This window comes from Alosa sapidissima, chromosome 14 (assembly GCF_018492685.1).
Source record: "Alosa sapidissima isolate fAloSap1 chromosome 14, fAloSap1.pri, whole genome shotgun sequence".
Classification (NCBI taxonomy): Eukaryota; Metazoa; Chordata; class Actinopteri; order Clupeiformes; family Clupeidae; genus Alosa; species Alosa sapidissima.
In genome coordinates this window covers 5,774,414-5,846,291 of record NC_055970.1, presented here as the reverse complement: position 1 = coordinate 5,846,291, position 71,878 = coordinate 5,774,414, and the positions used below count along the sequence as shown (strand labels likewise).

The 71,878-nt window shown below is 42.7% G+C and overlaps 4 protein-coding genes and 1 pseudogene across 8 annotated transcripts in view; 3 read left to right on the top strand and 2 right to left on the bottom strand.

Annotated features, from left to right (window-relative positions):
• Positions 1 to 18,553: 18,553 nt before the first annotated feature.
• Positions 18,554 to 20,972, bottom strand: LOC121681247 (zona pellucida sperm-binding protein 3-like). Of its 3 annotated transcripts, XM_042060876.1 has the most exons (9): positions 20,879 to 20,972; positions 20,412 to 20,781; positions 20,192 to 20,310; positions 19,998 to 20,101; positions 19,730 to 19,907; positions 19,312 to 19,429; positions 19,146 to 19,225; positions 18,752 to 18,825; positions 18,554 to 18,672 (listed from the first exon to the last, which is right to left on the bottom strand). In XM_042060876.1, exons 3-9 carry the CDS (start codon positions 20,308 to 20,310, stop codon positions 18,614 to 18,616), a joined length of 732 nt encoding a protein of 243 aa, XP_041916810.1. In that variant the 5' UTR covers positions 20,412 to 20,781; positions 20,879 to 20,972; the 3' UTR covers positions 18,554 to 18,613. The 3 variants fall into 3 exon arrangements, with proteins under 3 accessions (XP_041916810.1, XP_041916811.1, XP_041916812.1); XM_042060877.1 differs by lacking the exon at positions 18,752 to 18,825; XM_042060878.1 differs by lacking the exon at positions 20,192 to 20,310.
• Positions 20,973 to 27,975: 7,003 nt separating this feature from the next.
• Positions 27,976 to 30,482, bottom strand: LOC121681246 (zona pellucida sperm-binding protein 3-like). Of its 2 annotated transcripts, none has more exons than XM_042060875.1 (8): positions 29,849 to 30,482; positions 29,596 to 29,714; positions 29,381 to 29,484; positions 29,066 to 29,243; positions 28,666 to 28,783; positions 28,509 to 28,588; positions 28,149 to 28,222; positions 27,976 to 28,073 (listed from the first exon to the last, which is right to left on the bottom strand). In XM_042060875.1, the coding sequence occupies exons 1-8, from the start codon at positions 30,422 to 30,424 to the stop codon at positions 28,015 to 28,017; spliced, it is 1,308 nt and encodes a 435-aa protein (XP_041916809.1). In that variant the 5' UTR covers positions 30,425 to 30,482; the 3' UTR covers positions 27,976 to 28,014. The 2 variants fall into 2 exon arrangements, with proteins under 2 accessions (XP_041916809.1, XP_041916807.1); XM_042060873.1 differs by having other exon boundaries at positions 28,506 to 28,588; positions 29,849 to 30,480.
• A 517-nt stretch (positions 30,483 to 30,999) lies between these two features.
• LOC121682406 lies at positions 31,000 to 40,436 on the top strand. Its single transcript, XM_042062541.1, is given in 18 exon segments — positions 31,000 to 31,584; positions 31,721 to 31,839; positions 31,951 to 32,040; positions 32,042 to 32,052; positions 32,189 to 32,208; positions 32,210 to 32,367; positions 32,650 to 32,767; positions 32,853 to 32,932; positions 33,207 to 33,280; positions 33,353 to 33,402; positions 36,649 to 38,664; positions 38,762 to 38,880; positions 38,972 to 39,075; positions 39,166 to 39,343; positions 39,642 to 39,759; positions 39,845 to 39,924; positions 40,179 to 40,252; positions 40,328 to 40,436. Coding segments are annotated over 18 exon segments (4,038 nt in total). The 5' UTR covers positions 31,000 to 31,014; the 3' UTR covers positions 40,387 to 40,436.
• A 5,851-nt stretch (positions 40,437 to 46,287) lies between these two features.
• On the top strand, positions 46,288 to 53,622 carry LOC121682405 (annotated as a pseudogene).
• An 8,406-nt stretch (positions 53,623 to 62,028) lies between these two features.
• Positions 62,029 to 71,878, top strand: part of LOC121681243 (N-acetyl-beta-glucosaminyl-glycoprotein 4-beta-N-acetylgalactosaminyltransferase 1-like) — a 48,586-nt gene continuing 38,736 nt past the window's right edge. For both annotated transcript variants that reach the window (XM_042060870.1, XM_042060871.1), the window contains exons 1-2: positions 62,029 to 62,698; positions 63,152 to 63,449. In XM_042060870.1, the coding sequence (XP_041916804.1) occupies positions 63,308 to 63,449 (142 nt within the window). In that variant the 5' untranslated portion in view covers positions 62,029 to 62,698; positions 63,152 to 63,307. The remainder of the gene's footprint in view (positions 62,699 to 63,151; positions 63,450 to 71,878) is intronic.

Below are 71,878 nucleotides of genomic sequence, written 5' to 3'. Positions count from 1 at the left end.
ATTCTTCTGCCTGTCACTGGGCTCATAAAGGGGGAAATAATGACAGTGAGGTAGGTAAATTGGGCCGAGAGGGTGCTGCTTTAATTTGAGCTGTCGCTTTTTTTTTAGCTCCACATCTTTGTGTCTAATGGAGACCTTCCATTGATACGAGTGAAACAAGTGGGATTCTGAGAGTGCAAGTCAATGATGCCCCTCCACCACCACCACCACCACCACACACACGCACACACACACACACACACACACACACAAACCAACCACACACAGACACACACACACACACATCTGAAGATGCAACAGGAGGGGAATCTGGAAAAGTGGAGGATGAGTGGTGAGTTGAGATTTAATTAAGACCTTTCAGAGAAGGCTAAGCTCTGCACTGGGCATTTGTGCTGAGATGACCGAAATCCCTTTTAGAGACTGAAAGAGTCATTGAAAATCAATTAAAAAGAGAATAATATGCAATCTAGTTTAGAAGGGCCTGTTATTGCCTAATACAATTCCTGGGAGAGAAAAAATCCACAATTTCTTGAGCTTTGTTGTTCTCTAATGTCATGGCATTTCATTCAACAGTCATCATTTAGTGTAATGTGTGTCTTGGCAATGGAGATGATTCTACATAGGAAATGAAGGTGATAGTCCATGAAGATGCATAATGCTGACATTACTCAAGACGCTAGGAAAACTCAAGACTGAACAAGGTGACAGGTCTGTCAGCTGTTCATATTTTGTGATGTCTTTCCTGCTTTTTTTTTTCTTGCATGGAGACAAAAACATTACAGAAGTAATGCTTCACCCAGAGCTGTGAGACTGAGAAGATCATTAATCAATATCATTACAACAGTGAGCAAATAGCTAAGATCTAAGGAGAACTAGAGAGCAAATGTTAAGTCCCTATGCAATCCACTGTGACTGTGGCAATCAACATAATGCATATACACCCAAAAGCAAAATTAAGTCCAGTCTGTTTACAAAAAGTCTTTAAAAATATCAGAAGCTGATCAGTGTTGAATTAGCTAAATCAAAGTAAACATGAAAGTTTATGAAACAATCAAACATTTAAAAAGAGAAATGCCCAAATAAACCCAGTGCAAATTCATGACCAAGCAAAATCCATAGGATAAAAACAATGAATATAGTAAACTACAATAAAACATACATAATATACATATAATAGAAAACTCAAAACATTTACTCACCTTGACAAAAACATTACATGGAATAAAATGGCCATTGAGTCAGCAGCAGACTGCATATATATATTTGGATCGTTTGCAACAATACAATTGCCTCCTTGCGCCTGCTTGCACCTATTTAGCATCCCTTCTCCTGCTAGTGCAATGTTTAGTCACTGCTGATACAATTGTAAATTAGAGCAGGAAATTAAGTAAGCACTGGGGAGGGAAGTGGTCTCCCACTGAAACAATCAGTCTTAGCTTTAGCTGAGGAATCAGCAGTAGGATACAAGCTCTTTTTAGACCCAAGCTAATGGTTAGCTACACAGCACTAGGGTCAGCACTTCTAAAAAGTGTTTTAATGTAAAAAGACTGATTACAATAGAGTGGATGGAAGATCAATGTGTCTACAAGGTGGATTTCCTTCTCACTTTTCACTCTGACAGGACAGTGGTTTGTTTATCTATGCGTAATGAATTGCTGGGTCAGGATAGAGTCCTTTTCAAATCACTGACTGGAACAAACCAAAGACTAGGGACTGTAGGACTAGCAGTGTAAACTGTGTATGTTCCAATGTGTGTCCACAGTATGTGTGCTTTAATGTGCTTCTGTGGTGTGAGGTTGCAAGTGTGTGTGTGTGTGTGTGTTTGTGTTTGTGTGTGTGTGTGTGTGTGTGTGTGTGTGTGTGTGTGTGTGTGGATGACTGTGAGGTTTATCATGGGGAGACTCACAAACTCACATACAAATTCAGCAGAAGAGGCTGAATGAGGTGGGGGGTGGGGGGTCAACCCTCCAACTTCCCTACCCCACAGTGCCCCCCCACCACCATCCCCCCCCCCCCCCCCCCACCACCACCATCCCCCCCCCCCCCCATCGTCTTCTGCTTGTCTTTCAGACCCACAGAGTGAGTGTCAATAAGGGGGCAATCAAGCATGGGGGCGGAGGGGGCCATATCTCGGAGGATCCTCCCCTCTCCCCACTACCTGTGACAGCCTCTCATATGCGGCCCACTGGCCCATTCATCCAGGGCCGTGCGCGAGGGACCGAGGGCCGCAAACAATCTCCAAGAGTCTATCATTCTGCGAGCTGTTATCTTAGGCTCTGAATGGGGAAAAAGGGACCCCATTCACACACCCCCTCTGAAGACACACTCACGCTGACACACACACTCTCACAGACACACACACACACACACACACACCACACACACACACACACACACACACACACACACACACACACACACACACACAGACACACACGCACGCATGCACACACACGCACGCACGCACGCACACACACACCCACGCACACACACGCACACACACACACACTCTCTCTCGGTCACACACAGACAAATAGGATGCCACATAAGTGAAGCTAGTTCTCCCTGGCTAGTGTTCGTCTCTCCACCTCATGCTTTCAAACCCTCTCAAAAGGTTAGCGAGGTCAAGAGGGCAAAAAAGTAAGGCAAGGATGAAAAGTTGCAAAAGAAGTTGAATGAAAGAAAGGCAGACAGAAAGGCACACAAAAACACAAACACAGAGAGAGAGAGAGAGAGAGAAAGAGAGAAAGGGAGAGAAATAGAATTTTACACAGCAATAACCATTTTAGACAATTTATGTGTAAATTCTACTTTACTTTCTTGTGACTACTTAAGGAATGGAAACTCTCAGTATCTTACACAAAGTCTGTCTGTGAATAATTGTGAACGTTCTGAGAGAGAGAGAGGATGATGTGTTATGAAGAAACAGACTCCACTGTTCAGTGTTGAAGGCTGTGTTGTATTTGGCATTGTCGCTCTGGTCCCACTCCTCCGCCACACTCTCTTGCTGTCTTGGCTCAGAGTGGAGTGGGTTGAGAGCATGACACATCTGGACATATGGTCCTGTTCTCTTCTACTGTGTTGCATCTGTTGCTGAAATGGTGTCACACAGAAACTGTGAAGAAAACAGACAATGCACACACACACAGACACACACAGGCACACACACACACACACATGAACCCACACAAACAGAATGACACACATAGACCCAAACGCGCGCACACACACACACACACACACACACACACACACACACACACACACACACACACACACACACACACACACATGGACACACACACATGGACACACACAAACAGAATGACACAGAGACCCAAACACACACACACACACACTCACACACAGAAGGAGAGCCCATTTCTCTTTGCCCCATTACCCACAAGCCACTGTGACCAATCAGGCTTTGTCACCATTGGCCAGGTCATTCTGTGCTGGGCTGCTTTTCCTCTCACTTTTCCCTCCCAGTTTCTTTTTTTCCTCCCTCTCTCTCTCTCCCTCTTTCTCTCTCCCTCTCGCTCTCTCTCTCTCCCTCTCTCTCTCTCTCTCTCTCTCTCCCTCTCGCTCTCTCGCTCTCTCTCTCTCGCTTTCTCACTCTCTCCCTCTCTCTCTCTCTCTCTCGCTTTCTCACTTGCTCAGCTGTCAGTGGAGGGGAAACGTAAAGGGAGAAGAAATACTTAAAGTCTTTGAGTCTGGTGAGCAAAAAGGAGCAAGTCATGCAAGAAAGGCGCAAAAAGAAATGTGAAACTTTAATGAGAGAGGGACACAGTAAAGAGGCCTGTGCACCAATGCTCAACTCATGCCCTCTTCAGTTCTCCTATGTGGAATGGAAAGGCAGGCTGGTCTAAGAGAATAATGTTCACATTTGCCCGTAAAACCTACCCACCCCGTTGTGTTTAGCTGCTGGAAAAGCAACACATGCTGAATACTTGGACCTTTTGCTGCAGGACAGTCTCGCTGAGTACTATGTACTATGACCTCTTATTTCAGAGTGCATGAGGTTTAGTGGCGATTTTTATTTGATAAAAGGCAGCAGTCTTACGTCTAAAAACAAAATTTGAAGGAGACAGCAGTCATTCAGACATGTCATTGGGCGTAGGGTAATTAGCATCATAAGACACTCTGAAGGTTTCCATTTAACATTGTTTTGTCCCATGGGTTTTATTCCAATGCAATGAAATAGCAGACTTTAACAGACACTATGTTAGAGCCATGCAATGTGATTTTGTGTATATTTTATGAAAGTGAATGTGCATGTATGTGTTTGTGTGTTTGTGTGTGTGTGTGAGAGAGAGAAATAGAGAGAGAGATAGAGAAAGAGAGAGATAGAGAGCTTGCACGTGTTTGTGTGTGTGTGTGTGTTTGTGTGTGTGTATGCGTGCATATGTTTCCGTGCTCATGCTTTACGTCATCCCAGCAGACTGAATGGCCATCGAGCCACCACCTAGCAGGCCGCTAATTCCCCATGTCAAATACAATGGGAGCAATTATATGCTAATCAGTGTTCCCCTGCCGTACCTTTCTCCAGCTTTCGGCCTCAGCCTGTGTCCAGGCTGGTGCTGCAGAGGGTGGTTAGTCACGCCTTATTACTGGCCTATTAGTACTGTCACACTTCAAATCGTCCATTCACCGTGCAGAACCCATTACTATTATTCACCAATAATGATAATGTAATGATGAATGCAAAATGATGAAGAAAGAAGAAATATATGAGTGTTGAGTTGAATTGTGCTCACAATCGGAGACAGAATGGAATATAAATTCACATGCACATTTGATGCCTTAAATGCACAGGGCCAGATAAAGATCACAGATGTAAGAAACTTTCAGTTCAGTTCAGTTTCAGTTCACTACAACTGTCCCATGATGATCCCTACAAACAAATGGGAGCAAGTGAGGTTATTTTTTGACAGGACACCAAGCGAGAGACTTCTGGGCAAATGTCTGACTCCTGGCCAACTCTTCAGCCCGACTCTCACAAAGCCTCTTGCAGACTCAATGGTGCGTTTGACAAACGGATTGTTTTAAAATGAAGCTCCCCATCCAAGTGTTGACTACCGCGAGCCCCCCCCCCCCCCATGTCCCCACCCCGGCACACCCACCCGACAGAAAAGGGCCCCTTTGTTAACCTAATGTGCTTTTACCAGTTGCTTTGGCCAGAGACATCTGCTGTGTGCAACCAGTCAATATTGTGGCGAGAGTTCAAAGCAGCCAGTTCATTATTCCTGTCAGCTTAACAGGCAGAAGGTAGCAGAGAGAGAGAGCGCTGGGACAATGGCGAGCACAATACGGGGCTCATTAGGAGGTGATTTATCAGGATGCGATGCTCAGTTTAACCTCTGCTCAGCACCAGTCTCCTGTCCTGCCCATCTCCAGCAAAAAAGAGGACAGAAAGAAAAAGAGAGAGAGAGAGAGAGAGAGAGAGAGAGAGAGAGAGAGAGAGAGAGAAAAGAGTCAGCCCATTGTTGACAGGTTTAGGTGAAAGAGGAACCCCAGAAAGAAGATGCAGTCAAGAAAAAAGAGAGAGCGTCATAAAAACGGAACGGAATAGAAAACTGGGGACGAGCTGAAGTGTGTCTGCAAGAGACAGGAGCAGTGTGAGGGCTTTGTGGCGCTGTGAAACTCAACAATTACACGGAGGCACTCTTTAAAGACAGATATGTATAAAACACCTGTTTGAAAGTTTTACGGGCATTTTCTATGGTTGAGCAGAGTTGATTTGCTGTGTGTGACTTGGTGGCTGTCTTGCAGCACACTAATGCTCTTCAATCCTTATATTTCCTCAACAATTTCTCCTCGGGATTCTTTCTTTTTTTAATAACAGCCCAGCGTTCTCCAGCCCGTCTCCATTTCATTAGGCCTCAGACAGCACGGGGCCCTTGCCTCCTCATTCAGCCCATTCAATTCTGATTTCATATATCGGGCCTAACCGTAAAAAATCGGCACGTTTATGGTCACCGGCCACCTCTGGCCTTTATGAAAGTCAAGCATTCCACTCATAAGGCTTTAAATACATTGCACGGCTCCATAAGGATGTGTCATCCATGCATATGCAGGGAGATCATAGCCGCTTCTCTAACTAGGACCCAGCGTGGACAGAAGGGGTATAATTGGCGTTTAATGTATGGAGAAGGGGCTAAATGGCACAGAAAGGGAATATTCAGAGCAGGCCCATGTGGCGCTTTGTTAAGGAGACACAGCCACACCCCTCATTGAATCCATTTGCCTAAATCAATCCCCACCGAGGCATGGGGGATAATGTACCAGCCGAGGTTTGTAAACTGTTTTGTTAACAATGCATCCTGAATGGGGAGAAAGGGAGAGAGAGAGAGAGAGAGAGAGGGAGAGAGAGAGGGAGGGAGAGAGGAGGACACAGTTGAATGCCAAACAGTTGGGTGGGTGTGGAGGGTGAGTGGGACACTCTATTCCGGATTGGGGGGGGGTAGTGGGATGAAACTCCCCACACACCCACCCACACACACACACACACACACACACCATACATGCACACCCAACGCCACCGCCTTCTCCTCCATTCCACACCCATCAGCCCCCTCCCCTCCATGGACACATACACACACTCACACTCACAAACACACACACACTCACACACCGCTGCTCAAAACCATCATACGGCCCATTCCGAGCACGTCAACTCACCACCTGCCTCCCCCTATTTTACGCCCACAGACACAACTATGCACAGACACATATATCCACACACATGCACATACACACACACACACACACACACACACACACACACACACACACACAAATGCACGCCCACATATACAGACAAACACACACACATACACACATGGACGTTCTATACGTGGTTCACAAATGACAACCCCCACCTCTACCCACCTCCTCACCAAACACACACACACACACACACACACACACACACACACACATAAACACATCTGAAGCGGCAGCAACAGACGGCGGGTGACCCCGCTGAGCCCCGTGTCGTCCCCACACACCCCTGGGCCGGCCCGCCCGGGCCTCTCCGCTCAAAGGCCGATGACAGCAGAGACAGAGGAGCCGTCAGAGCAACGCCCGCAGAGCCATAAATTGAGTGATCAATAACGTCAGCATCAGAGGAGCAGACTCCGAGGGCCAGCGGGCGAGCGCGAACGCTATCGCTCATGGCAAAGGATCCCAGCTCTTGACAGGGTTATTTAAACCCTAATGACCACACGATTGTTCCTTCACCCCGACATTTCGAGGATATTTCACAGGATCACTGTGTGAGGATTATAACTGACATTTGATACAGACTGTATAGTGTAGTGTCAGAGCATTTTCATCACTCCAATAAATGCTAAATTGCACCTATTATATGCACATATTTGTATACATACATTTTTTAAAAGTCTTTTTCATGTATCCTTTTTTTTTCATGATATATTATGCCTTTTGTCGAGCAACTCTAAAGTGCTTCACTGTGTTTCATTTCCAATTTAAATGCAGTGATTTTGTTTTGAAAAGGCAAGCGGTGACATTGTGCAGCATCACTTTCACTTTCACATGGATCCTGACAGCAGTTTTGTCACCATTTTGCTTCCCAGCCTGGAGCCTGATTGCCTATCAAAGACATCGCACTCGTCTCTGGCACACTGGCAGTCCGATCTCCACAGGGACCCGCCACAGATCACCGGAACACAGCCACACAGATCACTCAGCACACTTTATTGGCTCTTGTGTTGCCCCACCAAAGACAAGGCAAGGGGGAAAGCAACAGGGCAATTCCCAGCTGAGATCTCCCCAGTCCCAGCCTGATAAGGAGCTTAAAGCCCCTTCTGATTAGCCATTAGCCCCCCGACCCTAGCAGACTCACCATCTCTGGAGCTGGGGTAGCATGTGTACCAGCCACACTGTCTCTCTGTCTTACGGCTAATTGGCACAGAGGGGTATTTGGCAGGGCCAGGGCCCGGGGGGATTGCCCCTGACATCTGATCCGATCCTCACTTAAAATCAAACTGATGCTAAACTGTAGCGTCTAGCACTGCTGCTCCGCGGGGAGGTAGCCCGGCCAGTGATGCGTCAGAGAGTCAAGGCTGAGGCCAGGTTGGGACAATGTGTCCACATCAATGAGAGAGAGAGAGAGAGAGAGAGAAAAAGAGAGAGAGAGAGAGTGTCAGAGGCTCATTATGGATCCTCATATGAAAGCACAGCCTGAGGCTATAAATTAAGGGTGATGTCATTATGGAGAGGAATTACATCAGAGGGAGATCACCCTGTTCTGAGGTGTACTGATGATGAGACTGTATGAGTAAAAGAATAAAACACACATGTGCTCAAGGCTTTAGGTGTTTCTGTAGAGTTCTGTGACACATTTGTTGTCACGTCAAATTTTGTTGACAAAATACATCAGTGTCATGTTTAGTGGCTCAGAGTTCAAGTACAAGTACAACCCCAAATCAGAAAAAGTTGAGATGTTGTGTAAAATGCGAATTAAAACAGAACGTAATATTCTGCAAATCTCGTAAACGTATATTTAGCTGCAAAAAGGACACACAGACAACATCAGATGTTGAAAATGACAAATTTGACTATTTAATGGAAGATGTATGTTTATTTTGAATTTGATACCAGCAACACATTTCAAAAAAGTTGGGATGGGGTTAACAAAATGCTAGAAAAGTTGCGTAATGATGAAAAAAGAGGAATGTTTCACAACTTATTTGGGTAACAGGCAATATGATTGGGTATGAGGCAGAGTCTCCTAGAAGTAAAGATGTATGGGTTCATCATTCTGTGTAAACCTGTGTGGACAAATGATGAAACAATGTCATTTTAATGCTTCTTAACATGGAACTGTGAAGTATTTGGGGAGTTCATTCTGTATACTCTAGCAACTGGTCTCCTCAGTTCCTAGAAATGTACAATATTTTGTTAAATGGTGAAGCAGCACAGAGGTAAACATTCCCTGTCCCAACTTTTTCTGAAACATGTTTCTGACATTACGGAACCCTGGAGGGGTCATTGCAAGATATTTTTTGGGGTTTATCCAGAAAACATGCGCTCATGTTACTAAATAGTATGCTCATTTTACTAAATTGGGCTCTCAATTTAGTAAATCATGCGCACATTTTACTAAATTGTGTGCACGTTTTTGTAAAATGAGCACACAATTTAGTAAATTGTGCAGACGATATAGTAAAATGTGTGGACGATTTACTACATTAAGAGCACAATCTGATAAAATGAGACCACAATTTAGTAAAACGAGAGCTCGCACACAGTATACTAAATTGTGCACACAATATAGTAAAATGAGACCACAATTTACTAAAATGAGCACACATTCTCTTAATATACAAAAATATTGTGCAATGACTTGCAATATATTTTCCATGAAATAGTCCAAATTTGCATTTTCAACATTTGATATGTTGTCTATGTCCTTTTTGCTGTTAAATATGGGTTTACAAAACTTGTATATTATCACATTCTGTTTTTATTTGCATTTTACACAATGTTCCAGTTTTTCTGATTTGTGGTTGTACAAAGATGTTCAGCAGTGAAAACAGGTTCTCCCAATTACAAAACTACAAAACATGGAATTACTCTCTAAATCAAAATGTTATTATGTTGAACAAACATATTTTGCCAGCAATGAATTTGTCCAACAGAATCATGAAGATGAAAGCACCTAAGTAACCAGGAAGGCAAATTATCAAATGGAGTCCCTCCCTGGAACTATTGCTGCCACCACTTCTTTATGATCCCATAAGCTTTTGCAAGAACAAATAGTCATTAAGCAGCTCTCAGTTTAAAAGTTTTAAAAGTTTTGAAAGTTTTTTTTGTGAAAGTCAGTTATTCTTAGAGACCAGTAGCCTGGAAATCCAGACCCAAATCCGACAGATTAAGGGCCTAGCTACGAGTAATGAAAATGTCCCAACTCAAGGGGCGGCCCCAAGCATGCATTTGAAAATATCACTGCATGCAATTGGAAAACACTACGACCAATGTTTGACTGATTCCTGACTTTGATGCAATTGGATAACACTACGACCAATGTTTAGTGACTGATTCCGGACTTCGACGTTGCAGTGCTGTCGTCATCTGTTTAGCTCGCCTCTGGCCCGCCTACATCAGATACACAGATGTGATTGGTGCAGCTCGCCTACAAGGGCATAGTTAATGAACATTAGTACTGAATGTCAGAATGACTCGCTGAGCAAATTCAAATTGTGCTCTTGCGAGAACTCTGGATTTCAAGGGTAAGAGACCAGAGTCCATTCTAAATATTTACTCTCAGCACATGCCTCAAGCTGTATAACACAATTATGTTAAAGTGACATCTACATTTCATGTACATTTAACTAAGAGTACTTCATTGGAATTGAAAACCAAAATGCTGCATTAAATTATTATGTTGTATTTACGTGCAACTGATCATCCACATTAGATGTCCACAAAGTAATGTGCATAAATTACAAAAACTCATATAACATACACACATAACCCACATAATATATTTTGTGCATGTGGATTATGTGTTTGTGTAAGTGATGTGAGTTATTAAAGGAATATGCAGAGGGAAATCAACATTCATTCAACTAAAGTCTTGGTTATTCTGTCTGCGGTCACATCACCATTACAGTATTAGTGTATAAGCCTACTGCACAATTTGCTTATAAACATGCAGGATCATGGGAGGAAAAGAGAAGTAAAAAATATCAGAGATCACCAGCCCTGTGGAACTGAGAATATCTAAACCAATATTCCAGTTTACCTCACAGTATCATGGCTTCAGAAACAGCACTGAGTAACCAATAAAGTGAGAAACTGCTCACAGTCCAGCACTGCCACATAAGTGAGTTCAGACAGTTTCACAAGCTACATGTCCTGTGAATCTTAGCAGACATCCACAGCTGCACCGTCTGCAATCCATGCCAATTCGCCCAGTCCTTAACCAGCAGTTTATTGGGCCATGTCCCCCATGTGACCCTTCTGCCTTTACTGGTCATCAAAGAAGAAATAAAATGGTTTAGGGCTTTAAAGCAGTGTTTGGTTTTCAGTTTGGAATTAATTTGGCGTGGTAATTGTGGAGTACAGCATTGGTCACACAGAAAGCCACATATCCTGACAGCTGCTAGACATCTAGAAGAACAGAACATTGCAAATCATGTGAAATGGACCACCATTTGACGTGCCCATGAGAGAGATTAAAGGACAATTCAAATTCTTATACTCGTATGATTTTCAGAATAATTTTGGGAGATACTGCATAAAAAGTGTATCTTAACTTGTACATCATTTACTTACAACTGTAGGATATGTTGTCAGGTTGACATATGACAGTAGGAATGGCATATGGTGTCAGTAATGTCATAAGTTGTAAACAGTTGTGTAGCATAGTCTTGGTGCTCTTTGTGGTATTGAAGAAGCACAGACACTTAGCATTGTGTTGCTCCCCTTTGTGAGAGAACATGCTAACAGTGGCCAGCATGGAGGGCCGTCTGACTGAGTGTGGTCCAGCTCTGTCTATTCTTGCCCGGGCCACTTGAGAACTTACATGTCCATCTTTGATCCATGCGCTTTGTTGTCGAATAAGATTAGCTTTGTGAACATCCTCCGGGCCCCAGGGCCCTTGGACAGCAACATTCCACCGCACTGTTCCCACCTCACGCCTCCGGGCTCTCCCTCGCCCTCTCGGCGTCCGCACACACAGCGTCCCACAAAAGAGACAAAATAGCCGCCTGAGATTGCGGAGTCCGAGCTGAGGCTGATTCCTGAGCAAACATAGCGAGGCTAATAGAGCTCCCTGTCTACTCCACCCCTCAAATTAGACCTGATTGTAACAGCGGGGGAATGTGGTGTGTCCACACCGGCACGCATAGGCGTTAATGCTCTCTAATCCCTTGCACACACACACCGCTCACACTCATCAACATGGGTATCAGATAATCACTGAACCACCCAGGCAGTGAGAGTAAGAGTGACCGCATAAGAAACCCCCACCATCCTCGAGAGAAGAAGAAAGAGAGGGGGGGGGGAAATGGCCTTCTCCAGGTTGGTAACTTTTTTCCAAAAGGGGGTGGTGGTGGGTAGGGGGCAATATGCAAATACTGATTTGGTAGGAGTGGCAGTTTGGGGTTTTCCAGAGATTAGAGCTTGTCTGCTTCACACCCCGCCGTGCTAGCACATTAATACAGGTGTTGCTAAACTGGCGTTAGCCTCAAGCTAATTTAGCTCCTTTCACTCCGGCATTGTCTGCCTGGCTCTGCCATTTGTAGCAGTGTTTGCTCCTCGGTAGGGAGGTCCCTCTGTGCTGTGGTGGGTCCGATATGATCCCTCTTTCACCATGGCTCACAGGCTCTGGCTAGCCTGGGCTCATCCTAATGAGACTCTTAGTAGCAACAGAACCCAAAATGGGCTCCATGCTGTGAAGGCATTCTGCCAGGGCCATAGTGCCAGAGCTGCTACATGCCTTCAGACCCCTGTGGCTTCAGGCTGCAGTTCCCAGTTACAGAATGTTTCTGAACTATTGCTGTTGGAATCATTACTGTCACACATTGAAATCACTCTCGTCCAAATTTGCCAATTTAATGGCTTTATGTCTTTAAGTCATGTGAGATCCACTAGGACTTGCCTTCTATTGAAGTGTGCTGCCATAGCTGTTTTGAGAAGTGCAATAAAATATCCATCCATAAAGTACCATTTCATTTGTAAAAGTTTACATTGCATGTCATGAAAACATGTCAGTAGCTGGAAATCACTAGAGAAAGGATTTCCTTGACTGCCCACAGCAGATTTGTCTATATGGATGTGACTGGGTTAATTGGCTGCAGTCTAATTTCTTTTATAATGTTATAACATTTCATTTTCCTTTACTAAACACATGAAAATATGTCTACGGCTGACCAATGTGAGGGGGCCTCTATGAAAGTGTCCAGCAGATGGGCCCATGTAGCCCAAGACTGGGATGTGTATCTGGACAGATCTGTGAGAAACTCTGCTTGTTGAGACCAGACGGCGTGTGAGCTGATGTGGGAGTGATTCTTTAGCATGTGACTGCCCTGGGATACACTGTGGAGACCAGCACAAATGTGCATGTGTGGATGTCCCTAGTTCAAAGAAGTCATTAGGCCTCTCGAGATGGACAACAAAGGAGAGATTTAAAACAGCAAACACTGCTGATCGAGTAAACCAAAACCAAACACGACATATCCGCTAAGAGGCTTTCGCTTTCTTATCGAAACTCTTAGAAAACAAGGGACTCCAGTCTTACGCTTTCAATGATTTTCTTTCTCCTGGGAAAATTGCAGAGGGAAGCCTCACACTGACATTTTCATCAGCAACATTCACCCTCTGTGAAACTAAAGCAGTTTTTCTAATATTAGTATTTCATTACTTGTCAATGTAATTAATTGACAAATAATTCTACTGTATATCAGTATGGTTGTCACTCTGTTTCCATTCGTTCCTCCAATCTTAGCAAAATTGACCAACTCAGGTCACATGGGTTTGTCCCCAATATACGTCTGCGTTACTGATAAGGAGCTTAGAACTGCGACATTCACATTTGTTATTCAGGGGATCCATTTCTGATTTTAATGAATAACAAGAACAAAGAATCCAGGGGTTGGATGAGGATGGGGGACATTGCCATGTCCCCCCTACCTTCCTTGACCAGTAGTAGGTTGGACAGATGTGCCCAGCCTGTCTTTCAGCCTTCCATCCACCTGCTGTGGCCTTCCAGGGGCCTGATATCCCCACATGGTTGTCTGCTTAAAACCACACTAATCTGTTTGTACTTTTAATGGCTGCATTGTTTCTTAGCGTCCCACTTGGAGGCTGCAGAAGCTGGTCTCAGCCCAGCTTTTTGTGCCTGGCATGGGGACCACAAAGCCCAAAGCCCAGCTGAGCTGCACGGATACTTGGCTTCTGTTCTGTGCTCAGACCTGAGCTGAGTGGATCCTCTGTGTGTTCAAAACTGGAGCTGAGAGTACAGTGTCTCAAAAGTGCAACCTGCTTTTTATTAGGAATGAACAAAATGAACAGGCACTTTTATACAAACGTACAATTTAGAGGCCATGTCCATTTGTTTTGGGATCCTTGGTCCTCCATTCCCTGGCCATGTTGATATTAGTGTCTTGCTCCTCTTTTGTAACTCCAGAAAAGACAACAAAACAGCTTCAATGGTAAAGAACATGAAGAGAAATGTGTCTCAAATCATGCAATGTATTCCTGTAACCAACCACTCCCATGTTTTATGCGTATTGGGGTTAATTGGCATTGCATAATTTATTATTAATCCCGCATAATGCCTTTCTGTGTCAATGCATGACAAACCAGCAGAGGTTTCACAGGCAAAGGAAAGCACAGTGTGTACCTCTGACCATTGTTAACACCAGCTGACAAGAAGAAGAAAAGTGCCATATAAGAGCAGCAGTCAGGTCTAATGATGTACTTCTCATCTCATCTGTGTTTAGCACCTAGTGGTCTCTCTAGGGGCCATGGCTAAGGGGTCCCCACACCACAGGGACCTGGGTGGCATTAGGGGACACAGCACTGGACTGACATGTCGCACCCTCTGTTCTTTGACAGCAGGTCTGACAGTTGCATTTGACGGCAATGGTGTCGAGTCCTAATGAAGCTAATCCGCACCCAAGAGATCAGCCTGGGCAGAAGTGGCTCAGTGAGGTCCTTAAGTACCCCACCCCACCCAGCTCCCCCAATCCAACCCAGACCAGGCCAACATCCAAATCTGCTCCCACCTCCTCTGCCCCCCTCCCTCCCCACTGTCTTCCCCCTGGATCCCTTTCCTTGAGATTTGCAACACTGTCCCTAGACGCAGCCCCCCCCTCTCGCCTCCAGCCTGCCCAATGTGAGCAACAGATCCTCCAATAGGGAAACAATGAGCAGCAGATTGTGCTGTCAGGGCCCATTAATTACCATCATTAGCATCACACTCCACAGCCAGTGGAACAGCACAGCAGCTTTAAGCTGTCTGAGTGTGTGAGTGTGTGTGTGTGTGTGTGTGTGTGTGTGTGTGTGTGTGTGTGTGTGTTGTGTATGATTCCACTGGGTATGATATTGGAAAGGATTAATTGATTAATGTGACTAATTAGCTGAAAACATTCCCTTGCCATTTGACTAATTTCTTGATCATTCCAGGAACACAAGGATGTTCATGTTTCTCTAAAAGAAACATAAACCATCTCCTTTTGGCTGGCAAACATCAATTCACGTGTCTTTTTGATAAAATGTCTTTACGCTGTTGTGGTTCCTGTTAGTTATAAATACATACTGAGACATTGACAGTTTGCTAAACCCACATTCCATTTGGCCAGTTTATAATCACAATGACTCAACATGTGTGTATGACAGGGACTCTGTGAAGGCCATCTCCCCTCCACAGGCTCAAAAAACCCCTACCACAACTAGACAATAGGCAGCCATTTTGTTTTTACTCAGCAATTATTAACAGACTGATCTCCCTTGGCATTTTTAATGATCACTTGTGGTGCACTGTTTCCTGTTGGAACAGAGATGAATGTTCTCAGTGGATTGAGTTAGGACATGGATTCCTGTCAGATTTAATTGGTATTCATTTATTTTAGCCATTTAGTTAAATGAGTGACAAAGAATCAAAATACACCAGTTAGTTTTGCGTGAACCAACACAGTGAGAAATATTTACGGTTAACTGCCATGGCTAATCCTGAAACAAATGTGTTCAGGATAAATACCTATATCTGGAAACATTGGAGGTTCAAAATGTAGCTATATCTGGAAACATTAGAGGTTCAACATTAGCATCCAAAGTCTATGAACACTTTTCTATTCATATTTTATTATTCTGTCTATTCTGATAGAATTCTGGGGCACCCCATGACTTCTGAATGGAAGATTCTTGAGTTAATATTAACACCCAATAATACCATTTGTTCAATTTATGCTGACAAGAGAATGAAAGCAATGAGACATTAAGAAGGTTGTTCAAAACAGACAAGAGCTTTTGTCTAATTGTTCATGGTAACGGAACAAGACTCTAGTTAGTTTTTGGCTCCTGAATCCCACTCCATCTTTCTTTGCAGTCACTGGCACACCTGAACATGCCTAATGCATCTGATCAGGAGCAATTCATTTTGAGCCATGTATCAGTATAGGCAGGGGTTAAAGTGTGTGTGTGTGTGTGTGGGGGGGGGGGCATATAGAGCGATAATATTGTTATATTAAATGGTGAGTTAATTTTTTGTGTGCACAGTGACCAAGAAGCTAGCAATTCTTGCCCAAAAAGTATTGCTTCACCGCGATATGTTGTCCAACGGTGAGTGATTTTTCCCTGTTGCACCAACACTGGATTTTAGGGCTCCCCCACCTGCCAAATTCCACTTTAACCACTAAGTATAGGTACAGATTAGTTTTGTTGGAATCTAAGATTTTTTTGAAGGCAACAGGAACACATTTTGCTTAGCAGGATTTAAGTTTAAGGAAGACTTCAAAGCCAAGCCAAGACCAAAAAAAAACAAAAAAGCATTTGGCACGGAACATGGGACTCAATCGATCATGTAAAGATCTCAGAAAAGGTCTTTAGGTTGTCCAAAGGACTCCCAAGGCCAGTGCTGGCAGTGCCCTCTGCTGGTTATTTTTTATTTAATAATGATTCCAGACATTTCCAAACAAGACATATAGTAACTGGTCTGGAAGACTGGAATTGTCTGGTCTGACAGACAATTTGGACATGATACAATTCAGCAACTTAGTTAGCAGATTGCAACACACCGGTGTAAGACACACAAAACCCCCAGAATTTGTAGGACAGACACGGTTGCAAGATGTAGCCTCCGCTTTTCCTGAGACATGACTCCTTTTTATCTGATGTCTGAAACCTGACACTGATAACATGACTCTGATAACTTTTCATCTGAGAACTTTTCATCTGACTCCGCTTTTCCTGAGACCTGACTCCTTTTCATCTGATGTCTGAGACATGACTGTGTAATTCCGTAAACTTGACAGCAGTTTTCCTGAGAGCTGATGCCTTTTCATCTGATGTCTGACACCTGAGTCTGACAGCTGAGGATGTCCTAAAATGTACACCGTACTGCCGCTATTCTGAATGTAAATGCCCTTTCATACAACTAGTTGATTAGTGTGGAGTTGTGTGGAGCTTCCAACAGTTTTGGCAACAGCTTTTACCTTTGATAATGGCATCTGATATCAACAGCTGCACTATTCAGCCTCATGATGGAAGTTCCAGGAAGGACTTTAGGCACATACATAAGTGTAAAGGTATACACTAGTTCATCCTCAGTCATCTGAAGGAAAGGAGAGCAGAGTCAGTTTGTGTAATCTATTGTGCAGAGGTCCTCCTCTGTGAAAGCACAGTCACCAAGAGACATATCTCTGGTGGTGGGGGGGGGCTGCTGGTTAGCGCTTCGTCGGACTTGTAACCGGAGGGTTGACCAGTAGGCATGGCTGAAGTGCCCTTGAGCAAGGCACCTAACCCCTCACTGCTCCCCAAGCGCCGCTGTTGTTGCAGGCAGCTCACTGCACCAGGATTAGTGTGTGCTTCACCTCACTGTGTGGCGAGTGTTTTTCCCTAATTGGGATAAATGCAGAGACCAAATTTCCCTCACAGGATCAAAAGAGTACAAAGTACATATACACTTATACTTATCTGCTGATTGGATCAGCAGGCCAGTGCCAAAGAAATCTCTATGCACCTTCACACCTCACTGCCACAGAATTGACCGCTACCAGCACATTATTTGCTTTTAGCCCCATCTGTACACTGCCAATTCCTAGGAGAGTACAGTGGTGGGTTGGATGTGCATAGAGGCGTAATGGTTCATAAGCTATCCATGCAGATAATGTTTATATTCAGTGTCTGCAATGTCTTCATACAACATTTGACAATTATTTCCAACAGTCTTTAAAAGGAACACCAGGCAATGTTTTCGTGTTAATCTTTGTAAGTTGGTATATGGTAAATGACTCATTTCACAAGGCGAATGAAGACTCTCGCCCGCCCTTACTGCCTGTAAGAAGAATGTCCCACTTGCAAGTTCGGAGTATCCTACCTGCTGACCGAAGCAGGATCAGTTTACATCCTGCATACAGCACAGAGGCATGCTAACAAAATTCTAGCGATTGTTGCAAACGTGTGTATAATGGCAGAGCCAGTGAAGAAGCAGCGAAAACCCTTGACGGAAGATGCAAAGAAAAGGAAAAGAGCTACAGACCGAGCGAGGGGGAGTTTCGTAGAGAAAAAGCATCAGGCTTGCCTGGCGTCTCTTTAAATTTAGCTTTGAATCTTTAACAGTGCCTAGCCTTTGGTCATTCTGTCCATGAGCAAAAACACTACAAATACAGTCTTCATTCTTCAGAAGGCATAATAAATAGTGATGTCAGACCTTGATACTTTCAGAGATGGTTAATGTTTAAAAACTAAAGGTTCAAGGTGAGACTTGGACCAAGAGACTTCTTGTAGGAGTGCAGACTCGCATGGAGAAATGGACCTCAACCATAAAAATACAGCCCTGAAATTATGAAAGACAAGAAACTTAAAGTGTAGATTTATTTTATTACAATTTCATTTGAAATTGAGGCATTAGCAAAACAGCTCAGTTTTCATTCTTGACCTTTATTGGCCCCAAAGATGCCTCCGATTCCCACTGTCCATCTGTGCCAAAAGATAAATACTTTGCATAAACATTAAAAATCCTGCAGCATCAAAAATTTAAGAGGACCAAATGCTATACCTGCAGCCCCTCCTGTTCCACACATATAGTCACAGCAGACACACATCTCATCCATGCCATCAGAACAAGTCCATCTGAAAAGGACCAGTTAGCACAGACCAAAATTCTCACTATGCACATAAACAGAATTGTCTTAAGTATTGAGCAGCAATGCTTTTCCTGTCTGGCGAGACCCAGAATATGGAGGCACATGTGAAGACCAAGAAATCACTGCAAGTCATTTTAGCAAGTTTCATATTCACACAGGTACACAGAAAAGTGATTCTCAGTAGCCTTTGATGCAAACTGGAAAAAATGTCTTATTTTATGGCTCGTGAACATTTAGATCCAGAGATGTAAACAGAATAGCATCTAGGTTGAACAAACAAAACTACAATCTTGGCCCCTTGCTTACTGGTCATTAGAGAAGGAACAAGCCTTGTGGTTGGACAGTGTTGAGGCTAAGGTTGCCACCAGCTGGCAGGTAATATAGATCTGAAAGGGAAGAGACAGCCATTATGCCCAGGTTAGATAAGTGAAAAGCACAAAAGCACAAAAAAAGGACTGCCGCCCCCTCTTACATCGTCTCCGTGTCCCTGTGCAAATCTAAAGGCCTTCAGCTCAAACCGCAGCTTGTCATCCTGAGCTCTGGACAGGAAGCGAGATCTGGAGCCGGTCAGCTTAGCATCAACAAGACACCTGCAGGAAGGGGGGGGTAGACATTAGCAAAACCTTTCCCATGGTTAAAGTACCCTGCGAGCCAACTTGCTAACTACTGCTTTCAAACACCAGCAGCATGGATGCTGAAAAAGCTACAATTTACCAACTGATTAGAAGTTTAATAAAGTTGCAATCAATTCAGTTCAGACCCATAAAAACCTAAGAGCAAACCTGAATCTAGGCTACCATCAAACCTTCATATGAGCATATGCAATGGAAGGAGTTAATTTATAAAGCCCAAGACACGTTAAAAATAAAACTTTAAGTGTTTCCCCTCACCCATGGTTCTCAATGAATGAATATCTGGGTAATGCGTTCATATCAGGGACTGCAGTGGCCACACAGGAGTGGGCAAACACACGCAACGGTACGTGGTTGTACTGGATCACAGCGGCGTCAATGTGCAGGATGTCTCCAAGGTAGTAGGTGTTCGGGGCCCGCTCAAACTTCCAGTCATCTAAAAACACATAGACAGAGGTTGGGGCTACTAACACAACCATGCACTTTGGCTGGTTTCTACATGAATTCAGATGCAGACTCCACAAACCTGTCATGAGTCTCAAGGAGAAGACCAGGACTTCCTCGGCAACCTTAGTGGCGGCATAAGGGACCCAGGTTGGCCTGAGGGCATCACTGCTCACATTATGCTCCCTGATATTGAAATAAAACACATGAGACTCGAGGGTCTCCCATGTGGCACAGCACAAATACCAGGCCAAATTGGTTGGCAACAGTTTTTACCTTAGATAATGGCATCTGATATCAACAGCAGCACTATTCAGCCTCATGATTGAAGTTCCAGGAAGAACTTTAGGCACATACATAAGTGTGAAGGTATACACTAGTTCATCCTCAGTCATCTATGAATGAAAGGAGAGCAGTGTCCATTAAGTAACACTAATATCAGTGATCGATAACACCTCAAGGTCATAGGAAAGTGGTACATTAGAGTATACAGTACCTGAAGCCTGCTGCCACAGCCATGCAGTTCAGATTCAAAGATCAAAACCTGTGCAGAGGGATCCTCCTCTATGAAACCACAGTCACCGAGAGATATCTGTTGATTGGATTAGCTGGCCAGTGCCAAAGAAATCTCGATGCACCTCCACATCAGCCTCTCCACACCTCACTGCCACAGAATCGGCCGGTATTGGCACATCAGGGACAAACGGTAACTTAGGCTCTACTGGTGTCTCTGGTCTCTTGGGGAACGTCCATTTCAGCTGCTTCACAGGAGTTTCTAGTTTTTTCTGGGACTGAAAAGGAACAGGCTGCTGGACAGGCTTGCGGAGCGCTTCACGTACAGGTTCTGGATTAGCACTCTGGGGATCCTGTGGCAAAGATACATTGAGAGATGTCTCAGTGTGGTCGTCATCTAGAAGAGAATATGGAAAATACGATCTGTATTTGTTCCTCAAAGGACCATACCAAGGCAATTGATAAGCTTCAGTCTGGAGAGCAATTGCAAATCGCACCAAAATAACACTACTACACTAAGGCAACCTGGTGAATAGCTCAGTCTATTTAGACCTGCTTTTTATTTGGTGTTAAATTACATAGGCCCCACCCTATTCTTGATAAGTCAAATTATCATCTACACCTGTGTTACTCACATGTCACTCTGCAAAATGGTGAGGTCAGGTGTGTGTCATGATTAGGAAAGCAAGCTGATTGTTCACCTGAAACCTATTAGCGCCGACATACGAGTGAGCTGTCACTTGCCAGGCATGTTTTTAACTGGCAAACCCAACAGCACGCCAACAAAATAGAACTAAATCATAATTTATCAAGCAATTTACACGGTGGTGTTGGCAAATTCTGATGCTGGTGTAGTTGTATTGAGAACAATGGAATCTAATGTAATTAATGTTGAGAGCGGAGTGCGCCGAACTCATGTAGCTTGTGCTTGCCCTACTAGTTGATGTCAAAATGGCTGCTGTAAAAAGGTCTATTGTGGAGTTGGACCATTAGTAGCGGACATGCGACATACACAGCCCACATAGCTAACAATAGGTCAATCAGCAGTGACCAAAAGGGTTACACGAGGAGTGCAGTGACAGCAGGCTTCAGATAGCCTAAACTTCATCAGACCTACGGAAAAACACCTGATATTAAAGATAGAAATGTACCACTGGTAACTGCTGATGCCACACAATCCCATGGCGGGACTCCAGCGTTCTGCCACCCAAAGCTGGAGGACATAGACTAGGACTTGAATTTCCCCTTAGGGATCAATAAAGTATCTATCTGTCTATCTATCTATCTATCTAGGACATACAGTACTGCATCTGCCTACTCAAAGCTGGTAGGCTTACCTCTCTTTCCTTTGTGGACAACTTGGGAGGCAGCTCTGCTAGTAGGCTATTCTTTTGTCTCTCCATATATCTACTCAGGCATTTGGGCTGCAGTGCTGAAGATGCATTTTTGGATTTTAGGTAGGAGATTGTTAGAATATGTGATTGAAAAGCGTTATAACGGAATGCTCATTAGCCTAGGCTACTGCAGACCTGTCATACAGCTGAAGGCTTTGAAGATCGCTAAAGAGCGAAGCATCAACTTCAAATCCTTAAAGATGCGACGCAATGGACAGTCGTTGCGTAGAAGTTGTGCCCATCAGACTTCGAGAAGAAGTGAACTCTTTTCAGCGGTAAACTATGTGACCAATTTAAGGAAAACTCATTCTGACTCTCAAACTTCGATCTGAAGGGCAATGCTGATTAAACGTCATGTGTTTTTTGCGATGCCAACATCCGTCAGTGTTGAAACTGCTAGTTTCGAGTTAGACGTGTAGGCTATGGTTGATGCAGTTATTGAAAGTTATATGGTTCTTTTCTTTCATAATTGGTAGAAATACCAGTCTTCTTTTGCCAACATCCGTCAGTGTTGAAACTGCTAGTTTCGAGTACGTGTAGGCTATGGTTGATGCAGTTATTGAAAGTTATATGGTTCTTTTCTTTCAGAATTGGTAGAAATACCACAGTCTTCTTTATAAAAATACCAAATCATTCATTAATGTAGTTACTCATTTAATTTAAATTTGACGAATGCATCCCAAAAAAATGAATGAAATTTATCTCATGAATTAGGCCCAATTGAAATGGTGTTAACAGCCTATACATGAATTCATTGTGTTATCACCAGCATTTAAAAAAAATGTCCAGGGGGGTCGGTCTTATATTCGGGCCAATATGGTATATTTGGTTTTTTTCATTGTTTATTTATTTCTTGAATTTCCCCTGGGGATCAATAAAGTATCTATCCATCTGTCTGTCTTTAATTTGTCTATTGATTGCATTGACATTACTGTTTATTATTGCTATTCTCATTAATGTAGTCTCACCAAGTTTTTAAAACTGTTCACTGTTAATTTAACTATTGTTTTATTTGTAAGTTGGTTTGACAAACACATCTGCCAAGTCCCATAAATTGCCCATATATAGACAACTGCCATACTGGCGTTGCAAACTAACCCCATGCATTTATATGAAGGGTTTTTTGAGTGCTGTGTCTCCTCACTAGAAAGTCTGACAGATGATTAGCTGACTACCTTGAAGAGTAGTGCGGATCAGCTTGTTCAGTGAATAGTTGGAGCAATATTATTAATATTATGTGGTAGGAATTGGCTCATGCACGAAAGGCTCTAAATGCGTCCGTTTTGTATCCGGTGGAGTGTGTTGTAACAGCATCAGTTATATTCTGCTCCTAACATCTTCACTCCAACACTGAATATCTTGTTTGCTCAATTAAATAACAATTTTAACTTGCATAAATCCTTCTTTATCACGACATGCTGATTTATTAGGTGCAACACCCAACCGGGTCAGTGTAGACACTAATCACATTAACAATAGCAGCAGGTTCAAACACACCTGTCTCCACTGTTAACAAACTAGTTATATGCGCAAAGAGTCCATTTCCCAACACTGAGTGAGTAATGCTACAACAGATAAGGTTCATGTTCAGAGTGTTTGTCATGTCTTCATACCACATATTCCAATAATTGCCAACCTATACACATTTCCAACCAAATCTCCAAATGTGGCTTTCAGGGTCTTTTAACAGTAGCCTGGTTAAAATCATTTACTTTGTGAAGTCTGGGTACTCACGATTGGGAAATGCTTTAACACTAGCATGGTGACAGACTGGACCAAAGTCTAACCACAAAGCCAATCACATTGATCAGGGATTCCTAACGCAATTTCCTACTTCGCACAAACTTCACAATCTGACAACAGCATCGGCAGTCAGGAAACAATGCATGTTGGCCTACCTTTTCTCCAAATCAATTCACACATTATTACAGTGCATGAAAATGCACTGTTCTGTTATCCGAAGTCTTCTTCTTATTACAGTGCATGAAAATGCACTGTACTGTTCTTCCTAGGCAACTTCTTCTTATTATTATTATTCCGCTTACCACTTTTTCCGTACGCAATTTCTCTTGAACAGTTTAACTTAGAAACTTCATTCAAACTTTGTAACGTAGGTCTTCAAACAGATCGGGTTTCAACTTTGAAACTTTTATACTTTTTAAACTATTAAAGAAAAACTTTTTAAAAATCCCCATAGACTTAACATTGCCGATTGTGACATCATAATACGGCCGTTAAGCAATTAGAATCCTATGGCAGGTGTTCAGGCCACCTGCAGCCTCAGGCTTTAAGCATACAATCTGGGTCAATTAAGACTACACATCCTATTCAACTGTTTCCTCTGCCCAAAACTGTTTCAAAATAAAAGTCCTCACTACAATAATCCACTGTTAAACAATGTAACCCATTAAACTACTGAACTTTTTACATTCAACTTTTAAACGGTCTACTTTTAAACTATCATTAACCCTTTAGGCGCCAGAGGTTTTTTTCCGAAACGATCAATTTTGACATCTTCATTTCAAAAGGCTATATCTTAAAAGTGATAAGAGATAGAGACTTTCTGTAAATTAGAGAAATATTAAGGATGACCCAAAGTTTATGTAGAGTACATTAAATGTTTATATCTAATTTGCATATTATGACGTCATATGGTGGCGGCCATCTTGGATTATAGAATTTTCATGAAAAGTCGCATGTTTGAATGATAAAATGCACCACTTCTTCCCCCCAAAATGTCCCTCACCTTCTGTATGCTATATTGCACAATACTGAATGCTCAGGTAAATAGTAAGTAGTGAACAAACTGTGTAAATCATTACTAATAAATGGCAGAAACAAACCAAATGCATGTAGCGGTAGACTGGCCTTTTGCTGTAGAGATTTTCCATTTACTACATACAGTAGGCACTCTGATTCCATGTATGGGGCACATATATATTATTCAGATGACACACAAACACAAGTAGACAAGACCTGTTTAGTTCAAAAGCTCATTTGCCACGGCAAGGCACAGATCAGGAGTGAGATGACGAGACAAGACAAGAGACAATGTTAGTATTTTTTTTCTTTTTGTTGTTTTTGTTGATGTTTTTTTGTTTTTTTTCTTAGCTGACAAAGACACACACATCACAAGGACATGAACACACAAAAAGGAACACATAGTGTATGTCCTAAATGATCAGGGAAATAGATAGCAAATCAACAGTGTAAATCATTACTAATAAATGGCTGACATTTTTTTTTTTTATGTAGCAGGCCTTTTGCTGTAGAGATAATGACTCCCTATCCCTATCCATACAGGGCCGGCATTCCCATCATCTTGTGATAGACTATGCATGATCTAATGTGTGTGTGTGTGTGTGTGGGAGAGGGAGAGGGAGAGAGCGTGTCACCACCTCCACCATGCGAGCAGCATGGCCAGATCTGCCTCGCGCGCGCCGAGTGGAGAGAATTTGCGCAGCTCGGACTAGGCCTACTGTCATTCTCATTGCGACTCCCCACACTGCCACTACGTTCCCCCCTAACTGTCCTATGAGCACTTCGACCTCGTCTAACATACCCAGTGGCATTAGACAAAGGCTCCACCACGTTACCATCGCCGCGATTGTGGAGAGGCACACGTTCAGAAGACAGAAGCTAGCGCTATGGATATTAGGCTACCTCCAGCCTCGTTCGCCACACCACTAACACCCTGCTAACTTCCTGATGAACACTCCGAACCCGTGAAACATTATTCCCACCAGTGACATTGGGCAAACGATTCAACGTTTGTGCTTGGTGTAAGCTAAACTATGGAGTAAACTCTCACTTTGTCCAGCTGCATCATTGCAAGGCAGGGACGCATCTGAAGCCTCACTAAACGAATCACCGTCATTTTCTGAAGGCAGATATTCCCCTTCAGAATCAGGGTCCGCGAATAGAAGACCCAACACTTCATTTCAGGTAAACTTTTTTGATGCCATTAGACGATAATCTAATGCAAATACTCGCTGACGTTGACAATATCGCTCTGATAAAGTAGCTCACACGCACACTAGCTCCGGTATTGCACGCACTGATTCACTGCAGCTGTAGCGCGAAAGTTTTGTTTAAAGCATGACTTTTTTTCGACTCAGGGATGACGTATGACATGTCTGCCATCTAGTGGAGTGGAAGTCGAACGAAATATGACACCCTATTTGACTAAATCGGCCGTTTTATTCAGTACCGCATCTTGTCGACTAAAGTCGACTGTGGCGCCTAGAGGGTTAAACTATCTATCTATTAAACTAGCTTTCTATCAACAACTTTTAAACTATCTACATTCAACTTTTAAACTATATACATTCACTAGCTGTCTATCAACAACTTTTAACTTGTCATCAACTATGACTCCTACCCACTGTAGCTAGTTAGCATGGTTAACAAAGTTAGCATGTTAGCATTGCTAGCACTACTATAAAACATTAGCTAAGTAGCATGGTTAGCAGAATTACAAATCTTAGCATAACTGCTAGCAAACATTAGAGCCATTCCAACTTTCAGTTATCGTCAAATATCTACCTATACACAGCCATTAAACTATTTGAATATCAACATTCATTCAATGTCTGTCAACAACTTTTAAACTATTTACCTTCAACTTTTAAACGGTCTACTTTTAAACTATCATTAAACTATCTATTAAACTAGCTGTCTATCAACAACTTTTAAACTATCTACTGTCTATCAACAACTTTTAAACTATCTACATTCAGCTTTTAAACAGTCTACTTTTAAACTATCAACTTTTATTAAGCTATGCAACCACCATGTCTATCCTAGCATCACCGTAGTAACCATCTCTGTATTATCTGTTTTAACTAGATATTTTACATCACAACTTTAGCATTTTCATGCACTGGTAATTCCTTGGAATTGCATTTCTAGTTATTATTATTCTTCCCACCAAATTTCTGCGTCTAATTCAGCTTTAACCGTTTAACGTAGAAACTTGGTTCAAACTTTGAAACGTAGGTCTTGAAAAGGACACGTGGGGAATGTATTTTTCACTTTTGTAAACTTTTTGAGATTAATAATAATTAATTAATAAAAAACAAGCTTATTTTTCCCCATAGACTTTGCATTAGACTATGACATCACAATGGACTAATTAACTTGATTTGCACCTGTATCAACTTCCAGCTGCTCACTACTAGGACCCATCAAAGGGCCAGTTAAACTGATTGCACCTGTATCAACTGCTTTCTGCTTAACTAGGCCAACTCTGTCTCTCCATTCTACAAGGATATAAGGCACATTCCATCCAACTTTCTATCCATTCATCCTCTTCAAACCATTCACTCATCCACCCATTAAACTATACATCAACATCTATTAAACAATCTGCCTATCAACATCCATTCAACTTTCTGTCGATCAACATCCATCACTATCTACATTCAACTTTTAAACTATATACTCCGTCTCAGGCTTTAAGCATACAATCTGGCTCTCTTAACACTATTTCCTCTGCCCACAACTGTTTCAAAATACTCACTACAATAATTCACTATTAAATAATTTAACTATTTAAACTACTCAACTATTTAACTGTTCAGCCATTTCAACTGTCAGTTGTTATCAACTATGACTCCTGCCAACTGTTTCAAAATAAAAGTTGGTTTGGCATTTTATGTTAATATACAGTATGTTTATATTTTCATGCACTGGTAATTTCCTTGAAATTACATTTTCTAGTTCTGACTGCAATTTTTGATGCATGTAGGCATTGGTACTACCACATCCACTTGATTTTGAAACTATATCCCCGCTCATCACAGATTGTCTTGACTTTTGGGGTCTGATGGAAACATTAGTGAATGTGTTCCAAACTAGTATCTCCTTGAAAGGAGATCTAGGTGGTCATATAGGCTACTTTATATGCAAGTGTTCAGCCTTTGGTCATCCAGTCCATGTGTGAAAGCACTAGAAACAGTCGCATACTTCAAAGCATCCTTTAAATCAATATGGTCAAGTCAGACATTGACACTTTGAATAAGAGATGGTCAACATTCCAAAATAAAAAGTTCTGAGGGGACAGATTTAGCCTGAGGGACACCTAGTGGCATAGCAGTGCAGACTGAAACTTGCAATGGAACCCAACTGGCAAAAAAGGACAAGCTAGTCATGTAGATTTATGTCATTTTTATTTAAAATGCAGATAACATTTCAGTATGCATCAATGACCTTTATTGGCCCCAAGAGCGCCTCCGATTCCCACAGTCCATCTGTGCAAAGAAGAAAGATTGTACATGAATGTTAAACCACACAGTGTCAAAATTTAACAGGACCAAAAGCTATACCTGCAGCCCCTTCTGTTCCACACGTAGAGTCACAGCAGACACACATCTCATCCATGCCATCAGAACAAGTCCATCTGAAAAGGATCAGTTAGCAGACACACACCTCTAGGATTAGTCAACTATGCCCCCAGTTTTTTTTTTTTTTATCAATTCTCACTACAGAATTGGGTCAAGTATTAAGCTGTAATGCTTTTCCTGGGTCTGACAGACAGATGGAGGTAGATGTAGACTAGGCATTCACTGAAAGTCATTTTAGCAAGTTACTCATACAGTTAGACAAATGTGGTTCTCGTAGCCGATTCAGCCAAACTGGGGGAAAAAAAAAAAAAAAAAAAAAAATCTTAGCCTTTTACTTACTGCCGGTCATTAGAGAAGGAACAAGCCTTGTGGTTGGACATTGTTGATGCTGTGGTTGCCACCAGCTGGCAGGCAATATAGATCTGGAAGGGAGAACGAATATTACCATTGTGCCAAGGATAGATTAGTGACTTCCAAGAGCAGCATTTCCCTTGCTTACATTGTCTCCGTCTCCTGGTGCAAATCTAAAGGCCTCCAGCTCAAACCGCAGCTTGTCATCCTGAGCCCTGGGCAGGAAGCGAGACCTGGAGCCGGTCAGCTTGGCATCAACGAGACACCTGCAGGAAAGGGCAGACGGACATAAGCAAAACCTTCACCATGGTTGAAGTAGCCTGTAAGCCATCTTGCTAACAACTACTTTTCAAACCCCAGCAGTATGGATGATGCTGAAAAAAGCCAATTTCTACCGACTAATTTATTAAACTGCATTAGTCCATGTCCTGCTCTAAGAGCAATTAACTTTCAGACCCAAGAAACCTGAAGAACCTAAGAATAAAGGCTTTTTAAATTAACTCCAAGACACTGAGGAGAGATTAAAGAAATCCAATAGCTTCCCTCACCCATGGTTCTCAATGAATGAATATTTGGGTAATGCGTTCATATCAGGGACTGCAGTAGCCACACAGGAGTGGACAAACACACGCAACGGCACATGGTTGTACTGGATCACTGAGGCTTCTATATGCATGGTGTCTCCCAGGTAGTAGGTGTTGGGGGCCCGCACAAACTTCCAGTCATCTGAAAACGATAAAGCCAGAGTGGATTTACTCCCCCTTCACTGTACTCAACACTAGGTTTGTCCAAAAAGTACCATTGAAAATCTGCTATTAAGCTTGCTTCTCGAGTGCAGTCATGTAATGCAGGATCCCACAAACCTGTCATGAGTCTCAAGGAGAAGGTCAGGCCCTCCTCAGCAACTTTAGTGGCAGCATAAGGGACCCAAGTTGGTCTGAGGGCATCACTGCTCACATTATGCACCCTAACATGTGAATAAAAGCATGAGACTTTAAGGCCCCCCATTTTGCATGGCATCAATACCTGGCCAAACCAGCATGCAACTACTGGCACTGCCAAAAAGGGCAATTATTACCTTGAGTAACGGCATATTATGTCAACTGTAGCACTGTTTGTTCTTACAATAGGAGATGGACCGAGGGCTTGGGGTGCATACACAAGGGTGAAAGTATACACCAGTTCATCCTCAATCATCTATGAATGAAAGTTTAGTCATTTAGATATAAATGTTGTTAGATTTGTGCATTACATCAGCCAACACAAACTGCATGGTGACATTAAAAACACTACACAAGTCAAGTTGGCTTAGCATTTTAGACACAAGTTACCTGGAGCCTGCTTCCACATCGGTGCAATTCAGAGTCAAACACTAGAACCCGAGATGAGATATCATCCGAAGTCATGAAACAGTCACCAAGACGGATATCACCTGGTTCAATCAGCTGGCCAGTGCCAAAGAAGTCCTGGTTCACTTCCACCAGTATGTTATTCTCGCCGCACCTCACAGCCACAGAGTCGGCTGGGACCGGTACAACCGGCACCTCGGGACTCGTGGGTTTCTCTGGCATCCATGGGTACTTCCATGACGGCTGCTTTTTGGGCTCTTGCAGTGTTTGCTTGGACTGAGAGAGAGCAGGCTCTTGGGCAGGCTTGCGGAACACTTTACCAACAGGTTCCTGAGCAGAGTTCCGAAGTCTCTGTGACCAGGAGCTACCGAAAGAATCCCCAGTGTGGCCCTCCCCTAGTGGTTTATATACAGATGACCGGTCAGAAACACCTGAAGGGTCCCCCCCCTCATGATAAAGCCAAGGCAGTTGTTTAGCTTCAACCTGGAGACTGATCACATACAGTACCATAGCAAAAACAAATGGCGCGCTGAACCCCATTGTAAAGATGTGTGCCATTCTTCCCAAAGGCAACCTGATCAGCAGAGCTATCTGTTTAGACCCGCATTTTATGAGGCTTAAAACTGCATAGATCCCACCCCAGTCATTACTGGTGTAATTATCAGCAACACCTGTTGACACTCACATGCCAGTTATCAATGGTGCGGTCAGGTGTGCATCATGATTAGGAGAGAAATGGTGCATTAATGGCACCTGCCTGGGAATGACAAGGACCGCCCCCGTGATTACTTTGTTTTTCCCACAGCGAGTGTTCATGTGCTTTGCCGTCGGAATGTGTGACAAACACACAAAAAATCACCGCAGTGTAGATTAAGCTATCGCTCATGAATGCGGAAGTAATTGTTTTTAAATAGAGGCGGTCTTGTGCGTCTCCACGTTACACGATTGGCCAAAGTCATCCCAACACCGAGAACGCGCACAAATCTGAGCTGAAAGCCTAGTTTGACAAATGTATCACATAACTGCAATCGTAGTATCACTTTACGTATACCCCTGAGTCAAGGCTTTGTCAAGCCTCAATATGTCTACATAGCCTAGATATGTCTAACGTGTTTCGTAGTATACCCCCCAGGTTGCCTTTGGGAAGAATGTCACATCTTTACAATGGGGGTGCGCCAGTTGTTTTTGCTATGGTACTGTATGTGATCAGTCTCCAGGTTGAAGCGAATCTACTGCCTTGGCTTTATCATGAGGAGGAGGACCGTTCAGGTATTTCTGACCGGTCATCTGTATATAAACCACTAGGGGAGGGCCACACTGGGGATTCTTTCGGTAGCTCCTGGTCACAGAGACTTTGGAACTCTGCTCAGGAACCTATTGGTAAAGTGTTCCGCAAGCCTGCCCAAGAGCCTGCTCTCTCTCAGTCCAAGCAAACACTGCAAGAGCCCAAAAAGCAGCCGTCATGGAAGTACCCATGGATGCCAGAGGAACTCACGAGTCCCGAGGTGCCGGTTGTGCCGGTCCCAGCCGACTCTGTGGCTGTGAGGTGCGGCGAGAATAACATACTGGTGGAAGTGAACCAGGACTTCTTTGGCACTGGACAGCTGATTGAACCAGGTGATATCCGTCTTGGTGACTGTTTCATGACTTCGGATGATATCTCATCTCGGGTTCTAGTGTTTGACTCTGAATTGCACCGATGTGGAAGCAGGCTCCAGGTAACTTGTGTCTAAAATGCTAAGCCAACATGACTTGTGTAGTGTTTTTAATGTCGCCATGCAGTTTGTGTTAGCTGATGTAATGAACAAATCTAATTCAACATTTATATCTAAATGACTGAACTTTCATTCATAGATGATTGAGGATGAACTGGTGTATACTTTCACCCTCGTGTATGCACCCCAAGCCCTCGGTGCATCTCCTATTGTAAGAACAAACAGTGCTACAGTTGACACAGAATGCCGTTACTCAAGGTAATAATTGCCCTTTTTGGCAGTGCCAGTAGTTGCATGCTGGTTTGGCCAGGTATTGATGCCATGCAAAATGGGGGGCCTTAAAGTCTCATGCTTTTATTCACATGTTAGGGTGCATAATGTGAGCAGTGATGCCCTCAGACCAACTTGGGTCCCTTATGCTGCCACTAAAGTTGCTGAGGAGGGCCTGACCTTCTCCTTGACTCATGACAGGTTTGTGGGATCCTGCATTACATGACTGCACTCGAGAAGCAAGCTTAATAGCAGATTTTCAATGCTACTTTTCGGACAAACCTAGTGTTCTTGAGTACAGTGAAGGGGGAGTAAATCCACTTTTTATCGTTTTAAGATGACTGGAAGTTTGCGCGGGCCCTCCAACACCTACTACCTGGGAGACACCATGCATATAGAAGCCTCAGTGATCCAGTACAACCATGTGCCGTTGCACGTGTTTGTCCCCTCCTGTGTGGCTACTGCAGTCCCTGATATGAACGCATTACCCAAATATTCATTCATTGAGAACCATGGGTGAGGGAAGCTATTGGATTTCTTTAATCTCTCCTCAGTGTCTTGGAGTTAATTTAAAAAGCCTTTATTCTTAGGTTCTTCAGGTTTCTTGGGTCTGAAAGTTAATTGCTCTTAGAGCAGGACATGGACTAATGCAGTTTAATAAATTAGTCGGTAGAAATTGGCTTTTTTCAGCATCATCCATACTGCTGGGGTTTGAAAAGTAGTAAGTAGCAAGATGGTTCACAGGCTACTTCAACCATGGCGACGGTTTTGCTAATGTCCGTCTTCCCTTTCCTGCAGGTGTCTCGTTGATACCACGCTGACCGGCTCCAGGTCTCGCTTCCTGCCCAGGCCTCAGGATGACAAGCTGCGGTTTGAGCTGCAGGCCTTTACATTTGGACCAGGAGACGGAGACAGTGTAAGCAAGGGAAATGGAAATGCTGCTCTTGGGAGTTTCACTAATCTATCCTGGGCACAATGGTAATATTCGTTCTCCCTTCCAGATCTATATTGCCTGCCAGCTGGTGGCAACCACAGCATCAACAATGTCCAACCACAAGGCTTGTTCCTTCTCTAATGACCGGTAAGTCAAAGGCTTTTTTTTTTTTTTCCCAGTTTTTACTGAATAGGCTACGGAGAACCACATTTGTCTAACTGTATGAGTAACTTGCTAAAATGACTTGCAGTGAATGTCTAGTCTTTACATCTACCTCCATCTGTCTGTCAGACCCAGGAAAAACATTACAGCTTAATACTTGACCCAATTCTGTAGTGAGAATTGATCCAGAAACATTCCAAAACTGGGGGCATAGTTGACTAATCCTAGAGGTGTGTGTCTGCTAACTGATCCTTTTCAGATGGACTTGTTCTGATGGCATGGATGAGATGTGTGTCTGCTGTGACTCTACGTGTGGAACAGAAGGGGCTGCAGGTATAGCATTTGGTCCTCTTAAATTTTGACACTGTGTGGTTTAACGTTTATGTACAATCTTTCTTTGCACAGATGGACAGTGGGAATCGGAGGCGCTCTTGGGGCCAGTAAAGGACATTGACGCATACTGAAATGTTATGCAAATATCTGCATTTTAAATAAAAATGACATAAATCTACATGACTAGCTTGTCCTTTTTTGCCAGTTGGATTCCATTGCAAGTTTCAGTCTGCACTGCTATGCCACTAGGTGTCCCTCAGGCTAAATCTGTCCCCTCAGAACTTTTTATTTTGGAATGTTGACCATCTCTTATTCAAGTCATGTCTGACTTGACCATATTGATTTAAAGGATGCTTTGAAGTATGCGACTGTGCTTTCACACATGGACTGGATGACCAAAGGCTGAACACTTACATGTAAAGTAGCCTATATGACCACCTAGATCTCCTTTCAAGGAGATACTAGTTTGGAACACATTCACTAACGTTTCCATCAGACCCCAAAAGTCAAGACAATCTGTGATGAGCGGGGATATAGTTTCAAAATCAAAAGTGGCTGTGGTAGTACCAATGCCTACATGCATCAAAAATTGCAATCAGAATGTGTGAATTGATTTAGAGAAAAGGTAGGCCAATATGCATTGTTTACTGACTGTCGATGCTGTTGTCAGATTGTGAAGTTTGTGCAAAGTAGGAAGTTGCATTGGGAATCGCTGATCAATGTGATTGGCTTTGAAGTCATTGGTTAGGCTTTGAAATCGGTGGTTAGACTTTGGTCCAGTCTGTCACCATGCTAGTGTTGGAAGCATTTCCCAATCGTGAGTACCCAGACTCTTCACAAAGTAAATGATTTTAACCAGGCTACTGTTAAAGACCCTGAAAGCCACATTTGGAGATTTGGTTGGAAATGTGTATAGGTTGGCAATTATTGGAATATGTGGTAAGAAGACACGACAAACACTCTGAACATGAACCTTATCTGTTGTAGCATTACTCACTCAGTGGTGGAAAATGGACTCTGCGTGTATAGCTTGTTAATGGTGGAGACAGGTGTGTTTGAACCTGCCGCTATTGTTAATGTGATTGGTGTTTACACTGACCCGGTTGGATGTTGCACCTAATAAATCAGCATGTTATGATGAAGAAGGATTTATGCAAGTTAAAATTGTTATTATTTAATTGAGCAAACAAGATATTCAGTGTTGGAGTGAAGATATTAGGAGCAGAATATAACCGATGCTGTTACAACACACTCCACCGGATACAAAACGGACGCATTTAGAGCCTTTCGTGCAAAGAGCCCATTCCGACCACATAATATTAATAATATTGCTCCAACTATTCACTGAACAAGCTGATCCGCACTACTCTTCAAGGTAGTCAGCTAATCATCTGTCAGACTTCTAGTGAGGAGACACAGCACTCAAAAAACCCTTCATATAAATGCATGGGGTTAGTTTGCAACGCCAGTATGGCAGTTGTCTACACATATGGTTATGGGACTTGGCAGATGTGTTTGTCCACAACAACTTACAAATAAAACAATAGTTAAATTAACAGTGAACAGTTTTAAAAACTTTGTAAGACTACATTAATGAGAATAGCAATAATAAACAGTAATGTCAATGCAATCAATAGCCAAATGAAAATAAACAAATATACCATATTGGCCTGAATATAAGACCGACCCCCCTGGATATTTTTTTGGGGGAAATGATAAAATAGCCTGAATAGAAGCAGCTTTTTGTAGATTAAATCTTGTTTTATATAGAATTTGTTGTTTTTTTGTTGTTTTTTTAAATGCTGGTGATAACACAATGAATTCATTTATAGGCTGTTGGCCTAATTCATAAGATCAATTTCATTCATTTTTTTGGGATGCATTCGTCAAATTTAAATTAAATGAATAACTTGTAACTACATTAATGAATGATTTGGTATTTTTATAATGCCATTAAAGTGCAAAAGATAGACTGTGGTATTTCTACCAATTATGAAAGAAAAGAACCATATAACTTTCAATAACTGCATTAACCATAGCCTACACGTCTAACTCGAAACTAGCAGTTTCAACACTGACGGATGTTGGCATCGCAAAAAACACATGACGTTTAATCAGCATTGCCCTTCAGATCGAAGTTTGAGTGAGAAGAAGAGTCAGAATGAGTTTTCCTTAAATTGGTCACATAGTTTACCGCTGAAAAGAGTTAGCTTCTCCTCGAAGTCTGATGGGCACAACTTCTCCTTTGCAACGACAGTCCATTGCGTCGCATCTTTAAGGCTAGATTTGAAGTTGGTGCTTAGCTCTTTAGCGATCTTCAAAGCCTTCAGCTGTATGACAGGTCTGCAGTAGCCTAGGCTAATGAGCATTCCGTTATAACGCGTTTCAATCACATATTCTAACAATCTCCTACCAAAAATCCAAAAATGCATCTTCAGCACTGCAGCCCAAATGCCTGAGTAGATATATGGAGAGACAAAAGAATAGCCTACTAGCAGAGCTGCCTCCCAAGTTGTCCACAAAGGAAAGAGAGGTAAGCCTACCAGCTTTGAGTAGGCAGATGCAGTACTGTATGTCCTAGATAGATAGATAGATATATAGACAGATAGATACTTTATTGATCCCTAAGGGGAAATTCAAGTCCTAGTCTATGTCCTCCAGCTTTGGGTGGCAGAACGCTGGAGTCCCGCCATGGGATTGTGTGGCATCAGCAGTTACCAGTGGTACATTTCTATCTTTAATATCAGGTGTTTTTCCGTAGGTCTGATGAAGTTTAGGCTATCTGAAGCCTGCTGTCACTGCACTCCTCGTGTAACCCTTTTGGTCACTGCCGATTGACCTATTGTTAGCTATGTGGGCTGTGTATGTCGCATGTCCGCTACTAATGGTCCAACTCAACAATAGACCTTTTTACAGCAGCCATTTTGACATCAACTAATAGGGCAAGCACAAGCTACATGAGTTCGGCGCACTCCGCTCTCAACATTAATTACATTAGATTCCATTGTTCTCAATACAACTACACCAGCATCAGAATTTGCCAACACCACCGTGTAAATTGCTTGATAAATTATGATTTAGTTCTATTTTGTTGGCGTGCTGTTGGGTTTGCCAGTTAAAAAGTTGCGCTGATGTGCATGGCAAGTGACAGCTCACTCATGTCCGCGCCAGTGTCCACAACGCTTTAATGGGTTTCAGGTGAACAATCAGCTTGCTTTTCTAATCATGACACACACCTGACCTCACCATTTTGCAGCGTGACATGTGAGTAACACAGGTGTAGATGATTTTGACTTATCAAGAATAGGGTGGGGCCTATGTCATTTAACACCAAATAAAAAGCAGGTTTAAATAGATCGATTCACCAGGTTGCCTTAGTGGAGAGTAAAGCTCAGATCTTAGCAATGGGATATCTAGTCTGTCCTAGTGTTATTTTGGTGCTATTTGCAATTACTCTCCAAACTGAAGCTAATCGATTGCCTTGGTATGGTCCTTTGGGGAACGAATACAGATCGAATTTTGGTGGTTTTCCATATTCTCCACTAGATGACAACCACACTAAGGAATCCCTCAATGGATTTTTGCCACAGCATCCCCAGAGTGCTAATCCAGAACCTGTAAGTGAAGCACTCCGCAATGGATTTTTGCCACAGGATCCCACGAGTGATGATCCAGAACCTGTAAGTGAAGCACTCCGCAATGGATTTTTGCCACAGGATCCCACGAGTGATGATCCAGAACCTGTAAGTGAAGCACTCCGCAATGGATTTTTGCCACAGGATCCCACGAGTGATGATCCAGAACCTGTAAGTGAAGCACTCCGCAATGGATTTTTGCCACAGGATCCCCAGAGTGATCCAGAACCTGTACGTGAAGCGCTCTGCAATGGATCTTTGCCACAGGATCCCCAGAGTGATGATCCAGAACCTGTACGTGAAGCGCTCCGCAATGGATCTTTGCCACAGGATCCCCAGAGTGATGATCCAGAACCTGTACGTGAAGCGCTCCGCAATGGATCTTTGCCACAGGATCCCCAGAGTGATGATCCAGAACCTGTACGTGAAGCGCTCCGCAATGGATCTTTGCCACAGGATCCCACGAGTGATGATCCAGAACCTGTAAGTGAAGTACTCCGCAATGGATTTTTGCCACAGGATCCCACGAGTGATGATCCAGAACCTGTAAGTGAAGCACTCCGCAATGGATTTTTGCCACAGGATCCCCAGAGTGATCCAGAACCTGTACGTGAAGCGCTCTGCAATGGATCTTTGCCACAGGATCCCACGAGTGATCCAGAACCTGTAAGTGAAGCGCTCTGCAATGGATCTTTGCCACAGGATCCCCAGAGTGATCCAGAACCTGTACGTGAAGCGCTCTGCAATGGATCTTTGCCACAGGATCCCACGAGTGATGATCCAGAACCTGTACGTGAAGCACTCCGCAATGGATTTTTGCCACAGGATCCCCAGAGTGATCCAGAACCTGTACGTGAAGTGCTCCGCAATGGATCTTTGCCACAGGATCCCACGAGTGATGATCCAGAACCTGTAAGTGAAGCACTCCGCAATGGATTTTTGCCACAGGATCCCACGAGTGATCCAGAACCTGTAAGTGAAGCGCTCTGCAATGGATCTTTGCCACAGGATCCCCAGAGTGATCCAGAACCTGTACGTGAAGCGCTCCGCAATGGATCTTTGCCACAGGATCCCACGAGTGATGATCCAGAACCTGTACGTGAAGCACTCCGCAATGGATTTTTGCCACAGGATCCCACGAGTGATCCAGAACCTGTACGTGAAGCGCTCCGCAATGGATCTTTGCCACAGGATCCCACGAGTGATCCAGAACCTGTAAGTGAAGCGCTCTGCAATGGATCTTTGCCACAGGATCCCCAGAGTGATCCAGAACCTGTAAGTGAAGCACTCCGCAATGGATTTTTGCCACAGGATCCCCAGAGTGCTAATCCAGAACCTGTACGTGAAGCGCTCCGCAATGGATCTTTGCCACAGGATCCCCAGAGTGATCCAGAACCTGTACGTGAAGCGCTCCGAAAGCCGGTTCAGCAGCCTGTCCCGTTTCAGTCCCAGCAAAAACTAAAAACTCCTGTGAAGCAGCTGAAATGGACGTTCCCCAAGAGACCAGAGAGACCAGTAGAGCCTAAGGTACCGTTTGTCCCCGACGTGCCGATACCAGCCAATTCTGTGGAAGTGTGGTGTGGAGAGGCTCATGTGCAAGTGGCGGTGTGTCGCGATTTCTTTGGCACTGGCCAGCCAATCCAATCAACAGATGTGTATCTCGGTGACTGTGTTTTCACAGAGGAGGACCCCTCTGCACAGCTTTTGATTTTAGAATCTGAACTGCATGGCTGTGGCAGCAGGCTTCAGGTACTGTATACTCTAAAGTACCACATTCCTATGACTTGAGGTGTTATTGATCACTGTTAGTGTTACTTAATGGACACTGCTCTCCTTTCATTCATAGATGACTGAGGATGAACTAGTGTATACCTTCACAGTTATGTATGTGCCTAAAGTTCTTTCTGGAACTTCAATCATGAGGCTGAATAGTGCTGCTGTTGATATCAGATGCCATTATCAAAGGTAAAAACTGTTGCCAACCAATTTGGCCTGGTATTTGTGCTGTGCCACATGGGAGACCTTCGAGTCTCATGTGTTTTTATTTCAATGTCAGGGAGCATAAGGTGAGCAGTGATGCCCTCAGGCCAACCTGGTTCCCTTATGCCGCCACTAAGGTTGCTAAGGAAGTCCTGGTCTTCTCCTTGAGACTCATGACAGGTTTGTGGAGTCTGCATCTGAGTTCATGTAGAAACAAGCCAAAGTGCAGAGTTGTGTTAGTAGCCCCTACCTCTGTCTATGTGTTTTCAGATGACTGGAAGTTTGAGCGTGCCAGCAACACCTACTACCTTGGAGACATCCTGCACATTGAAGCCGCAGTGATCCAGTACAACCACGTGCCGTTGCGTGTGTTTGTCCACTCCTGTGTGGCCACTGCAGTCCCTGATATAAACGCATTGCCCAGATATTCATTCATTGAGAACCATGGGTGAGGGAAGCACTATTTTATTTTTAACGTGTCTTAGGCTTTATAAAATTACTCCTTCCATTGCATATGCTCATTTGAAGGTTTGATGGTAGCCTAGATTCAGGTTTGCTTTTAGGTTTCATGGATCTTAACTGAATTGATTGCAACTTTATTAAACTTCTAAATCAGTTGGTAAATTGTAGCTTTTTCAGCATCATCCATGCTGCTGGTGTTTGATAGCAGTAGTTAGCAAGTTGGCTCACAGGCTACTTCAACCATGATAAAGGTTTTGCTTATGTCCGTCTTCCCTTTCCTGCAGGTGTCTCGTTGATGCCAAGCTGACCGGCTCCAGGTCTCGCTTCCTGCCCAGGGCTCAGGATGACAAGCTGCGGTTTGAGCTGCAGGCCTTTACATTTGGACCAGGAGACGGAGACAATGTAAGCAAGGGAAATGGAAATGCTGCTCTTGGGAGTTTCACTAATCTATCCTGGGCACAATGGTAATATTCGTTCTCCCTTCCAGATCTATATTGCCTGCCAGCTGGTGGCAACCACAGCATCAACAATGTCCAACCACAAGGCTTGTTCCTTCTCTAATGACCGGTAAGTCAAAGGCTTTTTTTTTTTTTTTTTCCCAGTTTTTGCTGAATAGGCTACGGAGAACCACATTTGTCTAACTTGCTAAAATGACTTGCAGTGAATGTCTAGTCTTTACATCTACCTCCATCTGTCTATCAGACCCAGGAAAAGCATTACAGCTTAATACTTGACCCAATTCTGTAGTGAGAATTGATCCAAAACTGGGGGCATAGTTGACTAATCCTAGAGGTGTGTGTCTGCTAACTGATCCTTTTCAGATGGACTTGTTCTGATGGCATGGATGAGATGTGTGTCTGCTGTGACTCTACGTGTGGAACAGAAGGGGCTGCAGGTATAGCTTTTGGTCCTGTTAAATTTTGACACTGTGTGGTTTAACATTCATGTACAATCTTTCTTCTTTGCACAGATGGAGAGTGTGAATCGGAGGCGCTCTTGGGGCCAGTAAAGGTCATCGACGCATACTGAAATGTTATGCAAATATCTACATTTTAAATAAAAATGACATATCTACATGACTAGCTTGTCCTTTTTTGCCAGTTGGGTTCCATTGCAAGTTTCAGTCTGCACTGCTATGCCACTAGGTGTCCCTCAGGCTAAATCTGTCCCCTCAGAACTTTTTATTTTGGAATGTTGACCATCTCTTATTCAAAGTGTCAATGTCTGACTTGACCATATTGATTTTAAAGGATGCTTTGAAGTATGCGACTGTGCTTTCACACATGGACTGGATGACCAAAGGCTGAACACTTACATGTAAAGTAGCCTATATGACCACCTAGATCTCCTTTCAAGGAGATACTAGTTTGGAACACATTCACTAACGTTTCCATCAGACCCCAAAAGTCTGTCACCATGCTAGTGTTGGAAGCATTTCCCAATCGTGAGTACCCAGATTCTTCACAAAGTAAATGATTTTAACCAGGCTACTGTTAGACCCTGAAAGCCACATTTGGAGATTTGGTTGGAAATGTGTATAGGTTGGCAATTATTGGAATATGTGGTAAGACACTACAAACACTCTGAACATGAACCTTATCTGTTGTAGCCTTACTCACTCAGTGGTGGAAAATGGACTCTGCGTATAGCTCGTTTGTTAATGGTGGAGACAGGTGTGTTTGAACCTGCCACTATTGTTAATGTGATTAGTGTCTACACTGACCCGGTTGGGTGTTGCACCTAATAAATCCGCATGTTATGATAAAGAAGGATTTATGCAAGTTAAAATTGTTATTTAATTGAGCAAACAAGATCTTCAGTGTTGGAGTGAAGATGTTAGGAGCAGAATATAACCGATGCTGTTACAACACACTCCACCGGATACAAAACGGCCGCATTTAGAGCCTTTCGTGCAAAGAGCCCATTACTACCACATAATATTGCTCCAACTATTCACTGAACAAGCTGATCCGCACTACTCTTTAAGGTAGTCAGCTAATCATCCGTCAGACTTCTAGTGAGGAGACTCAAAAAACCCTTCATATAAATGCATGAGGTTAGTTTGCAACGCCGGTATGGCAGTTGTCTACACATATGGTTATGGGACTGACTTGATGTGTTTGACCAAAGCAACTTACAAACAAAACAATAGTTAAATTAACAGTGTTTTAAAAACTTGGTAAGACTACATTAATGAGAATAGCAATAATAAACTAATGTCAATGCAATCAATAGCCAAATGAAAATAAACAATGAAAATAAACAAATATACCATATAAGACCGACCCCCCTGGACATTTTTTGGGGGGAAATCAGGGCTCTCAAGTTTTGAAGTTTGCAAGGAGTGAGACTTTGTTTCTCAGGGGGGAGGGGGTGTGGCATTGGCACAGTGCCACGCCCCCTCCCCCCTGATCGAAGTACATGAAAGTCCTACGTCTGCTTGAACTACTCGTGGCGCCACGCCCCCTCCCCCGATCAACAGACCCACCCTCCCCATGTCACATCGACCCAGCTTCATGAGAGAGCACAAATTCCATTATTTCAAACACACTGTTTTATTTATTCTAGAACCCTATAGTAAATAACAATAACATAAATGATAATAATAATTTCACCCAAATGGGCCCTTTGAACAGCAGTGGCTCATTCTTCTCTAAACAAACAGAAAACAACCAAATGAGAAAAAGCACATTTAGCCCCAAAATGGTCTCTTGAACAGTGGTGGTTCTGTCCGTGTGTGTGTGTGTGTGTGTGTGTGTTTATGAGTGATGTTGTGTGTTGTGTTTGTGGCAGATTTTGATGCCTTGATGACTGATACTGGGGGCTCCCATTTGAAGCACTGTGGTTCAATGTCAGCCATTTTCACAGTCATGAGGCCATCCTTAAAAATATTCTTGTTTGCAGTAACAGCCAAAAAAAAAAACAAAATGGGTCGGTAGGTACAGTAGGTCAATTTTTTTCTTTTCTTCAAGATTCAAAGTAAAAAAAAAAGTACAATTTTGGTCATGGTGATTACGTAGGTATGAATTTAAACAAATGTGCATATTGTGACGTAACTGACTGGGTCCTCAACCCGTGCCTTCAGGAGCATCACTGCAAACCTCAATCTGATGCAGGTTATAAGACCAGCCTTTCTCAAACTTCTTTGACCTGAGGCCCAGTCATGGCAGACTTTGGGGTCATAGGGCCCATCTACACGTACCCAACCCCACTCCCTCTAAATCAAATTGTCATTATCATTATCACAATCATTATTATGCCTATATTGTTATACATGCACTTTCACTTAAATGTTTTGTGACATGCACATCAGAGGACTGCTTTACTAATGTAAGATATAATTATTAGTTTCATTGCTTTTGCATGGTTGCATGATGCTTGCATAAGAACAGAAATACTTCTCAAAACAGTAACAATTATATGGGTGCTATTGTTTTGGGATGTTTCCCTCATGCAAGCATCATACATTGGTAGGAAATGGAGAAAAAATACATGTTTTTTAATTAAGTTTAATTTGAATGCCTGAATGTAAGGATTCAGGAAACACAATACCAAATTTTTTGGCGAGCAGATAGGCGTAAATCACTGATCTGTTGATCTTTAACAGATAGAAAGAAGGCTACAATAGCTTTTGGCCACGTTATAATCAAATTTGACTATACAATACTCAGTGCTATACAGTGTATTATAGTCTCTGCTCTGTTTCTATGGAAGTTCCAAAAATCAACGTTGTTCTATTAAGTGTCGTTAAACAATTAAATAGCATTCAACAGGTTGAAGCGGAGCTTTGATACGAACGTTATCGATTAGTTTCAGTTTCTCTCGCGCAGACGCCTGCATTGAATGAACGCTTATACCACCACTTTATTGTATGGCTCCATGTTTAATGACATCGATAGCAGAAACGTTTGTTTTCGGTCCGCGGTATCTTGATCAACTGCGCAGCAAATTATCAGACGAAGCACCAGGCCTAATTTCACTCCACGACACCGCGGATCAGCAGTTTCCACGTTACGGACCCACATCAAAACAAAACTATTTCCTGATTGGTTGAGAAATCCTATTTTCTGATTGGCCGATAGGTTAGTAACTGAACAGCAACTCTCTGAGCTGAATGAGCGCAGACAGCAACGTTGTGTGAAACGTTTGTAAAATATAGCCTTTAGAAATTTCTGTGCGGGCAAGTTAATAATTTCTCGGAGTGAGAAATGGCATGTGTGGCGTGTGACCGTGTGAAGTCATTGAAATGCGTGTGTCTCACGCTCAATGCGTGAGACTTGAGAGGTCTGGGGGAAATGATAAAATAGCCTGAATAGAAGCAGCTTTTTGTAGATTAAATCTTGTTTTATATAGCACAACTTCTACGCAACGACAGTCCATTGCGTCGCATCTTTAAGGCTAGATTTGAAGTTGGTGCTTAGCTCTTTAGCGATCTTCAAAGCCTTCAGCTGTATGACAGGTCTGCAGTAGCCTAGGCTAATGAGCATTCCGTTATAACGCGTTTCAATCACATATTCTAACAATCTCCTACCAAAAATCCAAAAATGCATCTTCAGCACTGCAGCCCAAATGCCTGAGTAGATATATGGAGAGACAAAAGAATTCTAGCAGAGCTGCCTCCCGAGTTGTCCACAAAAGAAAGAGGTAAGCCTACCAGCTTTGAGCAGGCAGATGCAGTATGTCCTAGATAGATAGATAGAGACATAGATACTTTATTGATCCCTAAGGGGAAATTCAAGTCCTAGTCTGTCCTCCAGCTTTGGGTGGCAGAACGCTGGAGACCCGCCATGAGATTGTATGGCATCAGCAGTTACCAGTGGTACATTTCTATCTTTAATATCAAGTGTTTTTCCGTAGGTCTGATGAAGTTTAGGCTATCTGAAGCCTGCTGTCACTGCACTCCTCGTACCCTTTTTGTCACTGCTGATTGACCTATTGTTAGCTACTGTATGTATGTGGGCTGTGTATGACGCATGTCCGCTACTAATGGTCCAACTCCACAATAGACCTTTTTACAGCAGCCATTTTGACATCAACTACTGTAGTAGGGCAAGCAGAAGCTACATGAGTTCGGCGCGCTCCGCTCTCAACATTAATTACATTAGATTCCATTGTTCTCAATACAACTACACCAGCATCAGAATTTGCCAACACCACCGTGTAAATTGCTTGATAAATTATGATTTAGTTCTATTTTGTTGGCGTGCTGTTGGGTTTGCCAGTTAAAAAGTTAGGCGCTGATGTGCCTGGCAAGTGACAGCTCACTCATGTCGGCGCCAGTGTCCACAACGCTTTAATGGGTTTCAGGTGAACAATCAGCTTGCTTTTCTAATCATGGCACACACCTGACCTCACCATTTTGCAGAGTGACATGTGAGTAACACAGGTGTAGATGATTTTGACTTATCAAGAATAAGGTGGGGCCTATGTAATTTAACACCAGATAAAAAGCAGGTCTAAATAGAAAAGCCATTTATACAGGGCTGATGAGATCTGTATTTGACTATGGGTGTGTAGTGTATGGGTCTGCTGCTAAAACATCACTTAAGAAACTAGATGTAATTCAGAACCAAGGTTTGAAGCTATGCTGTGGGGCAATTAAGACCACGCCAGTGGCAGCAGTCCAGGTAGAGATGGGAGAGATGCCTCTCTATCTTAGAAGAGACCAGCTGTCTCTTGTGTATTGGACAAATCTAAGGGGTCATAGTGAAAAACACATGAGTCAATCAGTCTTATGGCAGTGTCAAGAGAGAGAGAGTTACCTTATTAAAAGTTTTGGTTGGACAATAAAACAAAAGGTAATAAATATGGGAATCAGTGCTCTTGAAATAAGCCCTACAGTGGCATATCCTGTTGTTCCTCCTTGGCTGATGTCAGAGGTTCCAGTAGACTTGGGCTTATTAGAGGAAAAGAAGGATGTTGAAGTGGATCATTACAGGGTCCAGAGTTACATTGCGAGCAAATATAAAGAAGCAGTCATTTTATATACTGATGCATCTAAGCAGACTGATAAGAAAATGGGAGTTGCTTATGTTATCCCTCAATTAAACATTGAATCTGGAAAGAGAATCAATGATGATTTAGCTGTATACACAGCAGAAATTATAGGAATATGGATGGCCTTATTGTGGGTAGAGAGCAATAGACCTAAGCAAGCTGTGATTGCGTCAGACTCTAGCTCAGCTTTAATAAGCCTTAAACGTTGTCACTCTGAGTCTAGACAGGACATAGTATATGAAGTAATGCAATTAGCCAACAATCTGCTTAAGTCTGGTATTAGTACTACATTTATATGGGTACCAGCTCATATAGGTGTAGGAGGTAATGAATTAGCAGATAAATGTGCAAAGAAAGCAGCAGGGAAGTCTGATATAGAGTTGAATATTAAATACAGCAAAGCTGAAGTCAAAAGTATAATCAAAGCTAAAATAAATGGAAAATGGCAATTTGTATGGGATAACGAACAGTCTGGAAGACACCTGCATAGTATTCAAGGAAAGGTGGGGAGGAGCAGGAATACATGCAGAAGCAAGCAAGAAGAAGATGTGGTGTCCAGAATGAGGCTAGGACATACAGGACTAAACAGAACATTAGTTACCATGAAAAAGCATGTTGATGGAATGTGTGAATATTGTAATAGTCAAGAGACCATAGAGCATGTAATTATGTTTTGTCCTGAGTACCATCAAGCCAGACAAAGATTTATCTCACAACTTGGTGAAATCCAGATGACATTAAATTTGAATGATATACTGCAAAGAGAATCAGGTGAAATTTGTTTTTCCTTTTTGTTTTCTTTTTTGAAGGTAACTGGGTTATTTAAAAGAATTTAGGAAAGTGTAGGATGACCATTTGATCCACACTCCAGTCCAGATGGTGGCGGTAATGCACCAAAAAGCTGGTTGCCAACCGCCATATAAAAAAAAGAAGAAGAAGAAGAAGAAGGTCTAAATAGATCGAGCTAGGTTGCCTTAGTGGAGAGTAAAGCTCAGATCTTAGCAATGGGGTCTCTAGTCTGTCCTAGTGTTATTTTGGTGCTATTTGCAATTGCTCTCCAGACTGAAGCTAATCGATTGCCTTGGTATGGTCCTTTGAAGAAAGAATACAGATCGTATTTTGGTCGTTTTCCATATTCTCTTCTAGATGACAACTACACTAAGGAATCTCTCAATGGATCTTTGCCACAGGATCCCCAGAGTGCTAATCCGGAACTTGTACGTGAAGCACTCCGCAAGCCTGTTCAGCAGACTTCCTTTTCAGTCCCTGCAAAAACTAGAAACTCCTCTGAAGCAGCTGACATGGACGTTCCCCAAGAGACCAGAGAGACCAGTGGAGCCTAAGGTACCGTTTGTCCCCGATGTGCCGATACCGGCCGATTCTGTGGCAGTGAGGTGTGGAGAGGCTCATGTGCAAGTGGAGGTGCGTCGAGATTTCTTTGGTACTGGCCAGCTAATCCAATCAACAGATGTCTCTCGGTGACTGGTTACACAGAGGAGGACCCTTCTGCACAGGTTTTAATCTTTGAATCTGAACTGCATGGCTGTAGCAGCAGGCTTCAGGTACTGTATACTCTAAAGTACCACTTTCCTATGACTTGAGGTGTTATCGATCACTATGATTAGTGTTACTTAATGGACACTGCTCTCCTTTCCTTCATAGATCACTGAGGATGAACTAGTGTATACCTTCACACTTATGTATGTGCCTAAAGTTCTTCCTGGAACTTCAATCATGAGGCTGAATAGTGCTGCTGTTATCAGATGCCATTATCAAAGGTAAACTTTTGCCAACCAATTTGGCCTGGTATTTGTGCTGTGCCACATGGGAGACCCTCGAGTCTCATGTGTTTTATTTCAATGTCGGGGAGCATAATGTGAGCAGTGATGCCCTCAGGCCAACCTGGGTCCCTTATGCCGCCACTAAGGTTGCCGAGGAAGTCCTGGTCTTCTCCTTGAGACTCATGACCGGTTTGTGGAGTCTGCATCTGAGTTCATGTAGGAACAAGCCAACGTGCAGGGTTGTTAGTAGCCCCTACCTCTGTCTATGTGTTTTTAGATGACTGGAAGTTTGAGCGGGCCCCGAACACCTATTATCTTTGAGATCCTGCACATTGAAGCCGCATTGTTCCAGTACAACCATGTGCCGTTGCGTGTTTGTCCACTCCTGTGTGGCCACTGCAGTCCCTGATATGAATGCATTGTCCAGATATTCATTCATTGAGAACCATGGGTGAGGGAAGCACTTAGATTCATTTTATTTTTTAAGTGTCTTAGGTTTTATAAATGAATTCCTTCCATTGCAAATGTATTAAACTTCTAATCAGCCCCCCCCTCCCTTTGCCTGCAGGTGTCTTGTTGATGCCAAGCTGACTGGCTCCAGGTCTTGCTTCCTGCCCAGGGCTCAGGATGATAAGCTGCGGTTTGAGCTGGAGGCCTTTAGATTTGCACCGGGACACGGAGACAATGTAAGAGGGGGCAGGGATCCTTTTTTTTTTATCTAACCTGGGTATAATGGCAATTTCTTTCTCCCTTCCAGATCTATATTACCTGTCAGCTGGTGGCAACCACAGCCTCAACAGTGTCCAACCACAAGGCTTGTTCCTTCTCGAATGACCAGTAAAGTAAGCAAGGGCCAAGATTGTAGTTTTGTTTGGGGAGGGGGGATTGGAATTCAACCTAGGTGGTGGTCTATTTACATCTCTGGATCTAAATTTCCACGAGCCGTAAAATAATTAAATTGGCTTTTTTTTTTCAGTTTGCCTCAAAGGCTACTGAACCACATTTCCGCTACCTGTATGACTATGTCTCTTGCTTAGTCTTCACATGTGCCTCCATGTTTGGCGTCTTGGCGTCTTAATACTTGAGACAATTCTGTTCATGTCTGTGCATAGTGAGAATTTTGATCCAAAAAAGGGGCCCCTTGTAGCCCCCCAAATACCACTAGGTTCTGGCCAAGAACCCCTTGATGTGTTAAACCCATCGACAATACTACGGCAAATTTAAAAAATGCATTAAGCTAATCCTAATAATTATTTTAGCCACAAGCACTTTGTGATGGAGCCTACACTGTGTAAAATTACATTTGGTCCTTTCTGCTATATGAGAGCTGTTACTCTACTATTATTCCCGGTCATTATCATGGAAAATAATGTTCAGGTATGCGACAAATTATTATAATAGCATTGTATAACAACCCTCATAGTAATGGGTATTAGGGTGCATCATTTGCCCCACTTTTTACATTTTTTTTGAAAATCAATCTGTACCTAGAATAGATTTTTTACACTAACTAAATTAAACTTCCATGAGAAATTTCATTAAATTCTATTGATCTAAGGGGTCCACCAAGCCTCTGAAGTTTCCAACTAACGACGGACATACAAATATTGTTTTTTTCTTAAATAACGCCAAAAATAATAGATCTAGCCCTATAATGTCAAAGAAAGTTGAATATAAATATGGACATTGCGCATCATTTGGTGCCAGTTGTGTGTCTATCTTTATTACTTCCTGAGATATGGCAGTTTTTGCCAGGCATTTTTTATAATAACATAAAAAGTAAGCCATCAATGAAATCTTTATTATATTCCATTAACTCACAATATAACATTATGTAACTAAAGATTACCTTATTCTAGAACTATGAACACCTTACATTTCAAAGTCTAAGACAAACTGTAAACCTCATACAAACATATAATATGACTGAGCAAATGGGTATGCCATGAATAGATAGAACAGAATTCTTAATAACACCATATGACTGATGTTTTAACATCAAAGAACACACACTCTTTACATTTTTCCCTTCCTCTTCCTCAGGTTTGGTGTTTTCTTTCTGTCTGCTTCCACCACCTGCAGAACATTCTGGTAATGCTCTTCTCTTGCAGAGCCTATGTAGTCTGTGCTGAGCTTCACATTACGCTCCGCGCTGTCATTGACCACATTAATGGACTCCAAGTGAATCAAGGCCTCCTTGTAGGCTGGGTGAGCAGGCCAGGTTGAGACGTCAGTGGTGAGGAAAGCAGAGTCCAGCTGCAGAAGATGAAAGATATACCACGAATCAGGTCCCACTAGGTTTGCAAGTGTCGTCTTTTGGGTTATCTTTTCTGGAAACTTGGGTTTGCCGAAACCTGAGCCATATCTGTCATTTGGACGTGTGCAGGAGGTAGATGGTTTGACAGCAAGCAAGCTGGTGGCCAGGGATTTCTTGTGCTCAGCTGGTACCTTGCTACTGAAGAGGGCTAGTGGTACCATCTCAGCGGTGAGGTACCACTGGTGTCTCTCGAGGGCCTTCATTGCACTCTTGGAGATCACTGCTGAAACATGTGAATACCGAAGCAAATTCTTGAAGAACTGCAGGTCGTTCCATGGTGCGTCAACAGCCACTGAACACTGCAACCACCAAGACGAGTAAAGGAGTGTCACAAAAGTGCCAAAGTCTCTAACATTTCTAGGCTGTTGCCTGGAGGTGATGCCAGTAGGAAGCTGAGCAATTTGATCCTGGAGCAGAGAGATCTTGATTGAATACAACAACTTAGCCATCCAGCGAGCCCGATGCATGGCACCTGGTTGCAGAAAGAGAATGGTCTCTCCTCTGGATATGCATCCAGGAATACTAGGCACAGCTCTACGAATTCCAAGTAGTCATCACGTTTTTGTTGAAGACTTTCTTTGGCAACTTGAATGGCATGATCCTGTAGACTGTGGATTACCTTCCGGGCTGCAGCAGAATAAGATGTCACATCGAGTCTGCACAAGTCCTGTGGATCACTCTCGGGTAAGAGAGAAATTTTTCTTAAACCTCGAAGAGAGCCACCTCTGGGGATTTAGATGCTTCAATCTTGAGGTCTGTGAAGACATGGTCCAGCACAACCTCGCCAACATGATGCCTGCAAGCGGACCACAAGAGAGCATGACCTAGCTTCTCCTGGATGCTGATGCAGGCTGCGGATAGATGGCCTGTGTTGGATGCTGTTGTGTCAAAGGCCATGTTGACCACTCGGTCTTCACACTTCCAGTCCTCCAGCAGGTTGTATGTCAGCTCACTGATGATGACTCCACAGCCTCGACCACTGCCAGGTGTGTAGGACGGTACACCCAGAAGCTTACTGTCATGGGTGTTCCCTACAGAGACGGCTAACCTTTCTTCAGACTTGTTTGGTGTTGTCACAGATGGTGTTAACTTTGAGTCCCAATGAACAGTAAGCATTACAGGAGGTTCCCAGTTGTCCTTGTTGGATGTGGATATTTGCTTCATTATCTGTCTACGGGATCTGTCAGCTGTTGCATATGACAGTGCAAAAGTTTCTGAGTTTCCACCAGCTTCTTCGATGATGCCCTGAGTGAAAGCAGCTTGCTGAGATGGAGTGAGCTTTATCCTTGTGGCTAGTGACACCAGCTTGGGACGTTTCAGGATGTCATGAGGAATGAACACTGAGGTGCCGGTCTTTTTGACACACTTGTGTGGTCGCTGTTAGGAAGACGGCTGCAAAGATTCATCATCAGAATACTCACCATCTCTGCTGCTGACGGCTCCCTTAGATGTGGATGCCTGTTCCTCATACCTGCGTTCTCTCATTCTCCGCTGAAAACCGGGTTTCCTTCCTCTTCTCCTTTGCAGCAGTCATCTTGTCCAGAGCACCAAAGGTTGCTTTCCTATCTGTTTTCATTGAGTGGAGTAATGTCAGGTCTTCTTGGTTCTTCATGAGCTGTTCCACATTACAAGGCCAGATGGCAAACTTCTCCTGAAGCTTGACCTGCATCTTCTGTAGCTTATTCTGTGAAGCTGGCAGCTCCCTCCGGTTCTTTGGAATGGCTCTTATCTTGGCATTCTCATCTGACAAGGCTATTATCTTCTGCATGGCTTTTATCTGAGATATCATTGGGATGTTGGCTTTCTGGTAGAAGATTTGAAGTTGCGCCATCACCAGTTTTGCTGCATCCCATTTGGAACGCAGCTCCGATGCTCCGTCTTGGATGTGCCACATCAGACATCTGAGGACTTGATTACAGTTGGGAAGCCTGGAACCTGTTATGATAGCATCATCTTTGCTTACTGTAGCTCCCAGTCCATATATAGATTTGGACTTCCTTGTTACTGCTGATTTAGCATTTTGGCTTAGGCTGTTATCCTTTTGCAATGGCTTAGCTGCCATAGTGACAAAATACTGACAAGGACTACAATCTAGATATACATGTATCTTTGTAGGTTTGGTTCCATTAATATGAAAAAAAAAAAAGGATTTTCATAAGATCATGACTGGATTATCTCCACATCTGCTTTTTATAGATATTAGGACAAAGAAATGCTAAAAATTAGGGGGGAAATGCAATATTTTAGAAACCAATGAAGCTAGAGTTATCAGACTGGTACCAAAAGATGCACAGTAGCCACATTTATATTCAACTTTCATTGACACTGTAGGCCTAAATGCATTATTTTGGAAGTTATTTACGAAAAACAGAGTTTTCCATAGCGGGGATACAGGCTCTGCTAAGAAGCAACTTCAGAGGCTTGGTGGACCCCTTAGATTCTATTCAATCCAGCTAATATTCTACACTTTCTTTTCATTAGTATTGTCACATTTTAAAATTGGGTACAAGTTGAATTTCCAAAATTGGGGCAAATGATGCACCCTAATGGGTATATTAAAAAAAAATTCAAATCTATTTATTTGTTGCTTTTATTTTTCTTTCCAACTTGCTGAGGCCCCCCTGGCACCCTCTCGCGGCCCCCACTTTGAAAACCACTGGCCTAGAAATCTAGACGCGCCCCTAGCGGCAGCAAATTACATTTGCTGCCAGGGCTAGTCTAGCAACTCTCTGTTGGCTTGTGAGCTCCAGAAATCGAAACTGAATCAGGCCAATGAAATCGTGTATAGTCGTTAGGTGGGCTTAACATAATGAATGATGGCAGAGTTGCAACGGTTTGGCTTGAATTCCCTGCTACTTGAAAACAAATAAGATGGATGTTGCTGTTGGCGAACAGTGTGACACGAGTTAAGCTTTTAAGTTGGCAAACGTTTGAACTATCCAACTAGCTCCGCTGGTGGGAAACGCATGGGACTCACAGCGCTGCCGCTGTCCTATTGCGTGCAGAGGGAATTTGAAAGATTACTGATTATCCTGCCCCTCGGACTGATCACTGTGAACGGTGAGTGTCCAGACCCTACATTTTAATGTGGGTCAGGCTAGGCCCCTTGTTGAATCCTAGAGTTCTGTGTGTGTGCTAACTGTGGTCCTTTTCAGATGGACTTGTTCTGATGGCATGGATGAGATGTGTCTGCTGTGACTCTACGTGTGGAACAGGAGGGGCTGCAGGTATAGCATTTGGTCCTCTTAAATTTTTGATGCTGCAGGATTTTTAACGTTTATGCAAAATATTTAACTTTTTGGCACAGATGGACAGTGGGAATCGGAGGCATCATTGGGGCCAATAAAGGTCAACAATGAGAACTGAGCTGTTTTGCTAATGTCTGCATTTTAAAATAAAAATGCCCTAAATCTACATTAAGTTTCTTGTCTTGTCAATTTTGACCGGTGTAGATTGGCTCTGGTTCTATGGAAGTGTCGCCATTCTGTTTTATCTACCGCTCTGGTAGGGATGTGCAGAGCAAGGCTTTTGAAGCAGTGACTCTTCTACAGCCAAACTGGTTTGAAGCTTCAAAGCTTTTGACATACTACTCCACATCACCATCTGGTGGTCAATAAAAAAATCTTTCACAACTAGTGTCATCCAGATGTTTTGTATGGCCACATTTCAAGATGCATAGCAGTATATTGCATTATGTGGCATTTTATTGACATCAAGTTTGTTGAGGTTTCATTGCACTGTTTGCTTGGCTCTTTTCTAATATTCAATTAGACCTGTGCTATGGATAAAAATGGTGAAAAAGTAATGCACATGAAAGTGTTGGTGTTCCTGACTACACATTATTGACATGCATTGTTTGGAAACAGAAATTCTCAAATACAGTTTTTATCCCATATTTGTATTTAAGAATATAATTTGCTGCTGGGGCTTAACCAGCTCCTTTTTTCACTGATCACATCCCCAGCTTTGGAAATGTGCCAGTAAGAGCCAGATATTTACTGGCCAGGGCATAAAGGTGCGGCTGCCTTATGGGCTTGCCAGTATTTTAGAGGGTTCTCTGTTCGAAGGAGGGAAGCATCATTTACATACCTCTTTACTTCTAGTGGCGTTTGCATTGCAGTTCTGGGTTTCACTGACCTGGCTATCCAAGAGCTCCAGTGTTTTCTCTAGATTTTTAGCAACAGTGGAGGCAATATTTATGGAATAAAACTAGACAGGTACCTCGGATTAGGATTGCTGTTTATTGTTAAACTGCAATTTTCTGCAGCCAGCGGAGGGCATTTAGCCTATATGCGTCTGGACAATATTATGCGTCTCCTAATTCTGAAGCAGTGACACCTCTAAATGAAGAGGGAACACAGAGAAGAAAGCTAATGTTTTAAATAGACTACATTTAAAGGCACACTATGCAGGTTTTTTAGCTTAATTTACCTTTATTTAACAGCTTCAGAGTCATTGGAATGGTTATATGACTTTTTTGGGGTTGAATGGTGGCCGTCTCGTTTCCCCCTAGCGCCTGTGAGCGGAAAAAACACCCTTGCAACTGTGGGCCGGCGGGCCGATGGCCTCAGTGTCAGGAAGTATAACGAGTGTAACTAATTGCTTTACTCCATTCAAATACACATACACACCAGGCACAGGCTAGAAAAAGGTAGTGATGGAGTTTCTCAGACATTCGTCATGACAGAGCCAGTGAAAAAGAAGCAAAAACCGGGAACAGTAAGGAAATAGCCAATACTGCGTGGTTTACCTTTTAATATAATATGTGCAGACCCCCCCCCCCCCCCCCCAAAGGAGGGTAGGGCGGACACCGTTTTCTAGGAGGACCCCATTTTTTGTATGTTGGTCTTAAAGGGCCATGTCAACCCATCCCATAACCATTCATTTCATGTATAGCGCCACCTAGTTAAAAATGGAAAAAAAAACAAAAATTAGGTGTTGTATTCACAATATCTCTGGCTTACATGGTCAAAACTGCACAAAATTGAAAGTGTAAGATAATTATGACACCCTCTGAATGCATGCCAAGTTCCCTGGACTTCCGTTAATGGGAGGGCCATACAATAAATTAATTTATGTGTACATTTAGTCACTGTACACCAACAGTTTTCTGTGAATATCTTGAAAACCGTAGGGCCTAGGATGACCAATTTTTTGCATATGTTTGCTTTGCTCAGCGCTGCGGCAGACTGGTTCTGCATTTCATAGCGCATACCGTGTGTAATGTGATAGGCCCTTTAAGCTGACTGCATGCATAACGTGATTATTTCTGAGATTCTGATATGCTTTCAAACCGGAATTGTGCATATATCATGGTTGAAAACGTATCAGAATCTCAGAAATAATCACGTTATGCAGTCAACTTAAGACGGCTGCAGGTGGCTACATCAAGTCGAACCCCCCTATTAAAAACTGGATATAAGGCCACATGGACTACAAACGAACTACAACGTGACAAAAGTGACGACGAGCCCCCAACTGGGCAACTCGGGTAGCAAAATCTTCCCCCAGTTTCCCACCTCTTATTTCCATGAAGTGACGTGAATAATGATGTTTTCCCTGGGATCTTTTTTTTTTTTTTTTTTATGTGCATGAACGCACTGACAGATATGAGAAATGAGGTCCTGCTCACTTACGCATCACTTTTAAGAGATTTCAATTACTGATGATACGATGAATTAGGCTAGAAAAAAACAGACACACAAATTGAGAATATGAACTTATACCAAAGAGGATGCAGCCCGTTTGGTTAAGTAGCAACGCAGAATGTTAACCTGAAACCCATTAAGATTCAGTAATTTTGGAAGACAACTTAATTTTGCAATCCACAAAACATTAATATGACCAAAACAGAAGTGGATGTTTTACAGAATTTTTTAAACCTGTCACTCAAACACCTAACCACACTCCAATTCTGCAATACCGTACACTAATTCTCAACCATTGACTCAGTTTTCAATTTCATAAAACACTCTTGCAAAACACCACACACAACTCTCTAACACACATAAATCGAACAGGAAGTTACTTGATTTCATTTTTCAAACACAACCTATCAAAATGCCACACTTAATTCCACACTTTTTCAATTCACACACACACACAGTAATAAACTAGACTGTATTTCCGGTGGGAACTGCGAAAGTGTGCTTGCCCTGGTTCGGTCACCAACGTGAGCAGACAGTGACATACGCTATGCTGAACCTGGCTTGATCCAAGCATTCTAACAGTGCCTTTCAGTGTTGGAGCAGTGGCAATACCTCAAAAGCTCTATTCAACTATTGCCTTGCGGGGTGAATGCAGTTCGTTGGATTTTACCTGTGGCCTGCCTTCGAATTTAGCTTCTATGACTAAAATCAAATCAATAAAATAAAACAACAGCAGTGATTGGCTGCAAAAATAAATAATGTCACGCGTCTTGCACCTCTCAAACTTGGCTATCAGGTAACCTAGAGAAAAATTTGAAATTATGAAATATGACTAAGGCATTAAAATGCTGCTTGTTTGTCAGGATACTTTTTCACTGATTTATTTAAAAAATATGAGCTTTGAGTGTGAATGTTATATATTCCATCCCCTAATTCTGTTTTACTGGTTTATTTGACAAATAATCTATATAAATTTGCTCTATAAAGACCTTATGTCTGTTTGGGATTGTTTTGAGAGCCTATTGATGTATCTCAGAATAAAGGAATGTCCACAACATTAGTGATGTTTTTGTGTGTGTGTGTGTGCGCATGTCTCTAATAGCCACAATAGGAGTAATTTTAGCAACACCGTATTTTGTGTGGCCCATAACGACCCACTGGATCATGAAAATGTGCCAAAATTCACATTCCTTGCTTGTTGTTGGTACATTAATCCCATTCAGATTGCCACTTATCTGAGAAGTAAGAGTTCAGTATAGGTTTATGGTCTGGGGCAGGGATTTGAGATTCTGTGACTTCTTCATTGAGGGCTTGCTTAGCAGCACTGTCCGCTTTCTCATTTCCCCTCAGACCAACATGGCCTGGGACCCAGCAAAAAACTACACTCAAGTTCTGGTTCTTTCTACGTTCTAGTTGATCAAGCTCAGCTTTGGTTGTACTTTTTGCCTGACATTAAAGTCTACTGTAATTACATTTATACATAGTTATTCTACTGATCTTTATACTATTCATCCTGCACATAGACTTATTCTTACTACTCTTATAATGTTGTTTCTGCACTACAATGACACTGTTTCCACACTGCACATAGCTGTATGTTATGTACATATCTGTTTTATTATATTCAGTTAATACACTAGCCTGACTAGCGCCACCACTTCTCAATGAGACGTGGTCTGGGAACCAAACGTTCATTTTCTCGTATTTGAAAAAAATGCCCAGATCCGTTTATTGGGTGCCACGGATGTCTATCAAATGCGTCTGTGCATAGCTCATCATCGTCTTGCTTTCCCCCCTGTTCTGTGATTGGTTCCCTATCTCAGGCGAAAATTTGCTCCATGGTCTCCAGGCTGCCTTAGCAGCGTGACTCAAATCGTGCGCAAAGGCAGCATGGGAACACCCAGGCTATTAATACACTGCATATCTATATTATTATTTATACTATTATAATGTTACTGCTACATCTACATACATTATTCTACTTATTGTATGAGATAACTGCTAATACACTGCACATATTTATATTTAATTCATATTACTCCACCTTCTGTAAATCAACTGTATACTACTGTCTACATTGCACTATATTTCTTAACCTGTCTGTATATTTCATCACCTTTCTATACTTTGCATCACACTGCATGCATACTGTAGCTACATGAATCCCAGCTAAGATCCTTGGTTGCTATGAAGGCCAGTCGTTCTAAATGGATGGTTGCTATGGCCAAAGGCCAGTTATCTCTTCCGTTGTCAAGCGGGCATATCCTAACTTTATCTTATTTTAAACATCTCTATTTTACTTAGCCTACTTCCATATAGTGAGTCCCATTAAGAAGTGGCCACTTCATTCACGCTTACCATGATTCACGCAGCAACATTATTAAATTAATCTGTCACCATATGCCTATGCCAACATTTGCAAAGAGGAGAATCTTTTAATTTGATTCACAATGAAACGTTACATTTAATGTACATGTAAACAATCAGTAGGCTAGTTTTGGTTGTTGTTGGTGGTGTTACTGCATCCCTTAGTTATGCCTACAATGCAAAATTGTTCCCTCGTGATTGTTACGCATTTCAAAACATCGCGACGTGAAATGCCACCACAAAACATTGTGAATCGGTCTTATTAGGAGTCCTCGCTTAAGCTGTCACAGACGCAGGCGCTACTTTTAGAGCTAAAATGCTTCCTGAATTACTCTTAGTAAAAAAAAATAGGAGTCCTAAAGTTACGAGTGACTAAGTTACGAGTACAAGCATCTCATATCAAATGACCATGGCATTACGCTAAGCCACATAAATCTCATAACGTTACAGCAACATCTCCTCCCTATGACCTAGCTAGCTAGCTTCTAGCCACACAAGAAATTAATGATGTTAAAATGTCCGCTTAGCATTCTAATAACAGAAGGGGCACATTTATGTGGACCACTACAACATGACTCATTATGTCTGTAACGTTAACTGTATAAAACACTTACTTTTATAAAGGAAGCACACCATCCAGCACATACACATGGAAACCGATATTTTAGGTACTTGGCCACGAACTCAAAACGTGTCTCTCTGAAGCTCTGTTCTAGAATCTTTGCTCTGAACACTGAGTTGCTAGGCAACATCAAATAAACGAAATGAGAATCTTTTCAAGGTATTCACCATTATGTCCATAGACATAATATACATAGACGCCGCATCGACCGCTGCTCCCTACTAGCGCTGACGAGATTTGGAGCCGCCATCTTGGACCGGTCATCCACTCCACTCAGTGTAATCTGTTTGGCCGGTGCAATGAGCTGTCAGCACACTTAATTAATCATATCTCACTGAATACCGAACAGATTTTCACGCGGTTTTTTTTGCTGCAAAGGTCATACATGTAGCTATGATACAGGCCACATTGTTCGAAAATACAAAATACAACCAATAGTACGGTAATGTTAAATCTTACTTGTGAAAAGTAAATCCCCCGAGTATGGTCCGCCGATTTGAGCAGGAACATGCTGCACAGTGCTGTCATCTTGTGTTTTCTGCTGCAACGCAATGAGGAGTATGACCGGTCCAAGATGGCGGCCGCATTTCTTGTTTCCAGCAGCCAATGCGGCGTCTATGTATATTATGTCTATGATTATGTCTATGGTATTCACCCCTTGCAGACACGTGACTTAAGTCACGTGACGGCTCCATGCTGGACGGCAAAAAGATGGGAGACGGACGGCAAATTACATTATGTCATAAAGATTATGATGAACTGAACACCATTACTATAACATCTTTGTAGTTCAATGTATTGCTGTTTGGGATCTGATAGTCAAAGAAGATGCCAGTGGCGTTGTTAGATGAAATGGGTCATGATAGCAAATGTAAAGTTATTAAAACTGGTGGTAACAGCAAGGGGAGATAACATTACGTTAGGCTACTGTAATTAACATTATGGTAAATGAACACCCATAAGTATTTCTGGACTAAAATATTGCAAAGCGATTTGGTTACTTTATTTGTCTTGCTTTTATCAGTTGTAACATAGTCAAAACGTTAAGAATGTCATATCAGAACATGAAATAATAACTAGCTGCCACACTTAGAAGCTAGCTATTCTAGCTAACGTTTATCGTAGCTCATAGTGCTAGGGCTAATGTAACTCGTCAGTTTGTACGTTGCCCAGCGAATAAACTTACTTCTTACATGTCTTAAGTTAAAGAATTGAAAGAAATAGGAAATTTAAAAAAAACTTGAACGGTATTATCTGTCTACATTCAGAAGTGCTATCTGCCGTCCTGTTCAGAGTCTATGGTTGCTATAGCAACCGCTGCTGTGCTTCATACACTGAGGAGATAAGCATGCAATTGTGGTTGAAATACTCCCGAAACACAAAGAAAACAAACCAAAATATATCTATGCAAGAACATGGGATGTTGTTGTATTCCAAACAATAAGCCAACAGTCGTGGAAGGGCATTGCTACGGTTAAATCTCACTATAATCTCCTAGCTGTGCGATATGTCCCATTACAACCCATTGATTTGATTCGTGTTCTTGCCGTCCACTAGGCTATTTTGCTGTGGCGCGAACAAAACGTGACGTCACTTGCAAGGGGTGAATTAAAAGTGTACGTGTGATTACGAATGGATGTGTGTGGTTTGCAATTAGAATAAACAAGAAATAACATTTCCAATAATTTCCCATGATAAATTACATATTATTTGCACCTTCCTTCCTTGTGAAGCTCACACTAATTCCACCGCATTTAGTGAAATGTAATACAACGTTGCCACCTAGCGTTCAGTAGGCTATTTAAGATTAACGTGGCATTTCCTGCTTATTCTTTTGTCAACACCATGCTTTTAGGAAAACAATCTTTTTATCATAGTTCCCTCTTCAATGAGCGATTACCAGCTCGTTTTGTAATAGAGATAGCTGTTTATTGTCCCTAGGTTTACAGAAACACCTATTCATATTAATACGTAGCCTATGGAGTGCTGCCGACCACTGTTCATTACGGCCCAGAATGCCTTGCATGTCTTTACAACAAAACAACCCAGTAAAACCTAATTTCCCGTAAACATATGAATTTGTATACTTGTAACATTTTTAATAATACTCTCCCATCATGATATTTAACAATAATGAATTTTTTTATTTGAATACCGTCAATGTGAAAACAACTCTATTATGTAAGCTATATATTGCTACTGTTCTCCTTACTATTTCAGTTTGTAAGTCTATACTATCCCATGGCAGAGCAAGGATATCATGAGTGGGCAAGGTTTCCTGGAGACATTGTGGCTGCCCAGAGGCATTGAGCATACTTGGAAGGCGTTGGGATAGAAGGTAAAAGGTGAATGGTGAGAGTTACCAAATACCTGTGGGTGGTTTGCAAAATGATGGAAACTTTTGGAATATTTCTTTTTTTTTTTGGTATCGATATATGACAGTGTTCCTGAGATATGGACGACTTCCTGTTTCGGAGCTTCGCCGCCGATTTCATTTGGCTGTGACGGGCAAACGCTTTCGAAAATCAAAAATCCTTCCGGTAACTTTTGTGAGGCTTGGTCCAAGGATAATGTACGTCAAGTTTCGTGGCGTTCGGATCAAATTTGTGACCTGTGAAAATTTAGTTTCGCTTTCTGTTCAATCCAATATGGCGGACGAACGGCAAGCCCACCTGACGTCATCTTCGCGACCAACTTACACCGGTACTGACCGGACGTTTTAAAGTTGGAACGGTGTCTCTGTCTCAAAGGGCCTAGGCGCTAGGGCTGACAAAAAATTAGGGAGACGGGAAAAATAATAATAATAAAACTTAAGAAGAACAATAAGTGTGCTTTGCAAGCACACTTAATCATATTTACAAGAAGCAAAGTAGTAGTCACTAATTTCTTTCTTTGGAAATAGGCCTACAGTAATTTCTGTCTGGCAAAATCAGCTTTTTCGAAACTCCATGTACATCTGGTGATCATTGTATTTTGCTTTGTTTTTTTTTTCCCTTTTGGCTGTCAAATACTGTATTCACAACAGCAAATTATTTGGGAAATTCACTATTTTTGGTTTCAATATTGCTAGATATGTTTACTGTGAATTATATTATATTATATTATATTATATTATATTATATTATATTATATTATATTATAGTGGCACACTGGTGTTAATTACATTAATTTTCACACAGGGTCAGTTACAAGTACTCTCATTCCTTTATCAGGAAGATGCGATGGAGGTGTTGTGGTGAAGGAACTCGGCTTCTGTGCAGAAGCCAAAAAGTCATGGGTTCCTGCACCACTGTGCCCTTGCAAGGCAATTAACCCGGAGTTGCCTCCAAGGGAATGGTCTCTGTAAGTTCGTTTGCATAACACGGTCACCTAAATGCATAATAAAGGTAGGCTCGAAAGCTTCATTTTTAATCAGGCATCACTGCATCAAGCATTATCTAAGTTTCAGAGGATTGGCTATGTGGTGCAGCTTATTAACCAGCAGATGGCAGACTAACATAGGTTTTACCAGGAGCTGGAAGTGCTGGGTTTGACTATTCTGCTTCTGACTCACAGTTTATAGTAAACCAACCATTATTAACATGGGTTAGCAACATGTGCAAATGAAAACAAATTCTAATGACTTAAAACAAAGAAAACATGCCTTCTCTCTCTTATGTGTGTGTGTGAGAGAGAGAGTGAGGGAGGGTTCATTCATTTTAATGAATACTAGTGGAAACATGTTCAGTGTCAGAGTGGGCCTCATATTTTCTCATATTTTAAACCCACAGTCTCTGATCATGATGTGGTAGGCTGAATGACTACATGTTCTCAGGCAATTGGAATCAGATATTTTTGTTTCGTGACGTCTTCCAGGAGGATATTGCCACATCTACAGTGAAAGTTACCTGACCAAGCTTGTGACAGATCTCAGCAAGGCATGCGTTTAGGCAGGTCTGTTTGACAGTTCACATCTAGGACGTGCGGTCAGCAGCTGGGCGACCCCAACAGTGAAAGTACCTCGCAAGACACATCAACGATTAGCAGTACTACTCTTATCCGTTTGTCTCTGCGATGATCACGGAACAATAAAAGGCGGGTCATCATATTAATGCATGTTCGAGCGTGCGCGCGCCATTAGGAAATATCAGAAGACGAGAATCAGCGGGAAAGATGGTTTAACTGCCGTTATAATGGATCTGCCCACAAGCGTACGAGTGCATTAACGTGCCATAGTCGTCAGTCATGATTACTCCACGTCCATGATGATGACTTTAGCGAATGCTCCTAACATCACACTGCAGTGAATGGTTGTGATAAACCGAAATGGGAGACAATCCTTTGTTTTTTTAGAGCTCGCAAGAAGCAAAGGAAGGACAAAAGAGTCGGACCCTCGAACTCACTTTCAGAATGGGCACGACGAGGATGCTCAATACACGACGCGTCGCAGTTCCCTGTCTACCGCATTAAGAAGGCACACATTGTGCCCGTTGGCATGACCGTTTACTTCATTTGTGGACCCGTAGCTCCTTGAGCAGGAATGGTTTCTGTTATTATGGGGACGGATCTATTCCAAAGTTGCGATAGCAACTTGAATCGCAAATGGACATCAATGGAAAGGAGTCCTAAGGTGAGGCTTAAGCTTTGTCAGTTTCTATCGGAAAAGTTTATTGACAAATGGCTTCATATAGCAGCCTATTTGCGACTGTATTTTGTTTCGTTCTTGAGAAAAGTAAGGTCAGGAAAAGTGGACTCATTGGTAAAATGCATTAAAGTGTTTAAGTTTCAGAATCTTCACTCTACAACTTTAGAGCACTCCTAGTTCAGAAATAGGATGTGCAATGTAGAGACAATCATGGGCTGTGTTCATTTGTGTCTTGTAATAGGCCTATTTATGGATTATGGTGCTTGAGGGGCCTAAATAAACAAGTCATTTTGACTTTTGCAGGCCCTCCTCAGCTTTTTGGGTGCTTGAGTTATCATGGTTCTCCCTCTACTAGAGAATCGACTGATTGCACATTGTGTTCTCTTTCTCCATAATCACCTGCCCCCTCTGTCCAATCCTCTGGTTGCCTCAACCTAGATCTTCCATACATTCTGTCCCCTGGCATTTCTCCCCCTGTGTGTCTGAGCTGAGTGTTCTAGGTGTGTATGTGTGTCTGAGAGAGAGAGACACACAAAATCACACACACAGAGGCAGAGAGAGAGAGAGAGAGAGACCGAGACTTTGAGTGTGAGGATGCCGCGCTTCCCCCTGAAGAAAATCCGAAAGCAGCTCAAGCTCCTGTTGCTGCTGGTGTTCCTGACATTCGCCGTGTGGTTCACTTACCTGCACATCCACCAGGGCAAAGTCTTCAGGCTGCAGTTCAGCTATGGAAAAGGTAGGACACCAATGATGTTCAACGATACTAAGAGAAGCATCCATTCCACACAATATCTGCTCAGTGCTATGCATGTTCCACGGAGCATAAAGCTGGCCATGGAAGACACACCAGTGCTGACCTGTTTTTGTAATTTCAATATAGTAAAATGTGGTGAAACCTGATGGCAAGTAAGCATGCTACATATCATGCATGCATAGGTGCTCCACACAATATGCATGCATAGGTGCTCCACACAATATGCATGCATAGGTGCTCCACACAAATCTTCTACATCTGTCACACACACACACACACACACACACACACACAAACACACAGCACACAGAGAGAGAGAGAGAGATTAGTCTTTTATTGGGCACACTGACTACCTGTATCCAAGCTATACTCAGCTTAGCTGTGGAATTAAGCAGTGAGGGCATCATTGGGCAAAGTACCCTCCACACTGATGCCAGTGTCTATCGCAAGCTAGGCTGCCGTAAAAGATAGATTACATTGACATGCACAGTGTGCTCTCTCTCTCACTGCTGTCTCTGCACTTGGCAAAGTGAAAAGGCTCTGCTGTTCAGCTCATCGGAGTCTTGAAGTGAAGCTCAAGCTGCTTGAAGAGGGAATATAGCTTGGTGACAGTTCTGCAAATTGTAGCGTGCATTCAGCAATAGCAATACCCGCTGCCAAGGATGGGGTAATGTCATTGGGTGTGTGAATCACAAACAGGAATGTTTCGAAGACTAAATGCAGCTTGCATTTTTATGGGGAACCAGTACTTTCTTAACCTGACTCTTGCCAGATGAATTTCGTTCCGCCTAGCTCCACTCATTCATCTGGGATCGATCCATTGGAGTGGTGTTGGAGAGGTGGATAAACTCTATTTTTGAAATTTCAGAGGTGGATAAACTGCGTTTACTTGCGTTTAGCCTCCACTACATCCCTGCTTGACACTTCTGTATACCATTAGTCTTCCCTTTCACATAACACTGGAAGGACAAAGATGTGGAGCTATTTTTCTACATCCGGACAGCATGGGCTCTCAATATATTCATGGTTGTAAGGCTGTCTACTCCTTCACGTTTTAGTCATGTGATTTAACATTGTTGGGAAGTTTAGAAGTGATGTGTGAACTCACACATAATGGATTATAAACGAACCAGCCGCCTCATTCATGTAGTTCACCTTCTTACAGGAGAGTTAGGCTTAGACTCCTAATGTGCAAGGATACAAGGATACAAGGAAGTTTATTGTCACATGCATATAGTTACTGGAAGTAAGAAATGCAGTGAAATTATGTCTGGTGTCAGCCTATTTGTGCATTAATGGGGGGGGGGGGGGGGGGGGGGGGGGGGTAAAAAGTGCAGTAGAAGAGGGGTTTAGTAGATTAAGTGGCAAGGGCTGCATAAAAAAGGTGGGGGAGGATTGGGATTGGGTGGGGGGCACCAACAAGGAGCACCCAAGAGCAACAGGGGCAAGGAAAAACTCCCTTACCAAGGAAGAAACCTTGGGCAGATCCACGGCTCAAGGGGCTAACCCAACTGCCAGGGGTCTTGGTGTGTGTGTTGGGGGGATGACAGGGGAGATGGGATAGTGTGCTGTGTATGTGGGGAGAGGGCAGTGTGCAATATGTGTATTGGAGAAGCTTCCTCATGAGACAATGTCCTGTGTAGGGGTGGGGGGGGGGGGGGCAGTGTGCTGTAAGTATGTTGGGGATGTGTGTTGGAGAAGCTTCCTGATGAAATAATGTGCTGTGTATGTGTGTGTGTGGGGGGGGGGGGGGGGGCAGGGACTTACTATTGCAAGCAGAGTACTGTATGTAATGTATGTGAGTGATGACAGTGAAGATGTGTGTGTGGGCGGGAGGGGAGTGGAGCAGTGATATGTGTGTCTGTGGTTGTGTTTGTGTGTGTGTCTGTGTGTGTGTGTGTGTCTGTGTGTGTGTGTGTGTGTGTGTATGTATGTGTGTTTATGTGTATGAGAGAGAAGGAGAGGGCGAGAAAGAGAGCGAGGCAGACAGAGAGCTTGAGGGGAGAAGAGAAGAGGGAGAGAGTGATGAGAGTTGTAGGCTCTTTTAACCCTGGGGTTAATGAAGTTTGAGTTGGCCCACATCACTCTTCTCTTCTCTCTCTCTCTCCTCCTGTGACGCTTCTACAAATTAAATGTCTGGACAGCAGCCATTCGTGTTCTAGGTCAATCAGGTGTGTGTGTTTAAAACAATGCAGGCATGCCTGGTAGAACAGAGAGAGAGAGAGATGTAAGGCTCTTTAGGTGTGTAAATGCATCTGAGATCTGTGCTAATCCAAGATCATTTGTTTATGGCATCATTTCAAGCATCCCGCATGTGATTTAGCTACGGGAAGATATCTTTATGGGATAATAAGGATAATTGGGCATTAAAGGATGAATGGGCCTTCAATGAAGACACTCAGTGGCTCAAATGTGATCAGAATGAAATTATCATACTGTTTTTATACTCACATTCAAGATGCTTAATAAGTAATGTAGGAGACATTCCACTCAAAGCAGCAGACAAGACAAGAAGACAAGAATTTGCATATAAAATTATTTTGTGAGAGCGTTTACTAGGTACTTAAAGGAAAATTCTGGTATTTAGCACTTTGAGTCCCTTTTCTGGTTTGTTTTGGATGAACTAGAGTGGTGGACCGAAATTTTGACGATTGGTCCTGTCTCGACCTTTCTGACTCGTTTTGAATCGCCTTTGACTACTCAGAGTGGCTGCCAACAGGCATACTGTAGGCTACTCAAAGATGTCCTAAAACAACCCTTAACGTTCGTTTTCAAAACTGTGGTGTTCGTTGATGTTCCAAAACAAGTTTCTGTCGTGTTTTATTTGGCATTTTGTAAAATCCCATTGATTTCTGGAAGACTCATTGCACATTGATATTACTGCGCCACCGTCTATGCTTCAGGTTCAAATATTGAGCGGAAGTTTATACACGGTTGTGAGGTGTCTGAATAAATAGTTCCACAATAGCAAGGCAGCTCACTGCGCCGGGATTAGTGTGTGCTTCACCTCACTGTGTGTACACTGTGTGCTGTGTGTGTTTCACTAATTCACAGATTGGGATAAATGCAGAGACCAAATTTCCCTCAAGGGATCAAAAGAGTATATATACTTATACTTATACATATTGGGGAATTTTCAAAATGATCAGCAACTGACATTTGATTTGATGGATTGAAGGAGTTTTCCTCAGACTGTCTGTCAGTCAGTGTCAGTGAGTAATCTGGTGCTGTATTCTCTGAAAGGTCACAACCAAGCGGTTAAGGTTAATGGCTTAACCTCTCTTCATACACATCTCTCTATCCGTTCCTATAATGTACACCTCAGTTTCACGATATCGCCACATCTCTGAGAAGCTGCCCTGCTGTGTCTGTGTCATAGAGCAGATCCAGGTGCCTGGAACTAGTGTTTGGTGTGTGCGTGCGTGCGTGCGTGCGTGTGTGTGTGTACATGTGCAGTTTTCAATAAAGTAGAAGAGCCATTGCAATCCATTTATGGCTGTCATACCAAAGGTTTTCATGCATGCACACATACACACACACAATGAGAGAGAGAGAGAGAGAGAGAGAATACGTTTGGAAATAGCAGATCGCTATTAGAGGCTGCATATGAATGCTTATGCATAGGCAATTTTAAAAGATTTGACATCCGAAATGTAGTATCCATCCACTCCATCTCTGAGCAGGTTTCCATTGAGATGCATGAAATGCCCTCAGAGGCTTTGGGCTAGACAGACAGACAAGCCCACAAATTAAATCCAGCCACAGGGTGACAGAAATCCAGACTTTTGTGTGTGTGTGTGTGTGTGTGTGTGTGTGTGTGAGGGAGAGTGGTGGTTTTGATGGGGCATTATCTACATTTCATGCTTTATTGGGATGTATGAAATCCACTTTGCATAATATGTGATAAATGTAAAGGAAATCAAATGGGATGTAGCTGATCAAACGACAGCTTAAAAAGCTGCCTCTTCCACATGCATGTTCTCTTTCTCTTTATTTGTGTGACTGCATGCATGTGTGTGTGTTTGTGTGTGAGAATTTGTGTGTGTGTAGAGCTTTGCACATACAGTCATGATGAAACAAAACCTCATGCCTGTTTTTAATTTTCTACAGTTACATTGCTGTTCTTCTCCTCCACTAATGATATGTACATGCTCTAAATCTGCTTCCTATTCATTTAGCATGTTGTAATCTCTAGTTTGCAAGCTAGTTTGCTGTTCTTTTGAACGTTCTCTCTAAAGACATCCGTTGTGTTCACTGTGATGCTTATACGGGATTTTCTATGAGAATTTAATTTCCCCATGAAAGGCTTCCTCTCATGTTTTGGTAGTGGGCAGAACTGTTGGGTGATGCTTATGTGTTTGTTGACTGTCATAATTGCTTTGGCTGACTCATTACTGGGGTGTATGATCTCTAAACATTATGTAGATAGCTATCCGCTGAACAAAGGCATAGTCGGGGTTCATTTTGCTCAGCAAGTTCCTTGATTGCTTTGATTGTCAGACACAGTGGTTTATAAAAATTAGTATGTGGGTGTGTAATTTTTTCATCAAGAGGTGTGTGTGCGTGCATGTGTGTGCGTGTGTGTGTGTGTGCGCACTGCAAAAACTGCTAATCTAATAAAATCTAACCAAGTCTTACTAATCTTATATCAAGATCAAAGAATCTAGTTGGTATTGTTTTCAATATAAAGAGCCTTAACCTAGCGAGTTTGACTTTTAAGACGTTTCATCCTGAAAACAAGCAAATTTGTCTGTCAGTGCGTTGAGTAAATTTGTCTTGATAAGACCTCTTAAAATAAGTCAATGGGCCCTATCTTACCACTAGCAGAAAGCACGACACAAGGCTTATTCTTATCTTGCACTCAATAAAGGGATGAATTTTTCGCGATGCGCTGGACCACTTTTAGAACTCTCTTAGCTGCACCTTAGCAATGTTTCGGCTCGCGACGGTAGTCGCCGCCACTGTAGCCTACAGCAATCCTTAGAAATCTCTGTTGCACATGCAACTCATATGGTACAATATCACTGTTTTGGTTCGCCAAATGATTTTATACGAGTAGGCTAAAGAAAATAGTTTCTGGAAATGTTTTCACATGGATAATACAATGTGCAAAGCACGAGCGAGCGAAGAGCAGAGCGGATGGAATTTTGTTGGAGCGCGGACCGCTCCAATTTTGCTTCGATATCGCTCACACCACGAGTCTAAGGCATGCTAAAACCTACCCAGAAGTCATGTCTTCATAATGAAACCAAGATCGTTACATTTCAGAACAAAGATATTTGCCAAAGTAATGTAACGGAGTAGGCTTAGCTAGAGCTTGGTTTGAACGCTGTTTTTATTGGCATGCTTTCAGAAACAGGGGCAGGGACACAGACTACGAACACTGTACACACTAGGCATGTCAAACACACACACACACACTACACATACAGGGCTGGACGCAGCCCCCCACACAAAAAGGATCACACACGAGGAAGACCTAAAAGGGTAACACGCTACACTAAAACACGGACATTAAAACAGTAAATAAAGGTATTAACACACACAAACAACCCCCAGAGTTCTCCCCCGTATCGCAGAATGCATTGTCCCAGAGTCCGTAGCACATAGTCCAGCATGCCGACGTTACAGTAAGTTCGTTGGGGATAAAGTTGCTAAATATTTTAGAAAGGAAACTGAAAGTCATAGGGCTTACAAGCGTACTATTCCTACAAAACGAAGATGCTAACAATGTAGAGCAAGAACAACTATGTGGTGACACTGTTCCAGTGAGATCTATTTTGGAATTTAAGAAGACACATTTCGCAGAAACATGAGTGTGCTACAGAGAGCAAAGAAAAACGTGAGCAATTTGAATAGCCTATCCTTTAAAGGAGAATTCCGGTGTGATATTGACCTAAAGTGTGTCAACATGATACCGAGTGTGAACGTATGTCTCATAGCCCATCTCGGCTTGTCCCCTGCACTCCAAAATCTGGCGCTAGTTAGCCGATGCTACCAACAGCTTTTTCAATGGTGGTGCTTCGGCATCGGGCTAGCCATGCAAATAAATCACTGTTTTACATCATTTACGAGGCTCAATGTATCTCCACACTTCATTGGTAGACTTCCAAAGGCCCTGACATTTAAAACGAGACATTGAGAACTTTGAAAAAGCACTGGTAGTTTACTTACAAGACGATTTATACAGAGAGGGCCAGATGTACGTACATTTGCGAACGTAGCGTTATCAGCGCCATGGACGCACCGCAGATTGCGAGCGCTGTCAGACCCAAATTTCCGTCGTATTTATCAATCGTTCAATCCTTAGTGTAAACTGGGCCTTTCTCTGCCCTTCTCCGCCCATAAACGCAATTTACGAACGTCCACAACTGAATGGCAGCGCCTACAAGCGCAGTTGAATGAACTTTTCTTTAACATTAAAAAGAATCAAATGTTTAGCGATCATGAAATAATACCATACATGATAAGATGTCAACAAGCAGGGAGATAATGAAGATCAGTAGTTCTACTCAAACTACTTGTGCACGTAGGCTATGGAAGATTGGTCAAATCTAGCAAGTAGGAAAGTTTAAGTGAATGACGTGAAAGTGAAAGTAAGACATGCGAAAGGCCAACGAAAGTTAAGGTTGCTTTTGGTAGTACACATACTTTCACCATAAAAACTGGTGTTCTAAATAGCGATTCTGTTGTCTTTGAAAGGTTCTGTTATTGACGCATTGAACTGCAATTTGGATTAACACCTGCTTTTACAAGGTGGAAGTATTTAGGCGCAGAATAGACGTGCGCTTTCAGGAGCAGTCTTTGTACATACCGCAGAATACATAACTAGGCGCTCTTTACTCTTCCCCTCCCATCTTTTTACGCTAAACTCCCACTTTCCCCTGGATCCTCCCATGAATGCATATGCATGACATGACAATCGCAATCTGCCACTTTCAGCTCCCGCGACAGGCAGTTTGCGCTTTTACATCATTGCGGCCTGTTTGTACATACCTCGCAATGATTTTACACGCACATTGTGAAACAAATACGCCTGAAATGGGCGCAAAAGCGTTAGTACATCTGGCCCACAGTATCTTCACAAAGTTTAGCGTTTGCAGCCATCTTGAATTTAGTCACTATAAGTCGAGCGACAAGTAAGAATGAACAGGTATGATAAGGGATCAGATTCCAAAAATAATTCTGTGGAAATGCATGGATTCCAGTTGTTGCTACTGGAAGAAACTGGAATCCATGCATTTCCACTGAATTATTTTTTTCACAAGGTCTGTAAGGGGAAAGCGATTGGCAATCTGTCGGCATGACCAGCTAACTTTGTTAATTAAGGGTAGATCATTGCATTTCTACTTTTTATTATCATATACTATCAATAAGTTCATCCATGTTGAAGTAGCATGAATGCTACTGGAGGCGATATTTGAGCAATGTTTTTTTTTGTATGAGTGAAAAGAACACACTGTCTTTAATAATGCTGTCATGCCTCTGTGTGAAATGAAAAATTGATTTCTGAGCAATCACTGTCAACCAATTCAGCACCTTCAGGGTGGACAGTGACTTATACGTCGGACGTAAGGAGCTTTTCGTAAGAAGAAGACTACTAAGGGACAGTTCGGGAACCAGAACTATAAAGGTAAACAACTTTGTTACGGTTTACCTTTGGAGTCTTCATAGCTCGCTAAGAGTGAACGTTATCAGGAAACCGGCCCGAGATCCAGTTCAGAATGCAGATGCTTGGGGCAGCTGGGCCTACTGGTCAGCGCTTCGGACTTGTAACCGGAGGGTTGCCGTGGCCTACTGGTTAGCGCTTCGGACTTGTAACCGGAGGGTTGCCGTGGCCTACTGGTCAGCGCTTCGGACTTGTAACCGGAGGGTTGCCGTGGCCTACTGGTCAGCGCTTTGGACTTGTAACCGGAGGGTTGCCGTGGCCTACTGGTCAGCGCTTCGGACTTGTAGCCGGAGGGTTGCCGTGGCCTACTGGTTAGCGCTTCGGACTTGTAACCGGAGGGTTGCCGTGGCCTACTGGTTAGCGCTTTGGACTTGTAACCGGAGGGTTGCCGGTTCGAACCCCGACCAGTAGGAACGGCTGAAGTGCCCTTGAGCAAGGCACCTAACCCCTAACTGCTCCCAAAGCGTTGCTGTAGCAGGCAGCTCACTGCGTTGGGATTAGTGTGTGCTTCACCTCACTGTGTGTTCACTGTGTGCTGAGTGTGTTTCACTAATTCACGGATTGGGATAAATGCAGAGACCAAATTTTCCCCACAGGATCAAAAGAGTGTATATACATACGTACATACATACATATGCTAGAATTTGGTTTCACCTTGGTTAATATTGCAAGGGAGAGGGTCTTCAATCATCTGACTGTTTATGTTTAGTAGAGGAACCGCTCCTGTGGAAAATAGGCAACA

Excerpts from the sequence above, each read along its gene's own strand:
- LOC121681246 (XM_042060873.1), bottom strand. The coding sequence starts at position 30,424 with ATGGCACACATCTTTACAATGGGGTTCAGCGCGCCATTTGTTTTTGCT. Across the intron at positions 28,784-29,065 it reads TCATTCATTGAGAACCATGG|GTGTCTCGTTGATGCCAAGC; the intron begins GTGAGGGAAGCT and ends CCTTTCCTGCAG. Across the intron at positions 28,074-28,148 it reads TGGAACAGAAGGGGCTGCAG|ATGGACTGTGGGAATCGGAG; the intron begins GTATAGCTTTTG and ends TTCTTTGCACAG.
- LOC121681247 (XM_042060876.1), bottom strand. The coding sequence starts at position 20,310 with ATGACTGAGGATGAACTAGTGTATACCTTCACACTTATGTATGTGCCT. Across the intron at positions 19,226-19,311 it reads CACAGGGACACGGAGACGAT|ATCTATATTACCTGCCAGCT; the intron begins GTAAGAGGGGGC and ends CTTCCCTTTCAG. Across the intron at positions 18,673-18,751 it reads TGGAACAGGAGGGGCTGCAG|ATGGACAGTGGGAATCGGAG; the intron begins GTATAGCATTTG and ends CTTTTGGCACAG.